This window comes from Haemaphysalis longicornis, unplaced genomic scaffold (assembly GCF_048455015.1).
Source record: "Haemaphysalis longicornis isolate Haplotype H1 unplaced genomic scaffold, Haemaphysalis longicornis Haplotype H1 scaffold_10, whole genome shotgun sequence".
In the NCBI taxonomy this organism is placed as follows: domain Eukaryota; kingdom Metazoa; phylum Arthropoda; class Arachnida; order Ixodida; family Ixodidae; genus Haemaphysalis; species Haemaphysalis longicornis.
This window is the reverse complement of record NW_027526204.1, coordinates 35,612,918-35,685,006: the sequence shown is the minus strand read 5'-3', so window position 1 is coordinate 35,685,006 and position 72,089 is coordinate 35,612,918. Positions and strand designations below refer to the sequence as shown.

Genomic DNA, 72,089 nt, shown 5'->3' with positions numbered 1-72,089 from the left:
TACTGTGGCTGAACTCAATGCCCGTAGCACGGCCGAATTTCCGGCAGCTTTAGTCCATCTGGAATCCGACGACCGCATGTCGGCTGTCCTTCGGTGGCCGTACTTCGGCCGCACACGGGTGGCTTTGGGATGGCCGGAGCCCTACGGCTGGAATCTGGCCGTGTGAACGTAAGCCGGTAGACTAGCCGACGGACACTGGCCGTTGGACAGTGATGGGAGTACGGACGTATACGGCACAAGGCCCACATTTGGACACGGGCCCAACATGGTTGCCGGAGAAAGGCCGGGCAGAAAATCACCGACCAAAGTACGCCGGCTTGACTAAGGCCGAACAGTCCTGTGCGGTCTGGGTTAATTCATTTTGGTACTGCAGTGTTTGCGCTAAATACGGCGAGCTTAAATCATACGCAGTTTAAAAAAGCGTTGTGAAGTGCTTGAAGAAATTCCAAAAAATAGAGCATGAGCGTGAATGTTAGTGTCATGAATGGAGAGTAGGTCAGGAACAAAAGTAGCCGCTTGTTTCTCACAAGAGAAGTGCTTTGTGTAACAATCCAGAGGTTAGTGAAACACGTTGTTTGACTCTAGGAAATGTACGATATGGGCGTATAGGACGTTTAATTATTTTACAGAATTGTCCAGTTAAGAATAGCGGTATGTAGTTTAAGGGTAAATGTCTGCCACCAGATTTGGGAACTTCAATAAATTTTTTAATTATCAATCGACGGGAACTGCGCCAGTGACTATGACTGTGAGAACTCTAAACACGAAATAACGCACATACACTTGTAGCAGTTTCCCAAATTTTGGTGTTATTTCATCAACGAGAGCGAAGAAATTAGTTTTATTGTTATCGATGAGTCACAATATCGTCGTTGCACAGAATGTTCCCAGACCATGGCGTTTACCAAAGCACAAAGCTGTGTCCAATGCGACGTGTCTGTTTATTGAGTAAAAACTGAAATGCTCTATTAACAGCAGAGCGGTTTAGGCGTACACAAACCCGTCCGCGTAAATAGAAATACCCAAAAACTCCAGAAAAGAAAAGTGGTAAGGGAGGTCGCGGAAATCAAGCCCGGGACCATTACGCCGTGAAACAACAGCACCGGGCAACATGAAAGGCCCAATGGGTACGGGTTAACAGTAGTGGGGAATATAAAGAAGACGACCCTTCTCGTTGTCAGAATCAAAGCTGGGTCCGTCGGGTTATCAAATCGTATTTTGTCCGATTAAGCTATGAACGCATTCGGGGCACACAACGTTTTTTTTTCGGTTTCGTAGCGCGGGTGTTGTCTTTGAACTTGGCCGGTGGTTCTAGAGCGTACGTGGTCCACTGTGGGAGAGATGCGAAAGCAAGAGGATCAAACCATGCGGGCCTGCAAGGGTTGAACTTTCAACGGCAAGCTGATAGATACATGCGCGGTGATGACATACAATGCAGAGCTGAAACCTGGCGCCTTAGTACAAAGCTTTTAAGCAAACGTTGGTGAGTGAGCTCAACGAGCCATGGAACGACGAAGGGTAAGGGTAAAACTCAGAGACAGGAAAGGAGCTCCCTGGATCAAATAACCGATAAAAGTAAAAAAATATCATAGTTCACCTGAAGAAGAGTATATGGAAATGGGCTGGTAACGTAATTAGGATATTTGGTGGACTACCACGATAACGACTGGAAACCGAGAGTCATGTCTACGAAAAAAGGAAGCTGAATTAGTCGATGGAGGAATGAAACGAACAAATTCGGAGACGGAGAATGAAATCGAACAGCACTGCACAGTAGCCGTTGGAGGTTGAGTGGAGATGCCTTGGCCCTGCAGTGAATTTAGTGTGCTGCTGCGGCTGAAGAAGGTGATGCAACTCCTTGGTCTCCAATGAAGGGAGACGGGCCTACAGCTCTGATGTTTCCCTAGCCATGAACGACTAGAGCAAGCTGCACCAATTTTAAGAGCAGAGCATGTTAGGGCCGTGCCTTGTTGTAGCTCGTTCGCTGTCACGCTGTCTAGCCACCTCCGCAATCAGGCGGCGTGGCGACGTAACAGACCCAGATAGAGCGCCCCTGGGCAGAATCGTAAATGACACAAAGAGAGGCTTTGAAAAAGAAGCGGATTACATGATATATTCATAATCGTTCGGAACTCCTGAACGTCTGGCACTTGGTATATATTTTGTCGTTGTTTTGCGCAACGAAAACGGCATGTACATTTGTGGCAAAATCAGTGTAAATAACCGGCCTGAAGCCCACGCAACCATTTATTTAGGAACGCTGGTTGGGTTGGTTTATACGATTTTGAGCGCATAATGTGGCTGCTGAAAATGACGCATTTCCAAACTGCGCAGTATTCTCCGGCACGTTCGAGGTGTAAGCAAGAGGAAAAACAAGAGAATTCTCTGTGCAAAAACAACACATTCCGAACTGTCCTGTATACTCCGGCACGTGCGAGATGAAACCAAGCACAAAACTAACAGAACTCGCGCAGCGCTGTTCGAGGCAGGTGGCATGCGAGCACTGCGAAGGCTAAGGTCCTTGTTTTTTTCAACGGTAGCGCAATCTCTCTTCCCCGCGTCGTTTCCTCCTCACCCGTCTCTCTCGGCCGCCATTAGTGGGCGACTCCCGCGGCGCGCGCCGCCGGACTCTTTCGTTTTGTAAGCGCGGCACGTTGAACTGCTTGCTTAAAACACGACAGTTCTGGAAATAATTTCACAACGGTGTTCGCAGATAATGTGTAGGAAAAACAGTTTATGATTGGTCAGTGCCTTAGCTATCATGCCGCGTTTTGAAGGCAACAAACTCCGAGCTCATGCCAGCCTTTTTCAATATCCTTTTCAGGAATCTCGCATGAGATTGATTATCTGTGACCGTTCTAGGAGATCAAAAGCCTAGCATTTATACATTTTTGTTCAATTCAGAGATGTGCCAAAGGGCACGTCAAAAAGTTATGAGCACCAGCAGAGTTCTAACCGCAGAACCGTACTCAAAGTTGGAACATGCACGCCTACTTTCAAAATTTTGTGCAGGGATGTAGCCAAGAGGAGATGGGTTAGCACTTTTTTCGAAATTTTTTCCAGGCAGCGCGTCAACAGGACCTAGCGTTCCTTTCACCAAAATTCCTCCCATCAAATACCCCTTAAACCATCCCTAAATAATTCCTGGCTACGGCCCTGGTCGTGTGTGTACAATAAAAAAATACTGAAACCGTTCCGTGGGAGGAAAGTACTTTTATTGCATACGCAAATTGTCATTTGTAAGCAGAGTCAGCGCCGCATAGATCTGGCACAAACACACTGGTAGACAGTTTTCGCTACTGCCCCGTGTAGATTAAACAGAAAGGTGTTCTGTTTAGTGGACGCGTTTCAAAAAAAAAAATGTGCATTAGTCTATGCACGCTACATGGTAGGCAGTGATATTGCCTACATACGCCCAGCTTTAATTGTTTAAGGACACAAAATGCACTCACGTGGTTCCATTTCCCGTTCAGTTATAAAAAAATGTTTTTGGTCCCATGTGTGCGCGCGCATTCTGCATCGTGGTTTTACTTGCCACTTATCCATCGTCCTTATTTTATGGCAACTAAAGCTGACATTTTTGTTGCAAAAATAGGACATTTTGTACCCGGCAGAGCCTACACAGGGACTTTATCCTTGCTGAATTGCTAGTATTTTCGTATGGCGGTACTATTCCCTGTTATAAATGCCTGAGAATAATTTTTTGGATCACACCTATTTTGTATCCTGCATCGCTCACGTCTACTGGGTACCCTGTTCCGAAGTATCGATTGAAACGTTATCTTGGAAAAATGTGTTATTGTCAAGTCGCGAATGAACCCTCCCCCTCCACTTCTGTGTTCACCACAGACAAGTACGTTCATAACAATGACCCCATAAAAAACAACTGTGAATTTTTATACTCTTTTTTAATAAGTACACACGTATGTACCACATTCGTCTTGAAAGTACACTACAATGTGGTAAATTAAAATACAATCTCACACACAAAGACCCAATAGATAGAGTGCAAACGAATAGAGTGTATTATAAAGGAGGTCACCGGTGAAAGGTATTTCTTTCGCTGCAAATTTTTGCAACTGGAAAAAAATCGCGAGCACGAAAGATTTTGCAGTAATTACCATGGGTATTTTCGAACACCTCACCGAATTCGAGCGAGCTAAATACGATCGTGCTTTCATTGTTACTAAATCGTGTTAGAGAGCGTCGATGGAAATGTTACGCTTTTTTTGTTTGTTAGTTTCATTTAACCCGAAAGTCAGTATCAGCCTCACTTTCATCTAAAGACCTTCCAGAGGCAATTATATATGAAGGAGTTTAGTAGTTCCTGCTTGACTCGGAAATCCTTCCTCGGTGACAATAAAATCTTTTTGCACCTGGTGCAGTGCAGCCATATCACTCATCGTTTAACGTCATTTTTCTCTGCTGGAAAAACAACAGCTGATCGCCTCTTACAATGCCACGAAGCGAGCCAAGGACACAGCAAGTAGGTATCGCGATGCAGCCAAGACAGCCTTGAGTAAGATGTACCTGTAGCTGTCTTCACGTGCAGCGCACGTGTGTGCGCCTTGCCCTACGCTGCCTAATGGCGTCGCTGCCTGGTGAAAGAGGAACTCGCGGGGTGGTCATCGGTGGTAATTGGTCACGTGTCGAGCCTAGTCCAATAGGGGAGCAGAAAGGGGAGCAGATGCGGAGGAAATAATTCTCCTTTCCTTTTTTTACAATGGTTTGCGCTACCTTTGAAAAAATACAGGGGCCTTAGCGAAGGCGGGTAATTTGAATTGCATTGTACAATTCTCGGTTCAATGAATCAAAAGATGATTGAGGCAGGAGTGCGAAGAGTTTAAGATGGGGTAGCGGAATGCGGATAACGGTGCCATCACCCGTTATGGCGAATTACGGCTCTGCACTTCCAACAGCTTTCACATTTAGTGTAAGGAAACCCCCAGAAAACCGGTCTGGTGCGATTCTGGATGTCGTGGGTTGGGATCCCACCCGGGGGGGCATTTTTTCACCACTTACTTTCTGACTAAAGAAATTCTTCATCTGTTTCTATGACTCACCACAACCTCCCCTTTGCTTTCCGAGGTTTTCTTGACTGTCAACACTTATTCTTTCTTAATTCACCGAACCCCTCATTTCCCATTTCTGATTCGATGTATGTATGTATGTATGTGTGTATGTATGTATGTATGTATGTATGTCTCTTTGCATGTTTAAAGCAAGTCTGCTGAAACGTTGGCAACAATCGTGCTTTTACCTTGTTCAAAGTTTTCTTATATATATATATATGTATATATATATATAAATATAAATATATATATATATATATATATATATATATATATATATATATATATATATATATATATATATATACATATATATATATATATATATATATCTATATATATTAAGTAAGTGAGGCCAGAGACACACAACAAACAGCAAAACATTAAAAATAAAAATCTACTAACGTCTCAGGAAGAGCACTTCCTGTGATCTGAAGAAAGGAAGTCCTCAGTAAACGTCCGTAGACCTTTATTTTTTGTTTTTATCGTGTGTAATCTGTCTTTACCTACCTCATTTTCTCTCACTCTGGGATTTGTTTGTTTCCAGAGAGTATATATGTATATATATATATATATATATATATATATATATATATATATATATATATATATATATATATATAACAGTGAAAGCAACTACTTTTGGAGGAGCAAGAAGAAATATTGGAGAAAATTGTTCCCAAATGATTAAACTGTGGTTTACTGAGGTTTCGCCTGCAGGGCCGGTGTTCATCAAGTTACTCAGATGAAGACTTGTCCATCAGTCGAAACGTCAGTAGACCACTGTTTTTGTTTTTAAAGCAAAGCTTTCTACCTCTACCCCCCAAGGGTTCTTTCGCGACCGTTGGTGTCACCAGAAAACTCCAGCGAACAAATAAAAGAATTTACTGGCACCGCCGGGAATCGAACCTGGAACTAATAGACTAACAAAGCGAGAGCCCGTTGTCTTACCGATTTAGCTACGAGCCCACGCGAAAACGGGAAGACAAATGGTGTACTAACCAAGCACATCTACTGGTTTACCCCCTGCCTTCTCGCTGAATGCCACGTGAAAGCGTCACACGACCCCTCACGCCCGTCTAGCGGCCCTGTGCGCACCTTGCTCATGTGCTAAGAGTTACAAATATTTTAACTTCCTGACACATTCTTCCTATTCGATGGTAGCATAAACGTTTTTTCTCGTCCTCCTCCCTGACAGAGTTGCTTTTTTTTACTTACACCTCTCCACGGGGATTTTGTTTATTTCTACTATTTTCCCGCTCTTAGCATCCGCCATGCGTCGTATAGACTTTAAATAATGTCCCTAGTTACCCATGGGCTGCGTCTTCCCATGCATTTGACCTTTTTAGTCCTGAAAGCCACAATACAAGCGTGTAAATCCTACGTTGTTACCTTTGTGATTGTCCTTGCAGCGCTACTGTGGAGAGCTTAAAACAAATTAGAAGAGCCGGAAAATTGCCTTTCTAAACAACATCAAGACCAGGCAAAAAAGACATCCCCCTCGCGAGGGGCACGATCAAATGCACAGCATTTCCGAGGGGGTGCGCCGGCAAGTCGTATCTCTTGATCGCGGGACCCGTGTCGCCATCTTTTGGAAGCGCGGGACAACTTGTGGCGCTTTCGAAACAAACGAGAAATGAGTGAAGGATATAAGGCGCGTTCGGTGCATTGAAATCTGTGTCGGTTTCGTGGCTCGGTCGGTTGTGCGCCGGGCACCTTGCGTTCCGCCCGCGGCGTCATGGGTTCGAAACCGGGCGCCGGAAACTGTTATTTCTTCCTGGCTGCGGACTACGACAAGGCGCGCCTGCGGACTACGACAGGGCGCGCATGCGGACTACGACAAGGCGCGCATGCGGACTACGACAGCGCACGCCAACGCCGCGTGACATTGTGAGTTACTAAAATGCTATGCATTTAAAATTAAAGGAATCTCGCACCAATCCATGGAATCTCACTTTTAATACGCCAATTTGCTAAAGCCTCCAGTCAGTATTCACGTAAAAAATCCCAGCTTCTTGTCGTGCGCCCTCACGTCAAATCAAGGAATACATTCAAATACTCCTTGATGACCAGGCCATCACTCCAAGCCCCAGCATCAAGATCCTGGATCTACATCTCGAGGATAACACCAAGAGTGACGTCTCCTTGTAGCGCCTAAAAGCAGCAATAATCAAATCATACACATGATCAGGCGAGTTGCCACCATGAAGCGAGGCGTAAAGGAATCTGGTAGCTTTCGATTAATTGAAGCTTTTGCCCTCTCGAGAGTCACTTACGTCAACCCCCTGTCTTCTCGGCGAGGAAGACATAGAGATGCTTTATATAATGATTTGAAAGGCGGTCGAGCAGGCCATTGGTCTTCTCATGAGTGCGTCCACACTGAGGCTGCTTAGCACGGGCTCCACAACACGGTTGAAGAGCTGATAGAAGGCCATCTTTCTAACCAGAAGGTCCGACTCAGAACTGCGGTGGGTAACCGCATGCTTCACCAGATTGGCTGGGCAGCCCAGAATGTCGCTCCGCTTGACGTACTCCCAGACTCTTGGTGACTAAAACTAAAGATGCTCCCTTTGCTTAGAAAGTCAAACCCCCCACATGACGAGGGTCACCGAAAAGCACGGGCTCAAGCGCTAAACACCACCCTCGGTGGGGCTCATGCAGTTATCTACAGAGACTTCTCCAAACATCGAGGGCAGCAACACGCCATCATCGTGGCTACCTCCAGAACCAGCCTCCTTGCGTGTACCTCGCTTAGGACCCAACAAATGACGGCAGCAGAAGAGGCAGCCATCACCTTGGCTCTCACTCAACCAGGGGTTCGGAGGGTAGTCACGATTCCCAGCAATCCTACTGGAATTATCAGTCGGGTTGGGTGTCCTGACCTGCACTGTGCGTGCTAAAAAACTACTCCCCAAACGGTTCCATTCAGCTCATCTGGACACCCCCTCACGCTTCAATGGACGGCAACAAATACGCCCACCCAACAAGCCTGCGCTTTTACCTCCCGTGCTATGGAGCTGCACGAGGACAGTCACCCGCTTGTCACGTCCAGGGAGATAATCCAGCATTATCGCCTTCTGAGACAGACCGTACCTTCTCCTTACCCTGACCTTTCCAGAGAACAACAAACTACCCTACGGCTCATATAATCCGGGCTCCTTCCCACAACCTACGCGTATTCACTTAATGCACCCGAAACGCTACGACGCTGAATGTAAATTTTGCTCAGAAGTAGGAACACCCCGCCCCGTAATCGGGGTGTGCGACTTTAGCCCTGAGCACCCTCCTCTCTTTCCGTCAACTACCCATTAGGGCAATGGGAGATGCTACTCTCCAGGCCCTCTCTACCTACCCAGCTTCAACGGGTGGGCAGAACACAGGCCGCGCGGACTGCACATGGGCCCCACAGAAGAAGGAATCACTACCCAGGGCTGCACTCTGGGCTGTTCAGAAATCTGAACAGCAGTTGGGCCGTTCAGAAATCTGAACAGCAGTATTTCTTCCTCCTCCTTCTCAGCCGCAAGTCTCGTCGCCTCCGTCCGCGGCGCAGAGACGGAGCAGTCAGGTCGTGTAACACCGGGTTGGAGCTTACTTTGATTTTATAAAAAAAAGTTTCCACTCTTGTGCTACACCAATACAACTCAACCAAACACCGTTCATGCATCATGCATTGAGGTAACCTTACCGAGAATATCTCTTTGAAGTAATAAATGGTGTGGTTAAGTGCACTTCTCTCTGGTTTTACCATTTGTAGAGCGATGTGAGTGATTTTAAGTGACGTCGCATGAGTAATCGTTATGGGTGCCGTTTACAGCTTTGCTTTCCAACCACATTCACGGGGTGGATTGGCGCGATTTTTTTATAAAAAGCGCAGCAATATTTTTTTGAGTACACTTGAATTTTTGCTAGACAAGTGATATTTTCCAGATATGCTTACAAATATTAATTTCACCATCACCATCACTATCATGGGCAACTGACAGACAAAGTATCTGTTCCGAAGCCTCGCGCACACTAGAATGCTTGCGCGGTAACCTGAAATTAGCCTCGCCAGATATTAAACTGTTAGCTTACCAAACGTCTGTGAAACCGAAACTCGAGTATGCTTGTCCAATATCGCACCCCTGGCAAACATATCTTACTAACGAACTAGAGCGAATCGAAAACCACCTCCTCCCCCCGTTTTATTTGCTCCCAGAACTCTAACGTTAAGAGCGTCACCGCATGAAAAGATTCATTGCACGTACCGTCACTTCAATCACGTCGATTAGTTCGTCGACTGCGCCTCGTCCACGCTTTTTTCTATCGCCCTAAATCACAGCACGTCCTCTTACAACCTTCACACAGAATTTCATCCCGCATTTAAGCTCAGCCACCCGTTAGCACCAATCAAAGGCCGCACCACAGCCATGAACAACTCATTTTTTCCCCAATGGAATAACACTGTGCAACAACCTGCTTGATAACATAGTCACGTGCGGCAACCGCCAAACCTTCCGAAATAATCTGAAAAGTCGCACGTCACAATCTGAGTGAATGCAGCAAACCTATGACCTCGTAGATTGCTTTGTTGGAGCCCTATTTTTTCAACTCATTTTTACTGCAACACTTCTTGTACCGTTCTGTTTTTCTTTTAAAGCAAAGCTTTCTACCTCTACCCCCCAAGGGTTCTTTCGCGACCGTTGGTGTCACCAGAAAACTCCAGCGAACAAATAAAAGAATTTACTGGCACCGCCGGGAATCGAACCTGGAACTAATAGACTAACAAAGCGAGAGCCCGTTGTCTTACCGATTTAGCTACGAGCCCACGCGAAAACGGGAAGACAAATGGTGTACTCACCAAGCACATCTACTGGTTTACCCCCTGCCTTCTCGCTGAATGCCACGTGAAAGCGTCACACGACCCCTCACGCCCGTCTAGCGGCCCTGTGCGCACCTTGCTCATGTGCTAAGAGTTACAAAAATTAAAGGAATCTCGCACCAATCCATGGAATCTCACTTTTAATACGCCAATTTGCTAAAGCCTCCAGTCAGTATTCACGTAAAAAATCCCAGCTTCTTGTCGTGCGCCCTCACGTCAAATCAAGGAATACATTCAAATACTCCTTGATGACCAGGCCATCACTCCAAGCCCCAGCATCAAGATCCTGGATCTACATCTCGAGGATAACACCAAGAGTGACGTCTCCTTGTAGCGCCTAAAAGCAGCAATAATCAAATCATACACATGATCAGGCGAGTTGCCACCATGAAGCGAGGCGTAAAGGAATCTGGTAGCTTTCGATTAATTGAAGCTTTTGCCCTCTCGAGAGTCACTTACGTCAACCCCCTGTCTTCTCGGCGAGGAAGACATAGAGATGCTTTATATAATGATTTGAAAGGCGGTCGAGCAGGCCATTGGTCTTCTCATGAGTGCGTCCACACTGAGGCTGCTTAGCACGGGCTCCACAACACGGTTGAAGAGCTGATAGAAGGCCATCTTTCTAACCAGAAGGTCCGACTCAGAACTGCGGTGGGTAACCGCATGCTTCACCAGATTGGCTGGGCAGCCCAGAATGTCGCTCCGCTTGACGTACTCCCAGACTCTTGGTGACTAAAACTAAAGATGCTCCCTTTGCTTAGAAAGTCAAACCCCCCACATGACGAGGGTCACCGAAAAGAACGGGCTCAAGCGCTAAACACCACCCTCGGTGGGGCTCATGCAGTTATCTACAGAGACTTCTCCAAACATCGAGGGCAGCAACACGCCATCATCGTGGCTACCTCCAGAACCAGCCTCCTTGCGTGTACCTCGCTTAGGACCCAACAAATGACGGCAGCAGAAGAGGCAGCCATCACCTTGGCTCTCACTCAACCAGGGGTTCGGAGGGTAGTCACGATTCCCAGCAATCCTACTGGAATTATCAGTCGGGTTGGGTGTCCTGACCTGCACTGTGCGTGCTAAAAAACTACTCCCCAAACGGTTCCATTCAGCTCATCTGGACACCCCCTCACGCTTCAATGGACGGCAACAAATACGCCCACCCAACAAGCCTGCGCTTTTACCTCCCGTGCTATGGAGCTGCACGAGGACAGTCACCCGCTTGTCACGTCCAGGGAGATAATCCAGCATTATCGCCTTCTGAGACAGACCGTACCTTCTCCTTACCCTGACCTTTCCAGAGAACAACAAACTACCCTACGGCTCATATAATCCGGGCTCCTTCCCACAACCTACGCGTATTCACTTAATGCACCCGAAACGCTACGACGCTGAATGTAAATTTTGCTCAGAAGTAGGAACACCCCGCCCCGTAATCGGGGTGTGCGACTTTAGCCCTGAGCACCCTCCTCTCTTTCCGTCAACTACCCATTAGGGCAATGGGAGATGCTACTCTCCAGGCCCTCTCTACCTACCCAGCTTCAACGGGTGGGCAGAACACAGGCCGCGCGGACTGCACATGGGCCCAACAGAAGAAGGAATCACTACCCAGGGCTGCACTCTGGGCTGTTCAGAAATCTGAACAGCAGTTGGGCCGTTCAGAAATCTGAACAGCAGTATTTCTTCCTCCTCCTTCTCAGCCGCAAGTCTCGTCGCCTCCGTCCGCGGCGCAGAGACGGAGCAGTCAGGTCGTGTAACACCGGGTTGGAGCTTACTTTGATTTTATAAAAAAAAGTTTCCACTCTTGTGCTACACCAATACAACTCAACCAAACACCGTTCATGCATCATGCATTGAGGTAACCTTACCGAGAATATCTCTTTGAAGTAATAAATGGTGTGGTTAAGTGCACTTCTCTCTGGTTTTACCATTTGTAGAGCGATGTGAGTGATTTTAAGTGACGTCGCATGAGTAATCGTTATGGGTGCCGTTTACAGCTTTGCTTTCCAACCACATTCACGGGGTGGATTGGCGCGATTTTTTTAATCGTGAGTCCAGCATTTTGTCATATATATATACATATACATAGGTCTAGAAAAACAGAAAACCCACATGGCACACATAAACAGTATAAGATTCGGATACCCAGCAACAACAACACCAAAGAAGGTTTACTCACGTAGCGGCAATGGGACTTGCCTTCAACAGACTACAGTTACACTATTTTGCTGCCACAATAATTTGATACATATTACTGATATAGCTTTGCCAAAAACTGTGAGAAAGAGAGGAAGATGTTTCGAAAACGGAGAGTACGTGTACAGGAGGGCTATGCCCGGTGTAATGCAACAACAACAAAAAAAGAGGCCGGAAGAGAAAGATGTTGATTTAAGAAGGCGCTCTCAAGATTGCACGACAACGTGGCAACGCAGGTGGTGTGGGCTGGATGTTCCGGCAGTGCGGAAGCGTGGACAATGATGGTTTTAAAAAGAAGGAAAAGGTACACAATAACGTTTTAAGTGGGTGGGGAGACGTGTTTGGAGGAATTCATACAGGCATAAAGAAAGACTTTATTTTGGGTGTGCCATCCGCGGATGGAAAGAATTGATACGGTTCACAAAAGAGCACTGCGCAGTGAGCTATGAACCGGACAAGAAATAGGTAGGGTTCATAGATCCCAAACGGTTAAATGCTGCAATGTGAGGAGGGGGCACAGTGTTGTTCGCCAGTAGAAATCGCGTTGTCGAGCTTCATTAGGCTAATAAAGGCGCTTTACTTGGAGAGTTTGTGGGAATTCTTATGGGAAATTCAAGGGTAGGAAATAATGAATAAAGTGATAAAAATTATGAGGACGCCATTTGTAATTGACGGATAATCACATTAGTTTTCCGAATCTTTATTTGATACAAAACGCCGCTAACATAAACCTATAGGATAAGATTCTTGACTTGGCTCTGAGATATTGCTGTCTCGCAATTTGTTACATGGGTGCTTTGAAAGTGCAAATACTGCTGTGTGTCTGGCAGTTTCCTATACAGTTGATTTTGAAGTCTACCTTGGGAAGTAGTAACAGTGTCCTCCAGAAAGTTTGCACTGTTTCGAGCAGGAATGAGCAAGGGAAATTGTGCTAGGCTAAGTGCGTCAATGAATGTGGGGAGTTTTGCGTCACCATGCTGCCAGATCATACATTTGTCTCCAAAAAAACTTTTATAGTATAGTGGCTTAAAATTTGAGAGCCAGGAAAGTTTGATTCCCGGTTAGCTGTAAAGATATTGGCGTAGTTGGGTCCGATTCTAGTTCCCGTTGATGTCCCTTTGACTTGCACGTAATGAACCCGGCCAAACACAAAAGGGTCAAGTTCAATAGACAGATTACCCAATAGACAGAAAAGAAAAGTCAATAGACAGAAAACAAGAAGCAGGTTGTTGAAAATTTTAAGGAAACGCCACAAATGACACCCTGATAACAGGAGTGTGCGAAAGAGATTCGTAGTGGTTTAAACTACAAAAGGGTATGGCGAGTACTCATTCAAATTCTGGAGGAGACGACTTGACGCACGCTCTCTAGGGCAAAAAAAGAGCTATTTGGTACTGAACAAGGGTCGCTTGACTCTTGCAAACAATCAACTTTCATCCCTATATTTCAAGTAGCGGATGCGAAGCTACCGCGGACCACTTTTTTTGGCTTGCTAACTTGACAAGGGCATACGGTCCCCTAGAAAGGTGCAGCCTCGGATTAAAGAAATCGGGTTTTGAAGTAAAGGAAGATTATGTGCGGGCCACAGTCTAAACAGGGCCCCTTAACGACGCCAACGGACTCTGTCCACGCTTTTTCAATCACTATAACAAGACATGTCTAGTTGGAGCTGGCATTGCAAACACAGAGCTCCGTCACCGGCGCGACCATGAACACACAAGTTGTGGCATGCTGACGTCGTATCTGAGTCAGTGTGAGTTAACATTTGTCGACCTTGCTGTTGTACAAAATGTGGGTTTTATTACGGTCATTTCTTGATGGTTGTTGAAAAGTACGAAGTTTTTTCATTCCAACTGTATGGGAATCACACTTTTGAACGAATAATTTTTTTATCAGATCGGGTTGTATTGTATCCCGATGTTGGTGTACGCTTCTATTAAAGCAAAAATAAATTATTGTGGAGTGCACGGGCAGTGGTGCGATCTCAAAAAATATTGGCTATATCAAGGCGTGATTTCCATTATAACGAATTCCTTGCGCTTCCTATTTCGAAGTCCCTACCCTGTAAGGTTTATTTCGTGTGTGAATTAGGTAAGGCTTCGCTTTTTTTCTTGTTTTGTTGAGTTTAAAAACGTCCCGCCTCCATGTTCAAACCTGTGCCTTTGTCAATAATGCTCTGTTGGCACTGACAGCTTGTACTCGCATCATCTTTCTGTGCGTGAACCTTTATCGCACTACAAAAAGTAGGTGATTACGCTTATCAAATACCGCAAACTCAAACTCAGTAAAGTAAATTCTCAGGTTAACGTGAAAACTTAAAAAGCGGCGTTTTTGGAAGACGCGCTTTGAAAAACTGCGTTTGAAAGACCCGCCAGTTTATTCTCTGTGTACTGCGTCGCCAAAAGGTGACGCCAGCAACAATCCACGTGACTCGTGTTCGTGCCTCTGATTGGTGGAATCAGCTTTAAAAGAACCCTGAAATTTTGCCTCGCGGTATTTGCGGCCGCTCAGCTGTTCAACTTTCAGATCGCCGAGTCAGCGAAACAGCGCTGTGGTAAGCACACTGAAATTTCTTTTCGTTGGCTGTAAGGTTGTTCATAGGGCGAAGTGTTTCGCGAATGTTAAAGATAACACTACTGCTGATCCTGCAACTGCTCTTAAATGGCCCCCAGACGCGCATAAAACTTATGCACCAACGATGTATTTTTTTTAAGTTCGACTTTTAACATATACTAACTTATTTAAACGGCCGGAATGCGTTCGTATTTTCGTAGGATTGTTTTGAAGAAATTGGTTCATGTTTGCTGCATTTAATAAAAATGCGTCCTATAAAACTCCCAGCGGGGAATCGAAGTTCAATGACTGTCGAGTTTTTTGCAAAATGCTCACTCGAAATGAATTTGGATGAAATAGTAATTATTCTTTATTTCCCGCCGTGGTTTCTCAGTGGCTAATGCTTTGTTCTTATGCGCCCAAGGACGCGGGTTCGCACCCCGCCGCGGCGGTCGCTTTTCTGAAAAAGGCGAAAAGCGAAAACTCCCTTGTGTCTGAGATTTCCTCACACCTTAAAGGTATCCAGGTGATGAAATGTAATCCGGAGCCCTCTTCTACGGTGCGCCTCATCGCCTGTGTAGCGTCGGGGCTTTCAGCGCCACAATCAATCAATCAATCAATCAATCAATCAATCAATCAATCAATCAATCAATCAATCAATCAATCAATCAATCAATCAATCAATCAGTCAATCAATCAATCAATTACCGAGTCGTTCAATCAATCAATCGAACGATCAAATTTTTCTATTTCCTATCGTTTGCGAACAATAAATAAATGCACGGTTATATTTTCCTACACACTCTAAGTGCTGCAAACCTTTGTGTACTCCCACTATTGCATTCTAGCTTAGTCATTCATGCTTTGTTTACTTGCAGACTTTTAAATACACCATGGCTTTTTCCGCAATGGTAAGGGATAATTAAAATACTTTCATTGTATATGTGCGTTTCACGTATGTTGCTCTTACTTCGAGAATAATTGCAGAAAACGGACCTAATTTATACTATGCGCATCATGTCGGAAGAATTTAATGAAAAAACTTATCGATAGATATAACACCGTCATCGGCTGAACAGCAAAACATCTTTCAGGCCGTTTAAAATTGTGCGTCCTAGCTATGGACAGTTATCGCCATCTGGCGCTGTTTAGTGATACTGTATTCGTCCGCAAGGCGAGCGGAAAGCTCCTGAATCACAATGCACTTTCTGGGGCTTTGCCAATAGAAGACAGCTTTACATCTGCAGGATTCGTAAACGCCTCAGACGCGGAGATGCGTCTCGTGAGCGCTTTTCGTCAGGCCCCTAGGTTTTCGAATATATTAAGAACTGAGACCCACTGTTAAGACACATTACTATACACAGTACGGTAATCTCAATGGTTTTGAGTAACTTCTGTGTAATAATAAAAGACAAAGCCTATTTAGCCTCATGTTATAGATGGCCCAAAGAAAAACGACTGGGGCCAAAATGGTGTTTGTAAGTGACTTTGCATATTCATGGCGTTTTCAACACAGCTGCCTTTAGGTTGCACTCGCGTGGTGTTTCTGATATTTCTGGAAATGTATAATCAAAACAAGCAAACTGAGCTCTACCTTGCTATTAAAAAGCGATGTTTTCAAATGTCACAGTAATGGGCAGTCGAAAAGAATCATGTAAGGGTTGGGATTTACAAGGCGGATAGCAACATGGAGTTCGCTTTGAACATGTAGGAATAAGCTTTTTACGGGTAGTAACTGCCTGATAATTGCAATTTTCAATATAAAAAGCTGACTTCCGACAAAAAAGTATAACCTGCGTCTTCCTGGGTTTGAAAACTGGGAGGTTTTATGCTTGAACCGTGCGTTTTCAAAACGGTCGTTTGGACGCGAGATTTCCTTGTCTCAAGTAGGTGTTAAAAGTTCAAGCAGATAGCATCAGCGGTAGTTTATTCACAGGTAATTTTTTGCAGAGGCATCATTAGTTTTTGTTCACGGTGCTTTCCATGTTGTGCGGTTGTAGTCAGAACAAATGCAATCTTCATGCGGTATGACTGCATGTGTAGTAGGCTCACACACTGTTTCCAATAAATGACCCTACTCTTTTGAATCAGCCGAAGTCTGTTTTAAAATTTCTATTGTGCAGCTTATATCAAGCGATAAGCAACGTGTGCTGCATTCATTGGGTGCGGATAAAAAATAGTCTACAGGCAAGTTCTGATAGGCATAATGATCATCTTTTTTGTTATGCAAAAATGAATACTTCGGTAGAGCCATAATTTCTGCTTAAGAACGTATTAAGACCTCATTATTGTAAATGGCTGTAACCGGAATGAAAAGGCGAATTTGGGTTTCGCTATAGATTTTCAGATACCTTATGGTGACGATGATTCTTTTCGTGGCACTAATGGCACAAGTGGTTGTGGCAAAGGGATGCCTCGGCCAAGCGGTAAGATCTGAAGAATGTTTCCATGCGTATATACAATTTTACACACCTTCTTGCAGACACACATAAAAATACACAATGATACACAAACACGCACTCGCAAGGCCCCCCCCGCCCGACACACATACCACACGCACATAAACATACGCACGCACACATACAGGCACACGAACACGCAAACACACACCCGCAGAAGCATACACACAGAAACACGCACACACACGCACACACCAAACACACACAGACACACTCATACACACACACGCAAGGACACACTCACGCACACGCACACGTGCAGAAACACACAAATGAACACACACGCACACGCGCGCTCATGACTACCTACAAAATACATTTCTTCTTGTAACGGCGACTCGAGAAGCAGTTTGATAGGTAAATGTAGGTTTTCCCATGTGTCTGTCTCCTTACTTATTTTATCTAATGGGAGTGTCCGCGAATGTTTTACAATAGATTCCGCGTCTAATATGTGCTGTAGGTTGTAATTAGAAAACCATTTTAATAGTACAAGCATGTGTATCAGCCAATTGCTACGTCAAATCGAGCTTTACCCTCTGTTTTAGACCCCACGTGGTCATAAAAAGGCGGAAGAAGGGTATTCAGGTTTGCAAAAATTTGTCCGTGCGACATTCTGAATACTGCAACGGCCTCTAGTGGGCACGTGGAGACTGCAAAAGAAAAACGCTATGTTCACGAATGCTGGAGGAGATACGCTGAAGGGGTCACTTTGGGCTCCAATAAATCTCATTCGTAGTGATATAGGCCAATAAAATAAACAAATAAAATGAAATAAAAAGATAAAATAAAAAATAAATTAGGGAGATTTTGAATCCTACTCATGGAAGATAACCTTGCATCTAAGAGCTTTTAAAAAAATACCTTACCATTCGAAATGAAATCTGGAATGTTGCGTCATGCAAAAATTTTTACAGCTTCAGGACCACTTCATAATGCAACAGCAGTGATGTAGCACGCAGGAAGGGAGACACTACATTATTTGAACGCTTTCCACAATAGAGAACGCTAAAAACGACGTTGCACCTTATTATAAAACGTGCAGCAGCTACAGAAAATTAAAACTTGTGCAATGATGAAAATCCTGGTAAAACGACGAACTGGTAGCCAGACGTGCATCATAACCTTCAGAATGAAATAAATAAACACAATTACAACAACGGGTAAAAATTAGTACTTGGTTTGGAATTACTGCTATAAAAACGTTTCTCTCATCCACTGTGCTTAAAAGTATCAGTAAGGAGTAAAAAAAAGTGGTAACAATGACTGGTGCTAAAAAGGGCACTTGCGAATGAGACTGGCATACACAGTAAGCTGGATCACGAAGAAGCAGCTGAAACATGTGCAGAAAATGACACTGTTATTTGCGCCTGCAGAAGTCCTGAACTTTGAAAACAGCCGGAACATATAAAGTGATGCCACCTAAAGAACAAAGCTAAAATACTTACGACGTATCACCAACGTGTGCCAGTTACTTTTGTAAATCCGAAATAGGGAGCGTAGATTCAGACTTCTGCAGGTAGCAGGGCAGGCCCACCGGAGTGGACGGCGGGAAGATCTTCAAGACCGACCACCTTTCTTCAGCTTACTTTTTAGTTTCGATACATGACTTGGCTTACGTTTAGGGCTTGATGAGAATAAGTTTCGTGGTGGCGTGATTGTATCTGCGTCGTCGCATTCCATGCTATTCTATTTACGGCGTTAAAGTCTAGGTGACGACTAAAAGGAAGGCAGCTGCTACGGATGTTAAGTCGTTGTGATAAAGCTATTTCTTTCAGCGAGATATAAATTTTAGTGCAGAATTTTGAAACAAAATCTTTGCAGCAGAAGTTTTGTGTTTTGTTTTGAAAGCATTGTTTTAGTTTTAACAAAATTCAAAGACATTTTGTCTGCGGGCACATTTTTTCACATTACCACATAAAAGACATTTGCGATGTTGTCAATGGGTTAACCTGAATGCAACGGCCCGTCAGCAACATTTTCACGCTTTTTTCAGTGCTCCCTTCTAGAGCAAGATTGCTGCGACATGTTCTTCTGCACGCAAGTACCTTTCACAGAGGGGGGCATTTGCCGTTATAATCCCTTAGGGTGAAATGGCTGTACGAGGATCCTGCTTCATAATAGCGGTACAAGAATGTCAGAGCAATAAAGAAAGTGGCTTGACGTGACTCCTTATCAGTGCTATCATGAATTGCTTATGGGCGTGAGCCTTTTTCAGTCAGCGAAACACTCGGAAAGGGATGGTGCAAGAGCTGAAATATTTTGCGTCATGAGCGCTTTGGTCATATAAAAAAACCGCTGAATAAATATTACCAACGTAAACAAACCGAGGGTTTTTGGTGTTGCTCTGCCTTGTAGGGGCGTTCTGGTCAGTTGCTCCGGCCAAAGGCATGCGCTTTTGTAGCAACGTCCTCGTTGGCCGAAGCATGAGTAACGGTTACATTTTGGCGCCATTGCGAAGACTCCCTCTGATAATTTCTGCTTCCCTCTTTACACGTTAACACCGGCAGTATAAAGCAGTCTTGTTAAATATTTCCTTGAGGGATTATATCTGGCAGCTAACAAAAAGTGTAGCCTTAACACCGTAAGAGGTATGAGCGTTACGCAGACAAAATGTATTAGTTTTCGTTTCAAATAACACCCAAAACATCATAATAACCGCCATGGCGGAAAATGACACCTCCAAAAACTGGCCAGCGCTGGAAAAAAAGTTTGGTGAAACAATGAAGTTTGTTGGAATTCAACGAAACAAAAGATGCTGGGCAAACCTTTTAATGAATGCCCAAGGTCCGCGGGGTGGTTCCTGAAGCGGGAAGAATGCACATTATGCTGCATGTCTCAGTCGCACAACGAGAAACCATTGTTACTTCTGTGCACAATTCCGTGTCAGCGATTCCGTCTATAATAGCCGTTTTTATGACTAAAGCAAGCAAAACCGGCTGAGTGGTAAATTATGGAGTCATTCAACACTTACTAGGAGCCTGCGTTGCCGTACATGGCATTCCGTACTTTTAACCATTTTTGGACAGCGGGACATGTACGTCCCACTTTCTGTTTGGTGAGCCTTAAGCAATGGCTCGCCCCATTGATACGGGTCACTAATTTCACCTTGCGACTGTAGCATAACATTCCAAAAGGACTTTCGTAACGCTGCCGCTGACTGGAAGTACACTCCAAGGCAAGCAAAATCCTTTTGTCTCTCACGGACAATTCTCAATTTTTTGCATTTTTGTGAGCTATTACCAAAAACGAAAAACATCTCTGGCGCGCAAATATTGTTTCTTCCACTACAGTAACAAATTACAAACAACCAATAGCTATTGTTTGTAATTTCTGAGCGTGTATTGATAAACAAAAAGATTTTGGTGAGAAGTGCGATTCACTTCGCGGTAGAGTGGGAGCTGTTCATACGGCACCGATGTTATTTTGTATAAAGGTAACAAAAATGTTTCCCGGATGAAGATGCCATTTTGCTGGAATAACGTCGTTCCGATACGTCGAGAGATCGAATGCCTGCGCACAAGAATCGGAGCGGCACATTCTTGTGGGGTTTCAAGTGCTCAACAAGTAAAACAAATCTCTCGGTGACTACACATTAAGTGTATAGAATGTCACCATAGGACCGAATATATAAGATCAATTTTAACAGAAGAGAAATCTGCGCCAAGAATACCGCTGGAAAAAGAGGTTCTACAAAGGGGACAAAGCGGTGCAGCGGGACAAAGGGGCTCCACGTTAGCAAAGTGGCCCAACCTGACAGTGGGACATACGAGTCTCCTTTATTTTGCAGCAGTATATTAATTCTTAGCTTTTGTATCTGTTTTACTAAAGAGGTGACCTGCATATAACGAAGTTTACAAAAATTCGATATTTTTATTACATCCAGGTTTTCTTTGCATGAAGACTTAGAGTTAAGGCTGCGTGAATGAAGCAGAAACGAAACAAGTCTGCTAGACATCAGTGACGGTGAACTTTCTATTCAATGATTTTTTGCACAGTAAAAACTGCGTGATTAGCGCCTGCTTCGTTCCCGCAAGCTTAATCACTACATTGCACTCCAACGGAGCAAAGGCACTCAAGTATCCCTTTGGCCTTGTGACACTTTTTGGTGCGTTAACACGTTCCAAGGTCGAAACGTACGCTCAAAGGGCGCGTTTTTTGCGAACTTGAGACTGTTTCACGCACTCAGAATTGTTGATAGGTTGCTAGCTGGGATCCTTTACCAGGCGATGGCATTCTTCTTTCTCGCTGGTGGAGAGGGCATTTAAAATTTCGAAATTGTCTATACATGACAATTTTTTTGTTTTCTGGCTGGAGAACCGATACTACAGCAGCGGCGACGCGCAACTACACGCCGAGAGTCAGCCCGAGGGCTTAACCGATTAAGCACGCACATGCGGAAACGCACATAGGTTTGCCGTGCGCGCGAATTTCGCTAATTTAGCGCATTTCTCTAGCATATTCTTCAGAAAAAATGGGAAAAAAGAATGTCTCACCAACGTAGCAAAATTCGTTACATCAAGGTTAACCCTCGCAACGCCTTCGTTACATGCAGGTTGCAAACACATGAGCGTCGATGAGGTGGCAATAAGGAAGGAAAAAAATATAGGTAAATACAGAAATTCCTTACATAGATGTTCGTTAAACCCAAGTTTACTGTAATAAAAAAAATTATAAATACTACTGTAGAATGTTTCCGACACGATAACATTTATGTCTCTGTTGTGTTCCCCAAAGTGCTAGTGCTGCTTATCGCAAGATCATCAAGAGGGTCCTGGATATCCCCGTTACGGCTACTACTGAAAAGCTGGAACTTGTCAGCGTGCACAATACCCCGTATAAAGTTATCGAAGCACAGAGAGCACCAAATGCACTACGTCTTCCCACGACAAGAACGCGTCACCAGATCCTGTGCACTCCGGCATATAGAGCGGAAGACATGACGACACGTAGCATCCAGCTTCCTGACATATGTAAGGGAAACCATATACGTCGAGCCTATCCCACCAAACGTGCGACGGCAGAACAATGAGGTAACATGTGCAACGAGAGAACGAGCCTTCCTACTACATGCTGCGCGGAACCTAACAAAAAAGGCTTTTGTAGAAGTTGCCCAGCACGCATCCCCAAGACTTTTCGCGATGGTAGCGGTGTACTTCGCAAGGGACGTTTTAACCGCGGTCGCCAGCAAAGCACCGACCGCTGCCATATCCAAGCAGGAGGTGATAGCTCAAGCAATGCAAGACTTCTCACGACCCAACGAAAAAAAGTATTCTCGCCACGTAGCCAGGGTCTTTCTGGTGGGCAGAATTGCGACGGACGCAGCCGAAATTCTCACCATACGCCACGTAAAAGCCTTGCACAACATTGCATGGTTCTCCATGCACATGGATGGGACACGCAGTACACCCAGAAATTCCCAACGTCAGCGAGTTAGCTAACAACCGTGTGCAAGGTTGCGCAAGCCGCGCTGGCCCAATGCTATCCCTAGTGACAAGCTGGGTGATTACGGAGATCCTTAGCCCACTTTCAACTAAATCTTTCTCCAACTATCAGCTATCGCGCCAGACACTGCCACCACTTAGCCCGAAGTTGAAACGATCACAATAATTAGGTTTCGGGATGTTACGGGTGAATACGTTTCCCACTAGAAGCAGGTTTTGCCTTATCCTGCTTTCCATCGAGCCTCATTGTCTTAACTGCTCAGAAGCTTACTGCACTCTTAAACATATGCGTTGGAAATGCCCACCGCTACGTTGGGCCACCAATGCACGAAGGCGCTCTCGAGCGACGAGCCGGACAGGCAACTCCTGGCTGTCCAGATGGCATGTGAGAGGGCGGGAGACCAAGGTCTCTGACCACCAACGCGAGTGTGGCCAGCGACAATGTGATTAGGACCCTTAGCGGCTAGCTAAGATAGTCCCTCAGGATCTTTAATAAAGTTCTTTGTCTGTCTGTCCGTCTGGCGGTCTGTTTCAGCTATGTTGAGTGTTTTGGTATTTGGATTAGACTAATTAATTGGCTCACGGGCGTTGGAGGCCTCTTCAGAAAGAACCCTATTTTAAGACGTTTAGGGTAAGGTATTTGCTTCGCAATGTAGAGAGAGCGCAGGCGGTGGCCTGAAATATTGAACTGGAAGCATAGCCACGCTATGGACAGGCTCAATTGTTTTTTCGGCACGGTTTTTGTGGATATCCTACAGCATGCAACATTACAACAAACACAACGCTTAGCACGTTGCGGCTGTCCCCCACGCTTCATATTACTTCTCCCTTGTTATATTCTCCAAGAAGATAAGTGTACGTGAGCAATATATTTTAGATGCGAAGCATCTCATGCTCGGGTCTGTATCCCTCCCTCCCTGATTGTCCGCCATCCGCACTCTACTGCGCATGCGCGTGTCTTCAGCCCCATCAGTGTTTGGGCTGGCGTCAGCGCAGTCCACCATAAAACAAAACAGGCGGCACCGGGTTTTGATCCCACGACTCTCTTGCCGCAACAGAAAGTACGTGGTGCTCTTCCCACTGCACTGCAAACCGGGAAGGGAGCATCTGCTACGAACGCGCCTTATGTCCTTCCCTCATTCAAACTACGTCAACATGCTACTGATACAACGAAGGCACGCGAAGCTGAACGTCAACGGAACCGACGAACTGAAATCTTTAAAGGAAGTTGTTGAATTTCCTGCAAGAAAGATGTGGCGGGAAGTGCCACACACATTGCAGCTCAACTAGAGAAGAGGACTAAGAGGGGTGGCGGCGGGGTAGGAGCGTGAGCACGCAATAAAGAAAGACGGGAACCAGTAGGTGTTTGATCATGTAACGCGGATGTCGGTCTCTTCGCCGTCTCTAAATTTGTCTGTCTCGACATGGGGGTTCACACTACGTTCCCATTCGTGCCCGGATAAATGAAACAACATAACGGCAACACAATGGAACCTACATGGAACCCTCATGATGCTTCGCATCCCCTGGGAAGATGGTGTAATTTTTTCTACGGCTTTTAGAGCCCGTGGTTTTCATTTGGATCCATCAAATTTTTAGAAGGAAGATTCACCATACATGTTCTTGAACTATTTGCATCGTATGAGAACATTAGGCCTAATGTTTACTTTCTTGCGTATTTCATGACAGAGTCCTGGCTTTATAGTTTACGCAAGGGTTTTTAATTAAATATTTATTAGCAAGCGTCGTTTTATTGGCGTCCTGCAAACACTAACTTCACAAAAACTCAGCCACAAGAAGAAACACCCAAGGCCCGCCTAAATGTCACACCCTACCTGCATGGAGTATCACACCTTTTGAACAAGATGGGAGATAATGATGGAGTAAGGACGGTTTTTTCAGCTCTCAACAAACTGGCGTCTTTGTGCACCAAGGTAAACTGCAACGACCGCCCATGCGCCATATGTGACAAGAAGCATGAAACCCAGTTTATGAATTGTGCGAACAAAGTGGTGTAGTAAATTCCACTTTTATGCAGACGAGTTTACGTAGGTCAGACTGGTAGATGTCTGAATGATCGCCTCAGAAAACAAGACTACATCATGCGCACAGGAGCATGCAGGAATCTTGCGATACATTGCAAGAAATGGGAGAAAAGTGATTCCCACCTAAAGTAAAAAGGCGTTTTTAAATGCTCGCTCACGAAAATAATGTAGCCTCACTGATTGGCACTCGGGGGGAACAATGCGTCAGCACACCATCAATTGCCCTTTTGGAAAGCGAGGTGGCATATCCAGCCAGGTGAGCCTCACTTGTACCAGATAACAAGCTTGACACCAAGTGTGATTGTTTTATCCTTAATATTATTTTTCATTGCATACTTGGAGTGACATGTTATGCTTGAACGGGCGCCAACTTGCAGCCACTGGTTTTTTTCGTGTATTTAATGTCGTGTAATAAATAGTACATGAGTGGTTTGTCAACGCTTTAGATTGTCACTTCTTCCGTGCTCGTTCCTGCGCTGTTTTTACTGGGAATAATGTGTAGCCAACTAACCTAACGTCAAGCCTTTGTAAGAAAGGTTGGCCCGAAGCCGCAGGGGAATAGGTGGGCAGGAAGGACGCTGAGAGGGAACTCGTGCAACTGCGGTTGTCACTTTGCAGGCCGACGAATTTGCATAGAAGGCTCTTGATTCGTTAGCATTTCTAGAGGATTCTGGATAACACTTTCAACGAATGCATGCGACGTAGTTGTTGGAACTGTTAAACAACAGGGTGAATTTTGCAACCTGAGGTAGGTCTAAAGAATTGGATTTCATGCAACTAGAAGTATGGCAATTGCTGTTCAAGAAAGTCAAGTGCAAACACTTCTGATACGTCGTATGAAGAGAAGTTTACAACTACTGTAGCAGAAACTCAAAATAGGGACGAGTCCATGTGTTCCATGGAATTTCGTCCTGAGACATGTGGCGCCAAATTGAAGTGAGCGGCAGGAGGTGCAGGTAGCCTACATGAAGAACACCATTGAAAGAGTCTCTAAATACCTGTGTGCCACCAAATTGTGAACAGTACTTTGCAATTTTGATACGGTGACAATACATTATGGCATAAAACTTCAAATTCAAAACAGCAGTTTTTACTGTATTTTTTTATTTTAACTTCGTTTGCTACCTTCTGCCTTTTGTCCAAAACCGTCAACCATATGCAACTTTTAAAGGGACCCCGAAAAGCTTTGTGAAGGTGGCAATCAAATGCATTCAGGTGTTAGAACACATAACGGGGGATTTTTGAGCCAAGTGTGAGCCCCATACGTTGTGCAGATAATTTGTAAACAATTTTTGAAGATCGCCTATCTCAGCCGATGAGCGCGACGCCGCAAAGAGCCGACCGCGGGTGACGCAACGACGACCGCGGGTGACGCAACGGCGATCGCTGCTGACGCAACGGCGAAGGCGCCCCCTGATTCGCCCAATCGCCGGCAAGGTCGGCCGCCGGCGGCGTCACTGCCATTGGCTTCCGGCTGCTCTTCCTCCTTTCTGCGCTATCCCGAGGCAAAGGCGGCAAAGGCGGTTCCGCAGTGATTGACTCGAGCCTAGGCGCAGGAATGTAGGTAGCTGCTTTGAAGGAGGCAGAGAGGGAGGAGGAGTCGATCGGCAAGTGGGGAGAGGTGCATTTAATTGCTTCTGGCGCAGCTAATACTGGATGTAGATCAATAATTCCAACGGCATTGCATCGCTATATTGGTGCTACGTGACAATACAGGCCTTTTGTAACTTTTACAGAAGGCTTTTCTGGGTCCCTTTAAGGACGTTGCTACTTAACTGTTTCCTCTTTGATTACCCCGCAAGGAGCTTGGCTGAGAGCGCTCCATTCTGACGCTCAACTATAAAGTATTCATATGACGCGAGGTATTTTTACTTGTAAGCAAAATAAATTTAGTGGTCAGCATACTGGAAGAATATTACAAAAATAAAAGAAAACGTTTTTTAAAATATGGTGTTGAACCTATGAGTCTTCGTAATTTTCCTCGGTATAGAAGTTTGGCGGAGATTGATTGTTAGTGTGCGAACATATAAATCAATGTTTGTATCCATAGGGGGATCATTTGCCTTCTGTAAAAAACATAGAATTTGAACAAATCTGAGGGAAGTCGCAATCACAAGAGTACTTCATGGACAGCCAAGGAAACTGGGCTCCTCTTTTGTGTTTTGCCCGCTACAGGAAAACAATGATGCAACATGTTTTTGATGATAATCGAAGTGCGTGTCAAGGCCTACACCTGGCAACACTTTCAGAAAAATCTAAGGTGTTTTTTTTTATCTGAGCGAGTGAACTTTGTGCATGGCAGTAATTTTTCAAACTATCGTGCCTGTTGCATTTTATTCTTATTTCGTGCAGTTACAATATTGAGTGTTTTTTTTTTTTAAAAAGCATGCGTGAATAGAATGTGAACATTGCTGCCTAAGTAATTCTGGTGGCAATATCTACGATAAATGTTAAATAGTTGCCCTCTAAACCGAGTTTGGCCTTTTGTTACAAAAAATTTGTATTTTTCTGAGGAACCAAACCTTTTCTTTGGAAAAGCACTCCAGTCTTGAATTGAGCAAAATTTACAAATTGCCCCTCCAAAATATTTTCGGGCATAGCCTTCGCTAAAATTTGCTGAGGCGCAATGGCAGGCTGCTGCGGTCGTTCAATTTGTCCTGTTACCAAAAAATTTTACGTTAAGATTTTATTGTTCCCGGCTCAAATATTCGTGAATTTGGACATCAACAGAATCATTTAAAATAAAATGTTCTCGCAAATTGAAGAGGCTGACCAGAAACCCTTTGGTCGATCTTATCTAACTCACCTTCACTATTGAATGTTTTCTTTATTGTGGCGTTTATTTAAGGCTGTCTATTCATTTTGTTGTTAATGGGACAGAGTATCATCGCACGTTCGCCGGTAATGTGGTGATCTCTATTCTCGTCTTATATATGCGTACAGGCCGGACGGGCGGTCAGAAAGCCTATGACAGTAAACGGCAGCCCTCCGGTTTTCAATTGTGTGGATTGGGGTCATTTGGCTTCAGTACTTGATGTCCTTTAGATAAATAAGGAGCAAGATATTTCTGTTTGAAACTTTGCTACATTACGTAGATTGCTTATATGAGAATTTTACGACTTTTTCAGGGGCTCTTGTTCCTGAGAAACAAGCATAAAGCTTGGCTAGACTTCAAGTCGGGTCTGCTATCCGGACGTGATTTGAGATCTAGGCACTTTGCTTGCATTTTGGAAATCAGCGTTTATGTCACAAACTTTTTCAATGATTCTTTTGAGAAAGTTTTCTTAACTGGGGTATGCAGCTCTTCTTCTGTGATATGTTCCGGTCTGGTACAATTTCATCAGGAAGGCCGTGTTAAGCGTGGCTTTATGTTCTGATTTTCAAAAAAGCACAAAAGTTACACAAGGAACAAAAAAAGTCAAAAGAGACCAGCGCTGCTTCCAACCGATATATATATATAGTTGAAAGCGATCAAATATATTCACAAAATGTGGCGCACATGAGGACTGATTTATATTATGCAACGCATATAGATATTTCCCGTGCGATCCCCGCAATTCCTCATAAGCTGAGATCAGAATAGACAGCCACCGACGACTGTGTACCCTTGGGCTCTCAAAACGTAAAGAACAGAACAAAACAGGAGCTTTGAAAATAAAGACTGATCCCCCAAAACAACACAATACAGAGAAAGCTGCTGGCGGTCGATTTCAAATTACTCAGGAGCGAGTTATACAGTTTTCTTAGCCGACAATCCTACCGAGGGCAAGCTTTTCTATCGTCCCCTAGGTCCACCATTTCAGACGCCTCAATAATTTCTCTTGCGAACTAGTTATGGTGCTTGGCTATGATTACAGTCTCAATATTGCAAGGCATGCTTTTGCATCTCTCGCAATGTTCACCGAGCTGCCCTATGTGCCCGCTCATCACGTTCCGTACATGCTCGCGCAATCACACGTTCACACACCGTGACATGCTGAAGGGATGGCATAGACCACATTTTCCGCGCACGCAACGAACTGGGTTTTGTGGTGGATGCTTCAGCTCTTTTTCCGTTTTTGGAAGGGGCGTTTTCAAGAATAAATGTCATTTGGAAGTAGTGCTTGCCTCTTGTCCTTCTTCGTGTATTGTGTTCAGTTTTGCGCTTTACTCGTCAGCAATGCAATACCAAGTAGCCCAGAAATCCGCATTTATCAGCTGTGTTATTATTTCAAGGAGCCGTCAGAACGTTACTTCGAAGTTGTGTTATGAACAGCGGCCCTGTCAGTTGTGCTTCATCAAGTAGCATGTAAGTTGTGCAAAATGAGCTCTTGGTTATACTCTCTAACCTTTTTCAGCTTTCGTGTTATACTTGGGATAACTTTCAGTGTAGTTTAAAATTGCCCTGCAAACGTCCGTGGCCCTGAATGACCGAGGAAAAATATTTTTGTATGGGAAACAGAGGGTTCTGATAGCTGGAGGTAGAACAATCTACACAGTAGCCTTGAATAGTCGAGATACCGTGGATATTTCAATTGGGGGGCCAGTGGATTAGTCTATACCTTTTGCTCTATAGTTTATTCTTTTCCCTGGGTATAGGATTGAAAGTGTATGCACCAGTATTATTTGGGCACATAGAAGACGTTGCAAAATGCGTATTCGGTCAAAGAATTTACAACGTGGGTGGGCTTCTTTTTTTAGAGTGAAAGCTTTACTATCCCAGGGACAGATTCAGAAAACTCTTTCATTAGCCAGTAACTTGCAGTGTTAGTCTGGCCCTCAAGCACAACCAAATGGAAACTAGCGTGTTGTACAGTTTGACGGAGTGAGTAGATTCACTTGTTCGTTTTAAGGTGGTGTGCGGAAAAGGATACGGCGAGAGAGTACAGTTGGCCAGATATGTGCCTTAGGACAGTGATAGGAGGGAGTGGCTGCTTCGAAGGTCACTGCGAAATTCAAAATAAACGGGTGCATTGCACTTGTTCAGACATTCCTGGGCGCGCTCGACGAGAAAAGCTATGGCTACAAAACTTCGTTTAACGTCGCTCATCCGAGGGAACTTTTTATATTTTGTATTTTAATAGTGATGTTCAATGTCCAACTTTTTATACCCAAGTAGGAAAGCGATGAGGAACAAGCAGAAGTGGCCCCTTAACTAGAGACACTGCACCTGACAGATTTGGAACCGGGAATCGGTTTCACATTGTTGCTGTCTGTGTATTGCACGTTCAATGTGCAGTACACGCCGAAGTTTAAGCACAACAGCTTGTTTCTTGAAATGTTACTTAGGCTCAAGCCCAGCGGCCAGGTGCCTGCGGTTAAGAAGGCCGCCACCAATGTTTCGAGGTATTACGGCGAAAGTTGCTTGTTGGTAATAGTCGTTTATGCCTTTTTTATCTCACAAGGCAACTTGTGTTTTAGAACTACCGCTACAGAAAAAACAGTGGGAATGTTTCAGACTGTTGGCTAAGGTCCTGGGGTTTTTGTGTTCAAAATTGAAACATTTTCGTTTCAGATATTTGCTGCACCGTATTCTTATTTGTAGATTGTTCTTTATTGTGTCCTAAATAAGAGATGCCTTTGTGTGAGACTCATGTACGCTAGGGCACGTTCTGGTACTTTTTTGTCACAGTGAACAAAAGCGGTCACAAACACAGGGCAAAAAAAGAAATATACACGGCGAGTTATTAACAAGAACTAGCGTAGTTGGTATTTTGTTCTTTGTTTTTTGGCGGTTTTAGTCACTCTGACTCCATACAAACTTCCTCACTTATCGGTGCTACCAATAGAGTTGTAGTGTTTACTATTATCCCACTTATGTAACTGCAATGCGAAATACTTGTGCGAACGTCTGTCTTTTATTCGTGTGTTAGTGCCATCCTGATATCTCCTATTGTTCTAGTTTTAATGTTTCTCGTGGCAAAATTTTATTTTTCTGCATTTTTACGTGTGAAGGTTTCTCGAATGTGTCCTAAACAAGAGCTAGGTCTTCGTTCTGTGGGGAAGTGCAGCAAGGAGAGGTTTTTATGCTAATTTTTATAGCCAAAAAAGCTTTATTTTGTGTGAAAGTGCAGAAGAAACTGATTTTCTCTTGATATTGTCGTAGGAAATAAAGTCTCCGTTCATTTATCCTGCTTAGCATATTTTAATACATTTTCGCACTGCTGTTTGTACCGGTCCCAAAAGGTGCAACAGCTTAGTAGCGCCCAAATGTTTAAACGCGTGATGCTCAAGGTTAGATCACTATCGATAACGGAGGGAAGGTAGCCGCATGCGGTGGGCATGCACGCTGCTTCGCGGGGAATAACAGAGCGCTCTTGAGGCGGAACGCTAGAAAGGTTATGAGTACTTTTCTATTGTATGAGGCAGAGCCGCAGCAAGTAAAGATCATTTACTCTGAGAATTAGCGATGGAATGCTGATCGCTTTGCATATATTTTGCATCCGTGAGGGTCTCCGTGTAGAAGGGAGTATACAAACCCCGCGATGCGGATTTTGGCTCCCGATATGCCGCAAACCGCGCCACTGCCCGGAAAGTAAGTGCGCTGCGTCGCGGAAATGCCGCGGCTCTCTCGACGGGAGTACGGTTATTATGCGTACTAAAAAAAGCCTAATGCTTGAAAACGACGGAAACAGGGGACAAACGTTTTTACTCCTATAAAGAAACCCCTGTGCGCTCCTCGGCTTCCCAGAGTTTGTAGAAAAGGGCAAGAGGGCAAAAACTGCGGTCTTGGAATAGGTTTCATCACTACTACGGCTATGTTTAGCCTGAAGATATGTAAATATTGCAACTGAAGGCTGTGAGACCTCGAGCGGTGACAGGTTAAGTGAGATTGTTATTTTGCACTCACTGCTGGAGACTAGCAAGGTAAGGTTATTCTCATGTCACACTTTTTCAAAATTTTGTTTACCCAGTTTGGTGGATCCGTTGGGTTGATCAGTCATGTTTCATCGGTTTCTTGACAATCAGCGTTGAGTTATGCGCCGCCTCTTATTGAAGGCGACTTTTCTAGATTTAAAACTACAAGCATTGGCTTTATTAAATTTTTTCTGAGGTATCGATCGTATTTAGCGAGAAAAGATCGTTACACGGGAGATGCTGTGGGTGCTTTAGTTGGAACGCAATCGCCATTTCTACGAATTAGGCCACTGAGGGTGAACCACTTGGCTATTTAGGTACGAGTTGATGAGGCCACTGGTTGATTTGTGACTGTAAACTTCAGGCCTTAGGAGCGGACCATGTGTCTACAGACCAAAGCAACGCCTGAAGAGGTTTTTCTCAGAGAAAAACAGTGAGTAAGCGTATTTTCCAAACATCACTCTTCAGTTAAAATCGCAATTTCCGCTGAGCAAGGGTAATGCCGTCAACATCTATACCTTCACCATGATTGCTAATCGGTAGTGTCGACTGAGAGGGCGAATCACTCCTCGGGAGATCAGTTGTGCTCTGTAAAATATGCTAGGCCCGGGTGCAATTCATTGCACCCGGGCCTAGCGGGTGCAACGGTTCTCCCGCACTCTTCTCCCATGCTCTGATGGGAGAAGAGTGCGGGAGAACCGTAAACCCGTTAGATTTTTAACTTCCGCTTTCTGTCGGTGAACATAAACAAGCATGACATGACATGTTTCGTGCCAGGATAGTGCATAAAAGGGAATCATATCACTGGGTTTTTTTTTCACGCACTCCGTGAGACCACCTATTATTCGAGAGTGGGCCGTTGCTGGTGATACCTAACTGCCTAAAATTCTGCTTATGATGAAATATGCATACACATTCACATCTTGTGTAAGAAATACCGGAGCGCTGGTCCGCAGTAGAATATGTTGAATTATGAAACCTAGGATTTCAAAAGTATTTCAAGGGTGAAGAGCGGTTATTTCCAGACGCGAATTCAAATAGTCAGTTGTTTCTTTAATCCACAGTTTGTGAACGGCTTCCCATAAAACAGGCAGTAAAATACCGAATAACTGGTTGAAAAGTGGCCGTTGGTGTTCAGGCTGGCTGGAAAATGAGGAAATTTTTACTGCAACACTTTTCGGCGCTACCCTTCCCGCGTTGTTTGGGGCAGTAAGGGCTGGATGTTAGAAGACGACGCGAATAGTAGTTCATGCGCCCCCACTCTATTGTGTGACTCTGAAAAAGCTTTTTATTGATATGACGAGGTAGATGTCGACCTTCTGAGGAAGTGTGTTTCGAAAGTACATTAGTTAGGAAGCACAATGTTATTAAATAAATAGCTGGGAGTTTAGAAGACACATTTCGGGAGACACAGCAGAAAATAAGGTCGCCGTCGAACGGTTTTATCCGAGATGTGGAGTACCACGAGCAAAATATGGTGAATAGTAGAGAAGAACGCTTTGGCTGTTCACAGGCCTCTCAAACAAAGAAAAACCGCTTACTGGATTAACAGCGTGAAACAATGTGAGGGTGGAAATTATATGGAAGTGTAAGCCCCTCCACCTGACCCACCCGGCTATGTATGGAATAGCCGCAAGCCAACATAGCTCTTTGGTATCGGTAATTACATTGTGGCGTTCGAAAACCACAAAATAAAAATCTGATAAATACTGTATACATATTACCAGAAATACACGAAACTGCAATATGACATACAATTCCCTAGCTGTGAAGGACATAAAAAAGTTCCAGGCGAGCCTAAAGATAACAATTTACCTTGACGAAAAAACATTTGCGAGATAAGTTTAAAGGACCTGCCAGATATATACGGCTGCATCGAATACCGACGTTGCCAGCTGAATCGCAATGCGGTTTGAAAGAAAAACAAGGTAATATCTCAATCGTACCCCGACAGAAACGTCCGTAAAGCATGCAACGTAGTGGAATGCTTGAAATTGGAAACGTCCTTTCATCCATCAAGATAACTTCAAACTGAGGTCGTATGTCTTGCAATAAAAAGTCTAACATTGGTCAATGTTGAATGCATGCAGCACCAAACGCTTTCTTGTTAAATTACAAAATAGTTTTACTACGTATGTATGGGCGTATATTAAGGCCACTGCCGTAAAAATCGCCTAAAGTAAAGAAGTCCTGTCTTGTGTACAATGGAGGCTAGGCACAAATGCATGTAGTAATTTAGTAATAGACATATATGTACATCAAACCGCGAATGTTGCATTCCAGATGGCGACCACTGAAAACCATCAATGCTTAAAGCATATTTCTGTAGGGTAGCTTTTTGATGGCATGCTAGTTGGCTAACGAAGTGTAATGTCAAACGCACGTATGATATTGGGGGTGTTGTGCGAAACTTCACCATTGCGGAAATAAAAAGATTTTATGAACGTTTTTCGCATTTTTAATGCAATGCTGCGCCAAGGTTGTGGTCATGCCAACATGAATCTCTGTTGTCGCTATGAGGTCGGAACGAACGAACATATAGTAGTGACGCTGTACTTATTTCATACTGAGATTCCTAGTTACACGCTGAAGTTGGTGAGTGGTAAGGTGTTAGCAGATGAGCCGAAGAATACTGGGTCGATGCCCGCCACCATGCTGGGTGTGGATGCGAAAAAGGAAAACGCCCTTTTGTAGGGATTTCAACACGCGGTAATAACAACCAGGTTGTCCAAATAGGTTAGTTGGCCTGTACTTCGGCTCGCATCGTCACCCAGCTGGAGCCTTGGCACGTTATAGCCTTCTTCAACCAACTTTTTCATGCAAGCGCGTAAAAGTGCTTATATGTTCCCAGAAATCTCTAAATAAATGTTTTTGTCCTGCCGATCTGCAAGCAAACACTACATACCTTTTTGGGCGGCTTCAAAGCAGCAGGTGATAGCGAATACAAAATATTATGAGGACAACTTCCGTAAAGTAACTCTCAAGTGATTTGCAAATATCTTGGAGTTATTTGCCTAAAATAAAGCTTGCATTCCTAAGTCAAAATTCACGCCCCTCAGAATTCGTATACGGGAACTTGATTGATTGATTTATTGTGGGGTTTAACGCGGCGACGCAACGCAGGCGATGAGGCGCGCCGTAGTGGAGGGCTCCGGATTAATTTTGACCACCAGGAGATCTTTAACGTGTGCCGAACTCTCGTGCACACCGGCGTTTTTGCTTTTCGCCTACATCAGAAAGGGGCCACCGCGGCCGGGAATCGAACCCGCGACCTCGTGCTCAGCAGCGCAATGCCCTAGCGACTGAGCCACCGCGGCGGGTGTATATGGGAACTTGTTGATTAGAATAAAGTACCTTGAAAGTGGTATCCTACTCACGGCATTATCCTTGCCGATTTCCTATAACATTTCACTTGCGCTTACTGAAATGGTTCGGATCTACTGCGCCCACAGCGCGGATCGCTTTCCCACCGACGTACTTTCAGTCGGCCTGTCCGCGAAGGATCGTTGCACTTGGTTTTGTCAGTTGAAAATTAAGCCGCCCCGACAAGATGAGCTACAGAACACTGGTGTTTACGTCGTTATTCATTTACGGACAAATGTTTTCTCGCACATTTTTAATAACAGAATATGTATGGAATCAACACATGTGGTTTATATTTGCTGTTTCGATTGGTTGAAATTTAAAACAGAAGAATTTTCAAAAGTACTATTGGGGAGCTGCAATTTTTAGTAGCCTAGGATGTCGTTAGCCGCAGCATCCTAAGAAAATGTAATCGAGCTTTAAGCAGAATTTTCCAACTGTTAAATTTAGAAGCCAAATAATCCCTACATTTAGGACGTAAATTCTGCTTAATTACAAGTACGGCATAACAAGATTTTTGCTAAATGTAATTAGGCCGAAAGTCTAGCCTTGATGTTCGAGGACGGAGGGGCTAAAAATATATTGTTCTTTGAACGCTTTATTTTGAGATTGGGAGAAAATATGTTGCCCCAAATTTTCTCAACCTGTGTCACCTCGTCAGCGCTGTTAGATAGTCATGTCGAGTATATAGAGATTACCTTGTTTTTCTTTCAAGCCACATTGCTATTCAGCTCGCAGCGTCGGCATGCGATGCAGTCGTATTTATCTAGCAGGTCCTTTCAACTTTTCTCGCAAATTTTTCTTCGTCAAGCGAAATTGTTATCTTTAGGCTCGACTGGAATTCATTTATGTCGTCCACAGCTAGTGAATTGTTTCAGCAAATTGAAGTTTCGTGTATTTCTGTGATTATGTATACAGTATTTATCAGATTTTTTTTTGTGGTCTCTAAAACGCCGACCCACAGCAAAAAGCTATGTTGGCTTGCGGCTATTTTATGGTTTAAGTCACATGAACACGCATTATTCTATAGACAATTTTAAGATATCTTACTACGAGCAATGCAGTTCGACACGCATTATGCCTGCAAGACGATGTGACTAGTAATCCTTGCGCACTCACAAGAGCAGCTGACTGTATCTAGAAATTTTTTTGACATACTGGTGCTGCTTTCCTTGTTTACGGGAAGTTTTCAAAATATACATCACTTGAGCAATGTCTTTCGAAGGAAAATCTAACTGATCTCTCAGTCATTCGACGAGACAAAAGTAATGTAAAAATGCGACCCACTAGAGCACTTAGCCGAGCGAAGTGTCGTTAGAAAAACGGAGTGGTTATTGACTCTTGCCACTCATACCAGGATAGTAGCGTAATGCTAGCAGGTCACATACTGAAATTCTTACCTGAAGGCAAATGTCGTTAGAAAGAAAAACAAAGTAATCTCTCATTCATACCTTGACAAACGGTATTCAAACATCATTCTTAGAGAAATGCTTAGCTCCAGCGAAATGTCGCAAGAAAGACAAAAACGAAGAAATTTCTCACTCCTACCACGAAAGAAACGTAAGACAAGCGTGCCACCTAGTGGAATGCTTAGCTGAGGGTAAATATTATTACAAAGAAAAACAAAAGAATCTCTCACTCACACCATGATGGAAACGTAATGCAAGCATGCTACCTAAAGAAATGCTGCGCTGAAGCGTAATGTCGTTAGAAAGAAAAACAAGTAATCTCTTACTCTTACTTCGACAAGAACATCATGCAAGAACATCATGCATACCTCGAGGCATGCTTGTATTTTGGTACGTTTTTAAAGTCAGCATACCTTCTGAAGTCGTAAGCGTTGATAAAAAATACGCCAATATATGACAATATTGAATATCTGTAGCTAGAAACCGCATCCTCGCTAGCTTGAGACAATTGCAAACTAAAAAGGAGCCACCTTAAGGCTAATGCAGTAAAAGTAATTTACAGTAAAGACGTACCGCCCTGTGTACCGTACAGGGTATGCATCAATAGATGCTGCATATTTTTGGAAAAAGGGTAAAGCTACGTAGAACTCCGAATGTCGCAGCCGAAAAAGACAGAACTGAAAGTTTGATGCTTAAATCCGATCAAAGTTGTTTTGCTGCTTTGAGGACATGCTGCTACGCGAAGAAAGAATGTCCCGCAGAACTGCTACGCGTTGTTGATTTTAGCTGCTCTGAAACGACCTCCACTATTACCCAAATAAAAGATGTTCTGAATGTTACGACATTTTTTTTATTTCATCAATAGTATGATCACGGTTGTCTCTATGAGTACGGCACGCAGCAACTTGCAGTGAGTCTGTGCTTAAACCACATGGGATTCTTCAGCGAACCTCCAAGGCGGCTCCACAAAAAGCTGTTTTGAAGCTGAGCCGAAACACACGGGTTAAACTTGAGCCGCGGTGGCTGCTTTTCTGTAGAAGTGAAAGCGCGAAACCCCCTGTGTGGAGATTTCATCGCATGGTAACTATGCCCGGGTGGTTAAATTTATTTGGAGGACCTCCGCTACAGCGCACCTCTTACCCAAGTGTAGCTTCGGCGCGGTAAACATATTACAAATTTTTCTGAGCTTGCATCTAGAATTACAGATTTGCTAAGAAATCCGTAATTATACTTTTCTCTCTCGACGGACGGAAAGCAAACAGCACGCACTATTCCACTATGCTTGGGAGCAGCATTTTTATAAAAAACTTGCAATTTATTGAGGCGAAAGCCTTCAGTGTAAAATAAAATGATTTGTAGATACCACAGCATAACTTGCTGAAATCTAGTCTGCAGTCTGTAGGCTTAGTGTCTACCGCACTAAGCTTGTTTACGGGAATTGTAACAAAAAGGATTTAGAAAGTGCTCCTTCACCTCGTGCATCCTCCGTGCCGAATTCTTCTAAAGTTTTGTGCGACGTTTACACTGTCGGCTTGGCCTGACGTGGCATACTGCGGTGGTCGATGACCCTCCTACTGAGTCAGTCGACAGCAGGCGGTGTTCGTTGAGTTACAGGTAAGTCCTGACATAATTTCCGCAGAAAAATGTGGCTTCATTTTGTTAGTTCGTAGAGTACACAACTGGTGATTTCGGTGATGTCGAAGCAGCATCCTACCAGCGCACGTGCGATAGGTACACTTGCTTATGACGCATCACCCATTTCGCTTCACTGGATATGTAAACCCAGTTCGTTTGTGCGCGTGGTCCGCAGGTAGAAAATCTAAGAAAATATGCGCAGGAAAAGAGTTAGCGAAATGCCTACAAATAATATCGAATCTATTCAATAAAAACTTCATTGAAGTTTATAAAAGTACCGCAAGAGAAGCACTTTTTCGCTGTGTAAACAGCGTACATCGAACCTCACATAATTGCGAAAGCTTTTGTTCGAATGAACGCATTCGCTGCTGACAAGACATTTGTTGGGAGAAAAGGACAGCTTACTGCGAAAGCTTTTTGCAAGTGTTTGACTTACGAGCTCAGAATGCTACAATCATTGAGCCAATTACACGTCATTCCAGGCTTCTAATTCTATATATGTATGTATGTATGTATGTATGTATATATGTATGTATGCATCTATGTAGGTAGGTATGTATGTACGTACGTACGTATGTATGTATGTATGTATGTATGTATGTATGTATGTATGTATGTATGTGTATGCAAGAAAAGAAAACTGAACAAGGTAGCGACCAGAATTGTTGGTAATGTTTCAGTAAATATGCTTGCCCTGAAGAAGGTCATCAGAGTACAGTTACGAGATTTTGCTTCCCAAATTCATGTAACTGTACTCGGATGAAGGCACGTCCCATTGCGACTACGTGAGTAAACCTTCATGAATATAGTTCTTGCTGCGTAACCAACTCTTTACTTATACTAATTCTGCGCCTTTTGAGAGTTTTTTTATTATATATATACATATTTAATCAGAATAGGACATGAGGGGCTCATTGAATCAAGACAAACATTACGTTTGGCAGTCAAGAAAAGCTCGGAAAGCAAATGGGAGAATGTGGTAGGTCATTGAAACACATAAAGAATTTAGAAAGATAGAATAAAGGGACAGAAAAAAATGCCCGCAAGGTGGGATCCGAACCCAAGACTTCCCGAATTTTGTATCAGGTTTCGTGATGTTCAACATTCTTTCCAAGGTTTCCTTGACTGCCATCCCTTATTTCTGCATATACATCTATAATAAGGCAAGTAGAGTCAGACAAAGGCGAGAAAAACGTAAAAAAATTAAATAAAAGTTTACGGGCGTTTTAGGAAGATGACTTCTATTCTTCTGTCCTCCTCTTCCTGAAACGTGAGTAAACTTTTATTTTTATTTTTTCATGGCTTTTCTCGTTTGTCTCTGTCTCTACTTACCTTATATGAATATATATATACGGTATAACGTTTCAGCGTTTCTGTGGTTTTACAGCCTCCCCTTTGCATAGGGGCAAATTGCTGAACTTCCCAAACGTACAGTCGCATCGGAGTCGCATGTACTCATTTACCCGTAGGTGACCGTGCAAACAAGCCACACGAATGCCCATGGTGCGTTCCACAACCACAGTGGACGCTGAACTTGCAACAGGCTGTGGCAGGACCTGCCGCGAGACCTTTTCACCCCCGGCAATGGCAGAATGCGCAAGGACGGCCGCGGGCCCCGCCAGATGGACAAGGGGCAGAGGCCCCTTGCAAGGGTAAACGCAGATTCCCAGACGTGAATTCCCCTTCCAAGGGTCCGGACTGGACCAGGGACGCCTGTACCCAATAAATAACCGGTTGGTGCCCGGCGGTATGAGAGGAAACCAAGAAGAACATAAAAACATTAAAAATAAAAGTCTTTGAACGTTTCAGGAAGAGCACTTCCTGTGCTCTGAAGAAAGGAAGTCCTGAGTAAACGCCAGCAAACTTTTATTTTTAATTGTTTTTCTCGTGTAATTCTGTCTTTACTTTACTTATTTTCTCGCGCTCTGTGTTTTTTTTTATTTCCAGAGACTATATATATGTAACCGTACAAGAAAAAACGTCTCGAGGAGCAAGAAGAATTATTACAGGAAATTGTTCAAACACGATTAAACCCTAGTTCACTGAGGTTTCGCCTGCAGGACCCGTCTTCTCCTAGTTACAATCGTCAGTAGACCACTGTTATTGCTTTTAATTGTAAGGCAACCAGACCGAGTGGGTCACGGTCAGTTTAAAGCAGCGAAACAGTCAGAGAGAAATGGAGGTGTGGTTTTTTTGACAGGGCCCCGCACTTGAGAAAGAAGAAAGACTACGAGAGGGTCGGAGGAAACAGGATCGAATGGTTTAAGCTTGGCTGCGGCGGTGCGCGTGATCTCAAAGGAGGTTTCCTGGAAGTTTGGAGCCTAGAGGGGCGTCTTGGGGGTGCAATTGCAAGGTTTTTGAACAATGTGTGACAGAGAAATCTCCTAAACCACAACAGCACGTATAGTCCGAAGAATTCCGGTTGGGGAGACCAGTGTTCGCAGAAGAATAGAAGAGGTATGCGCAGGTACAATCCACGAGGAGCTTTGTGGTAAATTCAAGACTTCTTTTCTATTTTCTTTCTTTTTACTTTTTTTGCGTGTGTGTAAAGCAGGTAGTAAACGAAATGCCGAAGGTCGAGGGAGGCGAGTGCGCGTGGTATGTCGAAATCGGCTAGGAGCAAGACAGGAAAAAACGCGCAGAAATTATATTCAAGTAACAGCTTTGGCGATGGACAGGCAAGGTTGATGCGAATGGAGATGCTACTTTTTTAAGAGCAATATTTTTCTGTTCGATTACGATACCGCAACGTTTGTAAGCTGCCTTTCCAAGCGTTGATTTCAGCCCGCTCCAGGCAGTTGAATTTATGGAATAAGTACGATTTTCTGTATTTCCGGTCCCTTGGGGACTTCAGGCTTGACTGCAGACTATAGAGCTTGAGATCACCGCAATTGTGGTTGGGCTGATTGAAGTGTTGCGCCGCTGCTATGGAGACACTGTTAGAAGTGTCGGCCCCATGTCCATTCAGGCGTAAGTTCATATGTTGAATCCTTTCTCCAATGTACTGCTTTTGAGAGAATGAGCATTCTAGCATATACACAATGTTAGAAGAAATGGACGTGAAGCTTGAAATATTCTCGTTAACGTATTGGCTGGCAGTGCTATTGACAATGTGGAATCCGTCTGCAGATGTTTGCAGGTCTTGCATCTAGGGCAGAGGCATGGGCTGATGACTGGTTCCTGGGAAGCGCGAATTTCGGCATGCACTCAAATGTCTTTTAGGTTCTTATTTCTTCTGTAGTTAACTCTTGGGGCTTCCGGGAACATCTTTTAAAGTAGGTCATAATAGCTAGAATAGGGCAGTATTTCCGCAGGATGTAGTTTATGTTAGAAAGCGCGTGTAAGAATTGGGTTATTAGGGCTGGTTGTCGTGCGTTTTGGTTTAGACGTGGCTGCTTGAGCACTTCGTCTGTTTCTCACTTGGATGCTCTTTCGTAAGCCATACATAGCGAGCTGACCGGGTGATTACTTCTTGCCAGGGTGGACTTTACTTCATTACGTGCTTTATATAGTCTGTGTTATCGGTGCATACTCTTCTTAGTGTGGTAGCCTGTCCTACAAAGTTACTTTGTTAGCAGTGTCGTGGGTGAGGACTAGTGTAGTCTAGGTACTGTTGCCTGTCCGTTGGGTTTCCTATAAAGCGTGGTTTTCAGTTTACCATTGTCAACAACAACAGTCGTGTCTAGGAAGTTCACTTGTTCATCCCAGTGCTGGCATGAGAACTTATTGGACGAGTGCGAAGAATTAAGATGCGAAATGAAACTTCCTAGGGCTGTGCGGCCATGCTTCCAAAAATGAAATGTCATCTATGTGTCGAAGGTAAACCTTTGGGTTGAGGGGAAAAGACTCTAAAAGGGAAGCTTCAAGTTGTCCCATTGAAAATGTTGGCGTATCTGGGTGCGAAAGGAGTGCCCAAGCTGGTTCCACATACTCGGAAGTAGTTAGAAGATTCGAAGTCGAAATAGTTTAGAGTTAGAACTTATTTTAGTAAAGTAATGTAGTCTTCCAATGCATGTTAGTGCCGGTTTTCTTTTAGGGCGTTTGATATAGCTGCTATATCTTCGGTGATGGGAATGTTCGTATAGAGGGCGGATACATAGAGCGTGGCCAGAAGGGCGGGATTGGGTATTTGCCCACCATTGTTTATTGCTTCTATTATGCGGAGGAAGTGTGGGGTGTCCTGAACAAATGAAGCAAGAGAAGTCGGAATGTTGGCCGAATGGTGATTCAGAAACACAAACAACGCTTCCGTAGGGGTGTTGCTGTTAGAAATACTAGTATGTGCGAGGTTAAATTATAGGAAATACTAGGATGTGCTCGGTTAAATGCCTCAATGAATGTGAAGAGCTCGCGTCACCGTGCCGCTAGATCATGAATATGTCTTCAATATAACTTTTATACTACAGTGGCTTAAAATTTGAGAGCCAGGAAAGTTTGATTCGAGGTGAGATATACAAATCTTTTAGCAAACAAAAGTAGCAAACAGTAAAGTAGCAACGTCCTTAAAAGTTGCATTTGTTCGACGTTTTTGGACAAAAGACAGAAGATTACAAAAGAAGTGAAATTTAAAAAATACAGTAAAAATTGGGCGCATGCATATACGGCTACTTCGTCGTGTACCTTAGCCCGGACGGCTTTGCTGTGCATCACGGCCATAATAAATATTAGAAGTAACAGTTGGCCGAGCTAGCAATGGCTAGCTAGTATAATACAACGCAGCCTGCGGCTCACGTAATTCAGTGCCACGACAGCGCACAACCTCTGCTTCGCCTACGGACCGCCGGCGGGCCGGCCACTTCCGCAACTCACCGCCGTCGTTTGCGGCGCGTAAACACTACGTGCGACGACGACCGCGTACCGCTGGCATCCCTCAGCGCTAGATGAAACGGCGCAACCAGCCTAGAATATCATTACGTCCAGCTAAAAAATGGTGTATTTAGAAGGGCGATTCACCGTACATGTTTTTGATCTATTTGCCTCTTATGAGAACATTAAGCCTACTTTTCATTTTCTTTGAGCATTTATGACCCATCCCTGGCTTTATAGTTTACGTAAGGGTTTTAATTAAAAATATAGTAGCAAACGTCGTTTTATTTCGTCCTGCAAACACTAACTTCACAAAAAACCGGCTACAAAAAGAAACACCCAAGGGATGCTTAAACGTCATAACCTAGGTCCATGGGGTATCACACTTTTTAAAGAAGATCGGGGATAAGGCAGGAGTAAGGACGGTTTTTTCAGAGCCCAACAAACTGGCGCCTTTGTTCTCCAAGGTAAACTGCAACGACCGCCCATGCGCCGTATGTGAGAAGAAGCATGAAACGCAGTGTGTGAACTGTGCGGACAGAGTGGTGTACGAAATGCTACTTTCATGCAGACGAGTTTACGTAGGTAAGACTGGTAGATGCCTGAATGATCGCCTTAGAAAAAATGCCCACGCCATGCGCACAGGAGCAGGCAGGAATCTTGCGATACATTGCAAGAAATGGGAGAAAAGTGATTCCCACCCAAAGTGAAAAGGCGTTTTGAAATGCTATCGAGACGCTCGCTCACGGAAATATTGGAGCCTCACTGATTGGCCTTCTGGAGGAACAATCTGTGAGCACGTCTTCAATTGCCCTTTTGGAAAGAGAGGTGGCATATCTAGCCAGGTGAGCCTCACTTGTACCAGATAAGAAGCTTGACACCAAGTCTGATTGTTTTATCCTTGATATTATCTTCCATTGCATACTTGGAGTGACATGTTCTCCTTGAACGGGCGCATGCTTACAGCCACTCGTTTTTTCGTGTATTTAATGTCGTGTAATAAACCGTACTTCAGTGTTTCGTCAGCGCCCTAGATTGTGACTTCTTCCGTCCTCGTCCCTGCGCAGTTTTTAGTGTGAATAATGTGTACCCAACTAACACGACGTCAAGCCTTAGTAAGAAAGGATGCCCGAAGCCGCAGGGGAATGGGGGGCAGCAAGGACGCTAAAAGAGGACTCGCGGAAGTGCGGTTGTCACTTGGGAGGCCGACAAATTTGCATAGAAGGCTCTTGATTCGTTGGCATTTTTTAAAAGTATCTGGATTACATTTTCAAAGGATGCATGCGACGTAGTTGTTAGAACTTTTAAACAACAGGCTGAATTTTGCAACCTAAAGAAGGTCTCAAGAATTGGACTTCATGCCACTAGAAACATAGCAATTTTTGTCCAAGAAAGTCAAGTACAAACACTTCTGCTACGTGGTATAAAAATAGGCTTACAAATATAGAAGCAGAAACACAAAAAAGAGACAACGAAACCATGTGTTCAATGAGGTTTCGTCCTGAAACAAGTGCCACAAAATTAAAGTGAACGGCAGCAGGTGCAGATAACCTACAAGTAGAACCCCATTTAAAGAGTCTAAATACCTATATGCCACCAACTTTAGGCGTACAGGTAATTATTGGATGAACAGCACTGTGCAATTTTGATAGGGTGAGAATACATTAGGGCCTAAAACTTCAAATTCGAAACTGGAATTTTTACTGTATTTTTTTAATTTCACTTCTTTTGTAATCTTCTGTCTTTTGTCCAAAAACCTCGAACAAATGCAACTTTTAAGGACGTTGCTACTTAACCACGCAGGGAGCTTGGCTGACAGCGCTCCATTCTGAAGCTCAGCTATTATGTATTCATATGACGCGAGGTATTTTTACTTGTAAACAAAATAAATGTTGTGGTCAGCATACTGGAAGAGTATCACAAAAATTAAAAGAGACCTTCTTTTAAAATATGGCATTGAACCTATGAGTCTTGCCACTTTAACCTCGGCGTATAAATTTGGCGGAGATTGGTGGTTAGGTTGCTAATATATAAATCAATTGTTGTATCCAGGAAGGGATCCTTTGCCTTCTGTACAAAACATTGAATTTGTGCAAATCTGACGGAAGCCGCAATCACAATAGTACTTAATGGACAGCCAATGAAACTGGGGTCCTCTTGCGTGTTGTGTCCGCTACAGGAGAACAATGATGCAGCATGTTTTTGATGATAAAGGAAGTGCGTGTCAAGTGCCTACACCTGGCAAGTCTTTCATAAAAATCTAAGATGTTTAACGCTTTAATATAACGCTTTACCCAGCCACACCGATTGCTTGACCATTCTCCACAAGGGCACCACCTCCAAATTTTAATTGGTATGGTATGATATCTAGCAAAGCTACGTTTCGAGCACTTTCGGCAAGTAAGCACCTTAGTGTAAACTTCTTAATAATTTAGGCTTAGACGGATGTAAAATATTTCTTCACATCCTCTTCATCTTCTGCGGGTGTTAACTGTTTCGTGGTCTTTCAAAGTTATTTTACTTGGAGAGATGTGATTTACTTTGAACGCCGTATGTTTGTCATTTGCACACTGCAGTGTCAGTATTGAAGTTGCATACTCTCTTCTGATTAAATTCTCGTGGATTGGCCTGAGCTTGTGACAGGTGAAAGGTTCAGAGGGGGAGGCCACGTATTTTGCCAACCACTACATTTAAACCCAGGACAGTGGCTGCCGAGCTCGCTGAACACACAACCTTCCGTGTTCTTACGATCGCTCAATTCTGTTACCGGCTGACTACGATTTGGGATTCCTCATTGCGTCCCTTACGGAACAAGCAACGAGCGATTACAACTAAAGTTGTGACATTATTACCTCTCTTTGGAGGGATTACTTCAAAGTCCCGGCAATGATAAAGAGGAATGTGATATTGTTAGTGTGGCAGCTGGCATGTTATCGTTTGTAGTATGGCTTAGGGCTCAAACCGTACACATTGATTAAGGGGTTGAAGTTAACCGCACTATCGGGTAGCGCTAATTGCTTCATTGGCGGTAAAGGCGACCTATAAATCATTACAACTGACAGTTGTGACCATATTACCATTCTCTTTGGGCCACCATCAGGATAATTTCCTACCGCAGCACAGAGTTCTCTCCCAGGTTTTTCCAATCTTTGCTGTTACACTAAGCCCCAACCTATTTATTACGGCTAAACTATTCCAGTTTTTCCTCTTTCGACGAATAGACGCTTCCTACATGTAGCTAGTCTCACCTCTCAGCGGCGATTCCCTTCCCCTGATGCAGAACCGGTTGTATTTTCTCCGCAATAGATGTCCTACCGAAGTCCACCTCCTTTTCTAACAAGTGTTGTGAGGTCTTCGAATCAGGTTTTTTTTGCAGTACGCCATGCCCGGTTTCATTAGGCATTTCGCGACCCATCAGCGTAGCAGCCGTACTTGAAAACAGACGCCCTATATACAAAAATTAACGGCGGACAGCATGAGCTCACATATAATTAAAAACAATTACCACAACTTACCATGTGATCGGTACACAGTTTCATCGTCATACCACGTCACATTCTATCTGCAGGCAGTGTCATCAACAGGCAAAGCACACAATGAGCAGCCGAAACCATTCTCACCACTTTCATTGGCCTAGAAGAGGAAGTTGCAAATGTTGTGGCCACCCCCAACGACTGGGAAATCCCGGTTATTACGCACTCAGAGACTACTGGCAAAGTTTTCGCTTAAATCGTGCGCCTCTAAAACAGTCCTGAGTATTCCGCGACAACCAAAACCATCACGTGTACTTCAGATCATCTTGCCACCAGAACACGACATCCTCAGAGGGGACGAGGGCGGAACTCGCTGCTGTTCGTCCTCATCACGCCGGCTGGAGGTGATCACTTAAACCGGTCAAGCTCAAATCTGCACTTCTCCGCCATTCATACACAGAAATTCTCCAATCCCATCCCTTCTGAAGTCTCCTCGCCCACAGCTGGCGGCCGCATCACGCGATACCTCAACCCTGGTATTCTGAGCCTCTAATAGAGGAGAACCTTGAAATCGATTTCCCATTGCATAAGCAGTGCCGGAATCCTCCCCGCAACCGAGTGGTGGGAGCAAATGGAGGGGCGGAGGTACTCAGAATATGGCCCGAAGCGAAACAAGGGCGCTGCTTCACTCTTTATAATTATACAGGCGGATAGCGCGTTCCAGTCGCACCATTTTTTGCCAGTTCGAGATCAGCTGCAGCGCAGGCGCGCTCGCTGGGTCCGACACTCCGAAACGCAGGTAGCAGCGCTGAAACAGCGAAAATGGAATCGGGGCCGTGAACCTGTTGGTGCTCGGCGAACTAATTGCGAGTTTCAGCAATTGCAAATCCAGGCGAATTAACAACGATGCACGCTTAGGGTGTTCGGCAAACAGGGGTTGAGCATTCGGTTCGATAGGAATTCTGGAAGGAATTGGATAAAAGTGTCCCAAGGTCGGAAAAGCTTCGTGCGCACACCTGTTCCGGGTAGCGTAAGGGTCTAAATTTGTTTATATAATTGATTCTTAGGTTCCGGTACTGCCTAATGTGGCAGTGGGAGAGTAATTTATTTCGTCTATCGGAGGCACTTCAGCTAGAGCAGAAAAGCGAGATCTTCGAAATTGCGATAATTTTAGAAATCATAGATCTGTGTAGAAATTAAAATATAGTTCTGTAAAACTCTCTCGTCTGAAATCATGAACCGCGAGTGATCTGTAGCAAAGCAGCTGTCGAATTTTTTGGACGGCTATATTAAAACGCAAAACATGCCCAAACCTTTGTTTCAACTACTTAAATTCTTTAACAATTAGTGGCACGTTTCTGTATCGACAGAGGCACAGGGCGCACTTTTTATGTCATGCGGGTTAACTCAGCTAACCTTGGATATTCCATTCAAAGCTAGCTGCTCGATCTTCGTAAGTCTCCAAAGCTAGCTCCGCGCGCTCGGCAATTTTAGAACATTTTCAGGTAAGCAGCTTGCCGGGTGGTATGCGCGAGTTAGTCAGACGCCGCTGGCCGGCGACGGCTCAAAGCCTCCCACTTTAGCGTAATCCTCAGAGAAGACGGCAAAGCTCGCACTCACTAGGCGAGCGCGGTTCTCCTCTAAACCAGGCGCGAGGCAAATAAAGTGGTCATGTGGAAACCCAGCTGTTGAGAGGGCATGCGCCACACCGCCTTTTTTGGTGGCGCTGCTCCGGCCTACGAGTCACGTGATGAGGTGCCAAGGCTACGGCTCAGCTGCGGTCAAATGAAGGTCAAATGTCCCGGGACGAGATCTCGGGGCACGTTAAAGATTCCCATGTGGAACAAATTAATCCGGAGCCCTCCACTACGGCGCGCTTCAACGCCTGCGTTGCGTCGGCGCGTTAGACCCTAAAATCAATCAAATTGCCTGGGACGGCGGCACTCGGCTCGACTAGGTTCATAAAGCGTTGCTTTAAAGTAATGGTCAGGTGGTGTACTCTGCCCATCTTTTTACACGAATAACAACGTTTAAGGATTGACAAAAATGCGGTTAATAAAAATATTGAGTACGAACGAGAAATAACGTACAGAAAAGTCTTTACGACTCTTATTCATAACAGAGTCAAGTTCCCGAACAAATAGCATTCAGCAAGAAATGCCGTTGCTTGTGAATAAAGAAACCATTTAAAACTCTGGGTGTGCGTCCACGCAGTTCTTTTTTATTCAAGCCCTAAATTCTACACAGGAGGACTTCCGGACGCCACAAAGCCCTAAATTCCACACAAAACGAATTTGTGAAGAACGTGTTCGGAACAGTCAACTTCGGACACTAACTGAACCCCTCGTAAATGGGAAAAAAGTATCACCACCAAATGCCAGCTTCTGCACTTGTGGTTTAGAAATCCAATATCGTGCCATTGTCTTCCAAAAGAAAAATTTGCTTGCATACTTGTAAAACACTAGTCATGCGTCAAGCCTTCTTCTGCATGAAGCACAAATGACCCAAGACTCAAAGACCACGGAGGACAATGTCACCCTCCTTTTGAACCTAAATGATTCACTTAATGGCACACAGTACACAAACAGATTGCCGATTTCCATCCGTATTGCAGATAAATGCCTAGTTCACGCAAACTGGATACGCAGGGGCTTTTCATGCATTCCGAAAAGGATTGAGCCTTCATGCGGGGTATTCTCGCAAACTCTGCACATAGACTCAGATGTGTGAGTAGATACCCCTCTCACCAGCTAGCTCCGGAAATATCCTCTTACAAGTTGGTTGGCAGGAGAGAATAGGGGAAGCGATAATGGGGTGACCGTCTGTGCCTTGTCAGGAGATAGGGACAAGCCTGGCGTGAGTCTTTCATCTTGGCACTTTGTTGTGCTTCTCGCTTTTTAGATAGGGTTGAAATATTTCGGCTCAAGACTACTAAACCATTCCACCTGTGGTTGACCTGCGGTTGACCTTTGCGGAGAGAAGACAGCTTGCTCGTCAAAATGTTCGCAACAGCGCGTGATTCTCATAAAATTCATTGCGGGGCTCTAGTGAGAAGCCGTTAGTGGGGAGGTAACTTCCCGGTAACCGTGCCAAGAGTAGGGTACCAACAAGCAGTAAAACCACCATTCCAGGAAAATCTGTCTTAATTTACATGCTACGTTTACGAACGGGTGAGTTATGAATGCTACGTTTTTGAATCTTTTGAAGCAACCACGTTCCTTAAAAAAGGAAGGCAGGCAGGCACCTGACAGCAGTACTATGTATGATGTCATGTGGTTGCCGCCCTATTTCAAAACAAGAGCGGACATTAAAGTGGTGCCTCCGTAGAAAAGATCGACCGCGAAAAATATTTGAATGTCGAGACGCAACTTCACAAGCTCGCGCTCTCCTCGCAATCTCTAGAATTTTGCACAATTTTTCCCCCGAATGATACAGTTGGGTGAAATATTAACATTCATTTTCATTATTAATGAACGGGTAATAATAATTAAATAATTATAATTGGAATAACATTATAATTGGGTGTAACTAGTTTTTCATATCGAAATACATGTTCAGTTATATGTGCAGCAGCAGACTTTCATTAACGGGCCAGCGTTGCACACCGGAAGGCTGTATTGCAGCTTCATACCACCACACCTTTTGAGACCGGTTCGTACCAAGCCGGGTTGGAGCTTCTCTCTTACCGCTTGTTATAGTTTGTTGTGATAAAAATGGGGCCGGGATATAGAAGATAACGCAGGCGTCCCTTCAATTGTATGCCTCCGCCAATATTCCTTGAAATGCACTAATCACTAGCGAAGTTGATCTTTAAGACAGCGTAGCACCTAATTTGCCGAGGGTGTATTTAAAACGCTTCTAAAAATGTTCACTACATTGGACACAGTACTTTTACACACTGTCTACCCGCAGTCCTATGACGTGAGTTGCGTTTTGGAGAATCGCTTTCCTTTTCGAATTGTTAATGTTTTTCTCAACCTTTCGTACTTGAATAGATGGGACTGGTTCGTAAGGTACTTGTACGAAGCCGTTTCTATCTTTTTTCAGAAGCGGCACGGCGAGCTGGTGGCCGAGTCCACGCAGTACAGTAACAGGGATGCTGTGGTGGGGCTCTCACTGGAGATGGGTGCCCAATATTACGAAATGAAGAGCGATGTTTCCAACCTCAATGACATTCCTTACGCTCCATGTACATCCGGCGTTCTTACTGGTGCCGACATCGTAAGTTTTTAAAGTTGCTGCATTTATGATCAGGGAAAATAGCTCTTGAAGAATAATGCATGCTTGACGCCCTGAAGAAGCCGTGCCGCCATGTAGTGTAACTGCCTTCAACGAGCTAGTTAGTCGAATGCAACCGGCTGGCCATCCTTTTCTTATGGTTGTATTGGGCACGCAGAGCGTTCTCGGGAACATGAAACATTGCCATCATCGTGATGAGTTGTCATTTTTCCGTACATCGTCGCTTTGCCTTACGGTTTGAAAGATTCCTAACCATGTAAACGTGAGAGTAGCGCTTTCCGGTCCCCTCAAGCTCGTAATATCTGCCAAGGAGCCATTCACGACAGGTACAAAAACAATAGGGTGCCACCTAAAGCAACTTGAGTGGTTGGTATGACCAATGGACTGGAAGTGTCGTTTATTGCTATCCGTTAAAACGGCAGGAAAGTGTACGTCAGTAAAACTGGCAGACTCCTGAAAGACCGGTTGATATAGCGTAGAAATATCGTTCGAAAAAACAATGATGGTCTTCGACCTTTGCATTGCATATCTTGATAGTGCAGAGCACAGCTTGACATGTGCCAAATGGTAGAAAAGTGTGGAAGCCAAACGACGCGAGAACTAATAGAAAAGCATGAAATTGACAAACTAGGTAAATGAAATGCGTAGCAGGACGTCAATCACGATTATGTCAAGTGCGTGAATAGTTTTTGATGTGGTGTGCGCTTTTCCTAGTTTGTGTGGTTTTGGTTTTCATGTTTTATTTGTCTGTCGTTAAACTGGTGGGTGCGTTTAAAAAGTACAAGTTGGTTCTGAATAAATTTAGTTAGACGTCAGCGCTCCTCTCCTGCTTTCCTCATGTCCTTTTCGGGCTGTAAAAAGTTTTAAAAACAACTACCAAGTCTTCATCAGTAAAGCCTGTTAGGCTTAATATTTTTGATAAGAGCCATTTACTCCCGTATATAGGTTCTTTTAGCAGAAATATCAAACAAATGCTGAGAATCACTTTAGGCGCCAACTGAATTTAGTTTAGACGCTCTCTAGTATTGGCTACCTTTACGTCATAAACACGGGCAGTGAAATACCAATGCCGCAGCCATGGGATCCTCGGTCGCACACCAGCCACCCCGGGAATCAAGACGTTAACGTGGTTGCTGGGGAGGCTCGGGAGAAACATTGTTGAATAGATTAGGTCATACACTCACATCGTAATTACTATGGATGATACCCCGGCTGTACTTTCCCGTCTCCTGCACATTTGCGAAACTAGAAGAGCCCTCACAAGGCGATGGAAAAGAGATAAACATAATGAGAACTTGAAGAGGAGAATAAAAGTGTTTTACCGATAAGCGGAGAGGTGTATGTAGTGTGTTTGTCTACTTCGTTGTCGTCTGCTTATAGCCCCTTTTATTCTTTGCATTACGCCGTCAGCCTAACGGAAAAAACTGGAATGCACTGTGCGATGAAATTAGAGAAAAATAATGGTGTCAATAACTTGGAAACTGTAATGGGAATTGAGAGACCCGAACGGGACGAGAACGGCCATGCGAGACCGCATCGACAAACTTAAACATCTAACAGAATGGTCAGATAAAAAGTTTTTAAAGCACTTAGCAGACAAATATCTCTTTACCGATCCCGCACAAGTTCAGCTCCAATGAGAAGGTGATCCGAACCAGGAACTGAAAGCCACTAAAGAATTCGGAGCGGAACTAACACTCATGATATAAGCGGCAGCTCATGGACGGAAGCAGTGGGAGGACACCCTGCGGAGCGATGACCCTGCCTGGCAGCGATTGCTGGTAGAGAGCTATAGCGCCGTTGGAGCCCAGTGGAATCCTGGAATTCAGATAGCCACCTACTTCCCTACTCTTTCTTTCTTTTCTTTTAAATAAAGATATCTTCAATCAATCAATCGATCCCGCAATTTTATGTCCGAGGGGTATGTAAGCTTCCAAAGTACTCTGTCAGGAACCGTTGCTTCAGGAATACCGCATTACTCGGGTATCGATGCGCACTGATTTTGGCATTGGCCAGCTTGCAAGATTCTTTGAAACCTATTATAAAGCTAGCTTGGAAACGCTCTTGACATTTACACAGCACGGCAGATAACAACGCCTTTCGGGATCTTAATAATTCAAAGTGCAGACACGTTTTTTCAATAACTCCCGTATCAAGCTCCGCCGCCGTGTTACACGAGCTTCGTCTAACCTGCCGGTCAGATGTTCCATAGTTTTTTTCCGTGAGTCGTCTTTGACCTTAGCGGCACGTGCGCTGCTGTATGGCGCCCACGTTTGTCCTTGCATGTGTTTATGTAGTTAGCAGTAGATAGGCAAAACGTTTCTGCAATTACGCAGAACATCGCACGCTGAACACAGTACAGAACGCAACCTAAGAAAATTCACCGGAAGGGCTTGTGCGCACAGGGCTGGCGCGAAACACAATCGCGGTGATGGAGGCTGGGGTGTAGCTGCCTACGAGAATTTGAAGGCCTACTTGCTTGGCATAACGTAAGGCCGAGTTGGCGGCTTGAGCACAATTATGGCGGCTCATAGCACTTGGAGATGTGGGTCCATGCGGAAACCGCGTGCGAAGTTTCGGGCCTCTGAAATTTGAACATTCCGAGCAAGAGAAGGACTGAAAAACTCCCAAAAGGCACGTATGACACAAAAACGGCATTTTAGGCGCTAATGAGCCCATATAGGCACGGACAAAAAACTACGCACCTAAAGGGGCTGTAAATTACTGCATTCAATGTACCCATTCCCCTAGTTTATGCTCATATGTATAAAGCCTTGGAACGTGTTAAACCAAAAAAATAATCTTTTTTTGCACAAAATTACGGTCTTCATAAGGGTTCACAGCAGTGATCAAGGCTTCCCTTGTTGTGTACTCTTGTATATTTGTATGCTAGGCTATTAGTTGTGTTTCGCAAGTAGCGAAATCTGATGTTTTAAGCGCACGTTGCAGGTAGAGAGAGCGACAAAACTCATTTTCCCAGCGAATAGAAAGTGCATATATTTACCATCGGCTATCCTTGTGTAACAAAGAGGCGTACGCTCGGTTGGGCGGACGTGACTTCCTGGATTTACTGCTGCTGTGGAGGTCCGGCCAGAACTGCGAGCGGCAAAGATGAGGGACCGCCCAGGGAGGCAGCGGTGTTCGATCTGTCACGGGAAACTGCTGAAGCGGGAGGCCGCCCAGGTCTAATGATGATCATTACAGGATGGTAATGATGATGGTAGGGGTGCTAAGGGCGGATGATGTTGATACTACTAGTCTCCCATTCAACTGCGGAATAAAAGAACGAAGGCGCCATGCGTATAAGGCCGATAGAACGTATTTTATACGTTCAAACTGATAACAAAGTTTCTCCCGGCATCAAGATTTCAATTCTCTCCTCCAACGCGACGCAGATGCAAGGTATCTGAGATCGTTTAATGAAGATTCATGCTTTGGAATTCACCAGGTATAACTGCTTAGACGGGCTAAATGTTCACGTTTTGAATCATGCTAGGTGTGAGATACTTCGGGCTATTCTGCATGAATAGAAAAATAATTACGTAAGAACACACGCCTTAATTCAAGAAACGGTGTGACACGGAATCTATACATAAATTCCTTAAAATACAGTTACAGAGATCCGAATACCGAGAAACACTCAAGCCTTACTCAATTGCACAGACTGTGCTGAAATAAATATCGTAAGAATACTAAGCTATTGTTCAGTACAATCCTTGTGCGACAACAAAAAAAACGAATGCAATGTTCATACACAACACATTGAGTAATAGGCAGCTTCAACAAGCAGCACATAGTACGAGTGGAAGATTTTGTTTTTAAAAAATAACTCCAGAGATGGGAGAAATATTTTTATAGTCGGGGTGCAGGGCCTGCTGCCATACTTACCGCTATATATGAGCATTTATGACCTTGCAACAACAGTTACCTGAAAACCGGTTCACCGGATGTAAATTATAGTTCTCGCCAATATATATGGTGAAATAGTGTGCAATAACTTTTTCAGGGCTGTGAAAATGAAACTCATATCACAGTACCTCAGTCATCAAATGCTGTTTCCAGACAGTGGCACAAAAAGGCTGCCATTCTCTTTGACCTGCCCGCCACTGTTGAAGGAAAGGTAAGCCCCAATAGGCGTCAATTATCGCTTTACTGAACATCGGTTTTGACTCAGCCGGTTCACAGTTCAATCATGTTTTTCTTATATGAAGTGATGTCGGCACCGGATCAGAGGAATGCGCGAGGTGGAGCCGTTGCGTGGTTAACACGATACAATTTATTTTAAACATCAAAAAAACTTTTCACAAGCTACATTCAACAAACGGGATATACAATTACCTTGATTTCCCTAACGAAACATCAAAAGAACCGCCATAATCATTCCGGAAGTCACTGCGCTCAGTTAACGTGAAAAACTGGGCGCAATACTACACGGTCACAGAAAAACCAGGGCCAAAATAAAACAAGGATCGAGAGAGGATGACACGGACTACGCTGAACGTCTGAGGCGCTATTCGAAAAGACCCGAGTTCCTCCTTCTGGCAAGATTCCAGCTGCTTGGGTTGTGAAAGTAGTGGTAGTGGAGCATCCGGTAATTTCGACCGAATCCGGCGCAACAGCTCGCACCACAATGAACACATTGAGTGTGCTTATTAGGGCCGCTTACGTTGAAAAAGAATGCCTTGTGCTATTATCTGCATGCAGCGACTTCTGACATTCAGCTGCAATACTTATTCCTTACCATAAATTCGATAACGCCACTAATACTTTCAAATCCCATGCCAGGCTATTGGCCACCCCCGGTGCGGGGCGGTCCATTCTCTGACTGTTACGTTTTTCCACTAAATTATGCTTGCTGCGTGGCTTGAGTAAGAGACGCAGTATAGCTCTTGACAAGCACAAACCAAGTGAGGAAGGGGGTTCACTGTAGCGAACCGGACGCGCCCTGCTCTTGACCGTCACACTTTGGCTTTTCTTTATGGCTCCGTTCGCTGTGCATGGCGGGCTCATGTCAGACATCGCCCCAATTCAGCTTGTCAAGGGCGTGTTTGAACCTTAGCGAGGGCGTTTTAAACGTTGAAGTTGTGTAGTTTTCATTGACCATGTTTTCACGGTGTATGAAGAAGATTTCGTGGGGAAATGTTGTTTTTGCGGCTCCTATCGCCTCGGACAAGAATGATGTCAAGTGCGGACCGAACACCCCCGCGAATGTGGCATCATTGGCTCACGGCGGCCTGGACACTTCGTTTTGTTTGGTGCTAAGTCCTTGTAGATGCTAACCTGCATCGAATGAAGCTACGATGATGCCCCATTGCTAAAGTCGACGCCATGGTTGGGTCGGGTGTCGGTCGCTACAACGCGCCAACGATACGCTGGGTGTATTTGCTTAACACTAGCACTCGGAAAAAACTCATGAATGCTTTTGCTCTGTGGTGTTGAAGTCGTGACACTCGCGGTGGCCCATGCTTCGGCGCGGTTGATTGTTAATAGTCACCGTAGTTGCATGTAGCTGCCCTTACACATATTTTAACTGGAGGAGGAATGGCGAAGTGTTTTTTTTTTCGAAACGTACAGTGCAGTGTCTGTGTACACATCTGGTGACCGAACCCTGTTTCCGACGACCTCGAAGTAACTTTCCCTCCGTAATTGCCAATGGACGCGTAGGATATGCGCTGTCGTTTTACGCGACTGGCAGCATCTTGGAAGTATTGGTAGCTACCGCACCATACCACCACAACTAAAAAGTCAGACGATCTGGGCACAATATGATCACTAGACAAGTGTTTCCCTTACATCGCGATTTTGTTAGGCGGTTCGGCGGACATGGCTTCCGGAAGTTCCACCGCACGTCTGGCCTGCAGCCGGAGTGTGTTCTTCTGTTATCATCTGCTGCAAAACCGTTTGGAAGAAAGCGTTGCATGGTCGTGCGTTTCAGTTATCTTCAGTGCGGCAGACAATTTTTCCAGAGGCGTTGCATGTCGCACATTTCTTGTGAAAACTTTAGTGGCAGGATAGTTTACGTATACACATATACCATCAACGGCGTGTACCTATTATCAGAGACGATCTCTATACATTTCAACAAGTTTTGTTCAGCGTTACATCGTATTACATTAAGTAGAGAATTGAAAGAGGAAAGGGCAGAGTTGAGAAGCACCGTCACCGCAGTGGATCCAGAAGGAAGAAAGATAGAAGGTGAAGGAAGACCGGAGAATGAGGTGATTAGGCTATATAAAAAAAACCGCCTGTAGAGAGCTTAGTCAAACAAAAGCATTACCTGCAAAAACAAAATAACGCAAAGAAACCTAAAACGTTGTTCCAATTGTTATTATTCCTTCCTCCGTAGCACATGCCATTTGGGTTGGCCCGAAAATGGGAGATTCGTGGAAATTATATGCCCGGTGCGGAAAGGTTATAACTGTGTGAATTCGAAAACATCTCCACAATAGTCCTTGCCGCGTGACGCCTGATTGTCATGGCACAGGAGGAAGACAGGGGCCCACCAGTCTCGCAGTACAACGATTATAATGAAGCTACGGCGAGTGCTAGTATTCCTCAGGCATAATTCGCGCAGCAATTCGTAGAAATGAAAGAGACCCGCCGCGGTGGCTCAGTGGCTAAGGCGTTGCGCTGCTCATCACGAGGGGGTGGGTTCAATTCCAGGCACCGGCAGCTGCTTTTCTGATGGAGGCGAAAAGCAAAAACGCTCATGTGTACGAAATTTTGGCGCCCGATAAAGATCCCCAGGCGGTCAAAATTAATCCGGAGCCCTCCACTACTGCACGCCTCATTGCCTGCGTTGCGTCGGCGCGATAAACCCCACAATCCATTAAATCAATCAGAAATTAAAGAGAATAAACTGACGCGACCATGACGTAGCAGAAATCAAACTGGTCGAAACTATTCATGCCAAAATAGAAATAAACAAAAGCGATAAAAAAGACGCCAGTACGATGTATTAATAAAACAGTTCTTAAAACGTATCGCAGGGCGTTCGTCTTCAAAGCAATTAAGCAGACTTAAGTGCACCGAGGAAATTTGTTGCGGTTTCGAATGACGTATGCAGGGTTGTCATAACGTAATATTGAGGAGCAATTTTCTCTAATGCAGCGCGTTTCCATCAACCGCTTTCTTGCCAGTCCACCATAGTCACGTTATTGCATTGTCCTGCACCGACGGTAAAAACTGCTTCTTTGAACAAACAATTTCAACCAAAAACCACATGGGAACGCCTAAAGTATAAAATAAATCACTTTTCCAGGGACATACCTAATAATAAATAAAATCTCAATCAAATGACGTTGTTGGACTTGCTTGCCCCTTGTAGCCACCAATGGTACACTGGAGCGAGATAAAGCACTCAATAATGCCACCCGGCTTAATCCGCGCCTCCTTAAACCGTGCTATCTTAAACCGCTTCCGTCTCCTGAAAAGTCATCGAATAGCATGAATCGAGTTTAAGTAGTCTTTAACACCGCCTAAAATATTATGAGCTCATTATAATTACCACAGCTAGGCTTTCCCGTAGTTGCGATCAAACTCGGGTCTTGTGTAACCGCAGTCGTTTTATTGCGAAAGAATGGCTATATATATATATATATATATATATATATATATATATATATATATATATATATATATATATATATTTATATATATATTTATATATATATATATATATATATATATATATATATATATATATATATATATATATATATATATATATATATATATATATATATATATATATATATATATATATATATATATATATATATATATATATATATATATATATATATATATATATATATATATATATATATATATAATGTAGAGTTTCTAGATATCGTTAAAAAGGCTTCTGTCTTTTACAGATGAAGGGAACTTAGTTGGTATATTGTTTATGAGAGAGTGTACATAAAGTGGTTGTTTTTCTTTCCCTGTGCCTTTTTCGGATACGTTGGGACGACCTGGATAACCTTTTTTATGTATTTGTAGCAGAAGTAAGACTCTATGTGCTACCGGACTAAGGGGAACAAGGGGTTTTATTGCGTCTTCTGCTACCTTATTAGCCTGTGGCAATGTTGGAGGGTTTCCTTAATATTGGAAATGAATTCTTCAGTGGGATCGGCATCGACACGTTTATAAAAAGAACTGTTGGATAATTGTCTCAGGGTTTCGTTTATATAGTCACTTTTATTCAAGGAAACTATTGCGCCTTCTTTGTCTGCTGGCCTAATGATGACTTGAGGCGACTGTATCTGTCGCTCTATGAAACATGGGAAGCTCCGCACTTCAAAGCGCGCCTAGTTGAAATTGATAAAAAGAAACAATCACTATTTGGCTAACCGGCTCCGCGCAGTATTTCCTCCTGCAGGGTTAACCTAGACTACATTTCTTAGTAACATAAACTGCAAACCGGAAATATCTGGAAAATTTGGCGAGCACGTTTCTGGACCAAATCTTCTGGAAATTTATCATTTTTAAAACGAATTCGTTTGGCAATATTGTTCATGGGTGAGGGTTGCCTCATTTGCACTTATGTAATGGGTGTAATCATTTAGCTCAGGATTGCGATGACGAAATGCAAACAATTAATGCACGTGGCCGACAAATTTTACATGCCCGGCTAGCAATATGCGGCCAGTGTGCAAGGACATCGTTCGTTGCACTTGATAGAGTGCAACAAGGAACGTTTCAAACTCGCAACGTCCAGGAACTTCACTTTAAGAAGTATGTGGCGAGTACGGCCACCGCCTACGCGTGCAAGGAGCAAAGAAAGCAGAGACATCACGCCCATCCAGACCTGCCAGCAGGGCGACGAATAAACATATCAGATAGAGCGGCTGAGACAGGGCGCACGCGAACCCAAGTACGCCTCTCGTTTCTTTCCGTCGGCATTTCACGGTGGCTCGTCGATTCACTTCGGCTCGCGCACCCGTTCTCTGTTTTCTTCTGCGCGGACCAGTACTTTCCGCATCAGCGCTGTAAGGCCTAATTGTGCCGTGACTTAGTGACAGTTTAATAAAACTGCTCCAGACTTTTGGCACATGCGTTTTGCTTGCAGTTGCTGACGACGCGGTCAGGGAAACCTACGGCAACTTGTCGTTATAAAAATGTCGGATCGGACAACATTTGGTACTTCTCGCTGTAGCCTCCCGGGTATACTCACAGCAGCCACTGCGGGTGCCATCAGCTGGGCCCTTGTAATTAACCGAACCTATTTAGCTACAACTTCTGATTTGCGACAATGGTGCGCTATTATTTTTGCCATTATGTTTTAGTGTTCGTTAAACAGTGTGCTTGGAGGACTCAGCTTGGTGTTATTTACGTGTGCCACCTTCTTTATGTGTGCTATTCTTTTTTCGTACAGTCATCATTTCTTGGAGCGACGCTTACCGCGCTCGGTCGAACCTATTGTAGCGGCAGCCGCTCGGCACCCGCGCGCATTCCTTTCTCCACGGTGTGCCGCCGGCTCGACGACAGTCCACCTTTGTTGAAGACGCGCATTGGTGACGCCACCACCGGCTTAGGGTACTTCCCCCGCACTCTTCAATCGCCGCCTTTAGGGTGGAGCGCTTAACTTGTGCGGCCGACTCGGGCATTAGTCCTGGGGCCGTTGTTGTCTACTCGCTCGGAGGGCTTTTTTCCTCTCTCTTTTGAAGAACGCGGGGGGTGCCCTTCTTTCCCTCGTCGGGGAAAGCTCTCGGCGCACGCATCTTTGGAAAATTGTTTAAACAGTCCTGTCTTGAAACTGCAAACCAGCTCCACGTCAGCTTTTTCGCCTCCTTCAGCAGCCGACATTCCGGACTGCTACAAAATTCGTGACCCAAACAACGCTTCAACAAACAGGCCGCGATGAGCTCACGCGACAACGCTGCTGCCTCCACGCCTGCAGTCGTCGCCACAGAACTGAAACTACCAAACGTTTGGCCTCAGAATCCAGGAGTTTGATTCAGCCAAGTGGAGGCGCATTCAGCCCCACCACATCACCTCCCAGTCGACGAAGCACCTTCACGTCGTCGCAGCCCTGCCCCCAGAAATCGCCGACGATATGCACGACATTTTGCTTTCACCCGGCCCCCCCCCCCTTCACAAAGGGAATACGACACTCCCAAAAAGACGGTGCTAGACAGCCTCGAGGCGCCTGAAGAAAGCAGACTTCAGCAGCTCTTATGAGGGGAAGACCTGGGCGACCAACGACCTTCCCAACTGCTGCACCGGATGCTGCGACTACTCAGTGTGCACGCCCGTCAGGACGGTCAGCTCCCACTTCTCCGTCAACTTTTTCTGCAACGGCTGGCCCAGTTGGTGCGCGTGGTTCTCGCAGGTTCAGATGAGGCGTCTTTTGATCGATTGGTGCAAATTTGCCGATCGCATAAGGGAATACTCTACTCCAACCTTCTCGCCCATTGCTGCTGCAAGAACACACGAACAACCAGATCGACTGTTCGCCTTCTGGAGAAAGTGCAACAACTTACCGGGACAATGCAGCAACTTTTGCCCTCTGGCGCTGCTCAACAGGACGAGCAACAACGCAACTGATCCCCTTCAATACAGCCAAGCTCTTCCTAGAGAAGCCAGTTCCGAGATAGACAGGACGGAGTTTGCTGGTTCCACCGTCGTTTCGGCACGGGTGCTAGCCGCTGCACTCAAACTTGTTCGTTTCTGGTAAACGCTCCGGCCAGTCGTAAACGGCCGCATACGACTTCGGCCCTTCAGCAACCCGCCTCTTCTTCGTAGTCGACCGCCTAAGCAAGAACATAACGTTGATGCAGGCGGTGAACAACACTGCCATCGCTGCGTACGGTTTCCGCTCGCTGACAATAGACGTCGGACTCAGGCGCCTGTTTTGCTGGGTCTTCGTGCTGGTGGACGTTAATTTCGCCATATTTGCAGCAGACTTTCTCGGCCTAATCAACCTGGATGTGAGCGTACGTGACCGTTGCCTCAAGGACAACAACACATCCCTAAAAGTACGTGGTTTGGAGTCAAACATCTGCTCATCTGGCATCTGCGCCTTCCAGCCAGTATCTGCCTACCACTACGACCTGGCCAAAAATCCCTTCTCTCACGCAGCCCCGCAACACGGAACAGCCGGTGAAACACAACGTGACTCACCACATCGTCATCACTGGGCCGCCAGTCACTAACTGGCCACGACGGCCGTCCAGCAACAGGCTTCAAGCTGCAGGCAGTGAGTTCGAGAATATGCTGCAGCTGGGAATTATTCGCACTTCGTCTAGCAACCATTCATGACCGTAGCACACGGTGCCAAACACGACGGGGACGACTTGCGCCCGTGCGGTGACTACAGAGCCTTGAAAGCATCAACAACGCCGGACCAGTATCCTCTGCCACGCATTCCCGATTTTAGTGCGCGGCTGGCAGATACAAAAATATACAGCAAGATTGACATCGTAGCGGCAAACCACCAAATCCCCATCGAGGCGGAGTACATACCAAAAAACAGCAATAACAACTCCATTCGGCCTGTTTGAGTTTGTTCTTATGCCCTACGGCTTGAAAAATGGAGCACAGACCTTTCAAAGGTTCAGGAATGAAGTTGTCCGTGGTCTTCACTTAATCGTTGTCTACCTGGATGACATTTTGGTGGCATGCAGATCTCCTAGCGAGCGTGAACAGCACCTACGCCAGCTCTTTCAGCGTCTGGATGAGCTCGGTCTTGTGTTGAAATCTCAAAAGTGCGTGTTTGGTGTCGAGGCTCTCAAGTTCCTTGGCCACCACATTACTGCTGAAGGCATTATGCCATTGGTATCGAGGGTGGAATCCGTCAAGAAGTTTCTTTCTCGAACATTTTTCCGCAAGCTGAGAGAGTTCCTCGGGCTCTTAAACTTCCACCGGTTGTTCATTCCGTCTTGAGCTCAAGTACTCCAGTCGTTGACCAACCTGCTGCGCCGAGGCGGCCAAAAGGCCCAAGAATTTTGTTGATCTGACGAACACCAGAACGCTTTCCAGAAAGCGAACATAGAAGTGGCCGCGGTTACCGTCTCATTCATCCACTGCCTGATGGTCCTAGAAGACCCATTGCGGACGACTCCTCCACAGCGGTCGGAGCAGTGCTGCAGCAACTGGAGGGTGCACAGTGGAAGCCACTGGGCTTTTTTTCGAAACGCCTGAATTCTGCAGTAGTACGGTACACCACTTTTGGAAACAAAATGCTCGCAATCTGTGGTTTCATTAGGCATTTCCGCTACGTCCTCGAAGCTCGTGAGTTCTAGATCTTGACAGACCACAAGCCCCTCACTACGTATTCAACAGCAACAGTTCCTCCTACTCAGAACGGAAAATCGGTGAGCTCTCCTTCATCTCTGATTTTTCTACAGACATCCGCCCCATTGCCGGGGCAAAAAACGAAGCAGCCGACGCCTTGTCTCGCGTAAATGCTTCCGCCGCAAAAGTCCTGGGTTTCGAGGCAATGGCCGTGGCTCAGCGGGAGGACACTGAGGTGGCACTTCCTTCCCTCCAGGGCACCATAATCTGCGATACCTCCCAGGCAACCCCACGACCTTTCGTCCCACTGAATTTTCGTCGAGTGGTATTCAACACTTTCCACTCCATCAGCCACCCAGGTGTCCGCGCCTCCCCGCAGCCGATAAAAAACGCTTCGTTTGGCCCGGCTTCAACGCGGACGTGCGACGTTATGCTCGGACATGTAAAACGTGTCAACAAGCGAAGGTGAGTCGCCACACTTGGGCTGCACTACAGGAATTTCGGACTCCTGAGTCGCGGTTTTACCACGTTCACCTCGACCTGGCGGGAACGCTACCGCCCTGCCAAGATTTCAGGTACCTGCTCACATGCATCGATAGATACAGCCGATTGCGGACATATCAGCTGAGACCGTCGCGCAGGCCTTTATTCAGACATGGGTCTCCCGCTTTGGCTGCCCCACCCGCATAACAACTGACCGGAGATGGCAGCTCCAGAGAAACCTCTTTTCCGCGCCTTCGAGACTACACAGCACGCGGCTGCAGCATACAACCGCCTACCACCCCGTCAGCTACGGAATGGTGGGACGCTTGCACAGGCAACTAGAAGCTGCACTTACAGCGAAACTCGATGGCCAGCGCCCGGAGAAAAAGCTCCCGCTCGTTCTTCTTTGCCTTCGCTCAACGGTGAAGGAAAGACCTCTGCTTCAGCGCAGCGGAAATGGAGCACGGCTCAACAGTACACCTACCGGGAGAATTCTTCTCCGACAAGACACTTTTCGCCCCAGCAGCCTCCCACCACGTCCAGAAGCTACGCGCATTGCTAGCGCTACTCAGGCCAACAGCACTTCGCATCGCCCGCAACAAAAATATTTTCAATTTTCCCCAGATGGACTCAGCTACACATGTGTTCGTGCGACATGACGCAACGAAGCCGCCCCTCAGTCCACCGTACGACTGCCCTTTCAATGTTTTGGGACGTAATAACAAGACCACCCTAATAAACGAGAGGAGAAAACGAGAAGTTGTCGCCGTCGACCGCGCCAAGCCTGCTCATATTGAGGTTTCTGTTCCAGCAGCCTCTCACATACGTTTTACATCACCAAAAATTACCGCCTCCTTCGAAGACAACTTCCCCCTCCTGACCCCTCCCTCACAGCCAATGCTGCCCACATGTGGCACCTTGTTCAGACGCACTCCTTTCCTCACCGCACTCTATTGGTGCACACGTACCCTCACCTGTTTTCCTCTCCCAACTGTCCCTTGTCTGACGCGCGGGACACGCTTTATCACTCGCTCTGCGAATATCCGCACGACCCCTTCCCCTCTCTACCCTGCCCCAACCTCTGGAAACAGGCTCTGGGAGGCTCGGACTGCGACCGCCATGAACTGGTCACCCGTAGGGCGTCGCGGCGGCCTCGACGTCGCGGCGGCCTTCTGGGCCACCGCCACTCCTCCACCCTAAAACCAGAGTTCCAAATAAAGTGGATTCTCCCTTTCTCTCCGTGATAACCAGTGGACTCTGACCTTTCGCCATTCAGCCGGTAACTGCTGCCTTTCTTTAAAAGCTCCGCAATCTAGGGGGGAGCCTCTGTTACAGAAACACCTCGGCACCCGCCCGCATTCTATTCTCCCCCGTCTGCCACCGGCTCGAAGAGAGTGCGCCTTTGTTGAAGACGCGTATTGGCAAAGCTACCGCCGGCTTTGGGTCCTTACCCCGCGGTCTTCAATGGTCGCCTTTCGGGGGGAGCGCTAACTTGTTGTCCAGCCGACTCCTGGCATTAGTCCTGGCCCCGTTGTCGTCTGCTTGCTCGGGGGCCTTTTTCCTCTCTCGTTTGAAGGACGCGGGGGTCCCCTTCTTTCCCTCGTCGGGAGAAGGTCTCGGCGCACGCATCTTTGGAAATGAAACAGTCCTCTCTTGAAACCGCAAACCAACTCCTTGTCTGCTTTCTCGCCACCTTCAGCAGCCTACATTCCGGCCCCGTACACTATTTTGGTTTGCGGAACCGACAGTGCGCATGGACATTCTATTAGTGACTTACATCAGCAGTTTTGAAATCGTCTCCCACTACGCTACTTTTACATGTAAATTGCTTACATTTTTCCATGCGTGTTGTCATATAGAAACTATTCTTATTTCACTGTCTTTCTCAATATTTCGTCGGTTTCTTCCGTTATGACTGTGGTAAATTATTACGATCGGGTCATGCCATGCGACATTCGTTCCAGTTCAAAGGCCAACAGATTTTTTGTTGTTCATTTTAATATCGTCTCGATGAAAAATAGGCATAATCATACCGAAATCTTTTAGGCAAGCTTTCTACAGAAATTTATTGCATTTTACTGACCAAAACATGGTGCCAGAATCAAGTCGACCTATTGAAACTGCCGCCATACGCTTGTTCTTTCCTAAATAGACCTTCCAGCGGAGGTAGAGTGCCTACTTAAATAAGTATTCTCTGAAAAGCAGTATCATTACAAAATTTTTAGTGATAAACGATGATTATGAAGCCCTTCTGCTACACAGAACACTAATTTAATCTGCAACTTACATGCCCCCTGATGCAAGCCATAACATTCTCTTCAAATTATCTAGCGCGAGCAACACTGGCAGAGGTTGAGCTGTTTCACGTGGCTCGTTGAGAGCCCTGCTACGCATGCACGAGGAGCAGTCACGACACAGGGGCACGGGTGGGCACCGAACAATGCTCGCTTCCCGGTGTCTCTTACACAGCCCCCGCGCCCTGCGTCTTGCAGACCTCCGTTCTGCACGTGGCGGCGCGGTCCACTTGATGATGACGCAAGCGGTGGCCGGGTGTGGAACCAATCGCTCGTGCGTCGCAGCAATACCGGTGTGCGCCTCTAGAGCCAGCTTAGCTCTTGGGCGATTGGTGACGTTGCGCCGGAGCTGCTTGAAAAATATACATGTGTCGCATAGTGCGTTTACTGTGCATGTGTCAATGAAGCAGCAGTAAGCATGATAATTAGGCTAATTCTAGGCAACCAGGAAAGCTAAGAATATGCAGCTGAACCTTAGCTCACGCTGTGTATATCCAGCTAAGCCACTGCCAATATTTTGGATACTTTTTGAAACTACTGCTGACAGAACAAGTATACCCTATCGCTCGGTGGAGGCTTTATTTTATTATAAATCAAACGATCACCCATTCGGTAGAATTTCTTAACCACATCTCCAACAAGAGCCACAACTTCTTAATTGAATAATCAATTAACTGTCGGGCAGAGTTTTTGCTACTCGGGTGATCTCTGTGCTGCTTTCATTACTATCGAAACGTTTCATTTCACGCCCACTCAAAATCGATTGATAACCTTTCGGGTAATCACAGATGCCAAACTAGAACCTTTCAGGCAACTTATCAGTAAAACAACGTGGGCAGAATGCCTCAACTATTGTGCAGTTGATGAGGCTTACAATGCTTTTCTTGACAAATTATAAATGCTTTACCATATCAGTTTTTTTGTCAGTAACGAGAAGGTCTATATAAAAAGTGAAAAAGGCGTGCGTTTCCTGTAGCATTTCACAATGATTAAATTTCAGAATGATTAAGAAAAGATCCTATTTAGGATAACTTTCTTATAGGCAGAATTCCCAATAATTTTGTCGTGTTTAAACAGTTTAGGAATAGAATGAATAATAAACTCCGCAAAGCGAAGTGTGAGTATTACTCAGGAATTTTGACAGCGAATAGGCAGAAACGAGATGTTGGCGTTCGATAAACGAGGTGATCAACACAAAAAATGCATTGAACTTCATCGAAAAATAAAGAAATAAAATCACGAAACTCTTGCCCCATTAGATAAACTCTTTACCGAGATTATAACAAGGTATAACAAGGATGCATGTTTCGCAAGTTCAAATAGAACAACTTGTTCAGTGTTCCTTGGACCAAGAGATCCACTCGATGTTTTTTCTCTCTTTATGTCCCTGACAAATAAATCCACCGAAGGCATAGATGGCGTCACAATTAAACCAGTAATATTTTCTTCTGATTTACTTGCACTGCCGCTGTGTCACACCACAGATCTTAAAAAATTCCATCTTCTTTCCGGCACGGATGAAACTGACGAATGTTACGGTTTTTCTCAAATCGGGCTCCAAAAACCTAATGTTTGTTCACTGCCCCATCTCGTTTTACCCGTTTTTTCAAAGTGTTCGAAAAACCTCACTCGCGCGCTTGCAGAATTCTCTGATGCGAATAAATGAAGTCACAATCTCAAATCAATTTTCCTGGAGCTGCCTCTACTGAATCTGCTTTATTGTACCAAAAATAAGCTTTCTTACAGAAAACTGAAAACAAACTTTTAACATTAGGAGTTTTCGTCTATTTTAAAAAAGACTTTTGATTGTTTAAACAACGCCATTGTTTTACACAAACTAAGCATGTGCAGAGTTTGGGGTCAGGCTCTAGAAATTAGAACTGCACAACTTAAACAACGTGAACAATATGGGCACATCGATGCGTTTTCGTCATCCAAGCATTACAAAAACTGTGGTTTCTCTCAGGGCACCATATTAGGACTTTTTCTTTTCAACGTTTTGATTTTACGGTTTACCGTTCCAACGCAACCCAGGCCACGAGGAGCGCCGTAGTGGAGGGCTCCAAAATAATGTTGACCACCTGGGGATCTTTACCGTGCGCCGAAATCTCGTACACACGGGCGTTCTTGTTTTCGCCTCCGTCAGAAAAGCGGTCGCCGCCGCCGGGAATTCAACGTGCGACTTCGTGCTCAGCAGCGCAACGCCTTAACCACTGGGCCAACGCGGCGGGTCTTTTCAATGTTTAAATTTTTTCAGTCGTTTCAATGATTCAATATTTCAAGGTATGAATTTCCAAAGAAGCTCAAGTTGTTAATTGTGCTGATGACTGCTTCCTTATTATCTCTCGTCCTTCGACTGCAGAAATAAACATGAAAGCAAACGGTATTCTAAAATCCGTTAAAATTTGTAGAACGCAAACAGTCAAATAATAAATACGGTTAAGTAAAAAGCTGTCCTTTTCGGCGTAATACATCGGCGCGTAGAAAAGGATTTGTTCCGTAACCAAAGTAGCAATCTTATTGACGTTGATAGCCATCGTAATATACCAGGTGTTATATTTGATGGAAACCTTCAATGAACTAACATATTATTACGTAGCCGCAAGCTTATCAAAACATGTAGGAGCCCTTCCTCGTTGCCATGGGATCCTTCAGTTAAAATTAAAAAAACAGATATCTGTTTTATATTTGAATCCGAAATTGCATATGGTGATCTTGTTTGGGGTACAGCATCACCGGCACGCATAATGGAAATTTCAGGCCTTCAAAAGAAAGCGGTTCACCTCATAGAGGACGAGCGATACTGCGCACACGCTACACGTCCTTTTTTTCGTTTCAAATCTTTGCGAGTTCCCGTGACGCTGCAATATATTATAGTTTCATTATTTGCAGCTAAATCCCGTCTCGGAACTACTTTTCTCGCAAAAATGTCAGCTTTGAACGAACGCATACAAGCGGCGAATACTCGACCATCAGAAAAGTGGGTCCTCCCAAAGACACGGCCAAACTATGGTCAACAAGTCTCAAAGAATGTTATACCTTACACCCTTAAATCTAATGAGACTTAATTTATACGAACACTTTCCGGCAAATCTTTAATGGCGTAGAATTAAATCGGCATGTGTAGTGCATTGTTTTACGGTTATTAGTCTGAACGAGTATATAGACGTTGTATAGTTCATTTCTAGGTGTGTGCACCTATTTTTCTTATCCACAGCGCTCTGTGAATGTTTCGGTCTCCGAGATTTTCGTTGTACCACGTTTATTTACAGCTTTCTTATTTTCTGCGTTTTTTTTAAACTACCAGTTACCCTGCAGGGAAATATGCATACTTTGTAAACATTGCCCTAGGCATGTCTGTCAATGGCAGTGTTGAGTGTATACCCGACTACACTTTTCTACAGAAAGTGTAGAGTACAGATTTGAGAGCGCGTAGATGTGCTTACATTATTTGGATATTCCGTATCATGTGCGTCCACGTATGTAAGATTTTGTTTCTTCCTTTCCTTGGCGTGTCACGCTGTTTGTACGCAACCATTTTTTCTTCTCCACTTGTTGGTTCTGCGTTAGTCAACAATACTTGTTGCGGTTTCGCCGCTGTCAACCGGCCTGCACAGCATCATGCCTCATGAATCTGTTCAATGGACAGCTTTTTGTCTGGAGTACATTTTTCGTTTTTCTATGAGGAAAATAAACACCATTTCTGATTCAAATTCGGTTATAACGCGTGGTAATATTGGACGCGACAAGTGAAAGCTAATTCAAACCATGAACGCAGGTGTCCTACATCAAGAACCTGCCTGCACGGCGCCGTTTCTCCTGGCTCTACTTTGACCTTCACTGGGCAGACTTCAGGTTAACCTGCAAACAGAACAACCCGTTCTCAAATGTGGAGAAGCTCAAGGAGGTCTTCGGCATCTAGTCTCAACTTTGAAGGGACTCGGCTGATTTTTTTAGAGAACACAACAAAATACGGAAAAAATTCTTTGAATTCACACTGTAGTGAACAGTCTCAATTATATGAATCGCTAAAATTCATTTTTCGTTTCACTATCTGTGACCTGCTCTCTACAAAAAATTGTTACTTGAGGTAAATAAAAACAAGAGTGATAAATTAGAATACAAAGCGAGGCACAGACGGGCGCACGTTCAAACTAAACAAGGTTGAATGTACTCTTATCTTTACCTTTTGTCCCGCTTTGCTTTTATCGGAGGTAAATCTGCTTGACTTCAAGCAAAAAGGTCATAAATAAGTTAACGATCCTTATTGTTTGGCGCTTCGCGATTAGCTCGGTAAATTTGAATTGTAGTTATACACTTTTGTTATATCAGTGCGACTAGTGCAATGAATGCACAAATCTACATATTTCAGTGCGACGAACAATACTTCATTTTTATCTTAAATCAGTGAGAGACTGTACCAAGGTTTGATATTTTTCTAGGCATATTTTTCCGCTTGATGTTATGATTGTAAAACGTTTACTTCAGCTGATGAAATAAAACGTGGGTAATACAGAAATACGTGTGGAAACTTCTTAAAGAAAGTTGCGAGAGACCGCTGCAGCTCTAGCCTGCGACGACACCCATTGCTCAATACCGAGCTTAGATCTGGTGAACCCGCCGTCGCAACGCTCTGTGAGGGGAAAAGGGGGATTTCGGTATTTTTGCGCGGCCCCGCACGACCTGGCACGTCGTATTGGGATTATGGGAGGTTGGACACTTTAATGTTTGTGGTAATCAAGCGAAGGGGCAGTGGTCCATCCAACGGGACGGGTATCTGATAGGTGAAGATGAAAATGTGGCGCAGGACAAAAGCTAGGGCATACATAGCGGATGTTGCCGGACTGTGTGTGCGTAGCCAGACTGCCTGAAGAGTGGACCTTCGGGAAACAGGAGTGCCAGAGCAGGTGGGGCTTCAGACGACGCAGTGCCTTTCTGGGGAAACTCGGCCGTGTACAAGGACCCCTTTACCGCAGGGTATGTACTAGTGGCATACTATAAACGTCACCAGCGTTAAGGAGAGCTTTGGTATAGAGTATGTCCTACATTCGGCCTCCTTCGCCGGTGTTTAGAAAGAGGTTAGGTTTGGGTAATCAAGAAAGGCGCTCTGACGCCAACGTTGGAGGGTACCTGGGTACAAAACTGGGAATTGAAAGGTTGGGGGGTGCGGCGATTCGTCTGTTCTGGATGTGGATGCCTGAGGTAGAATATTTTCACGAAGCCAAGGACGACGCAGTTGTCTTGAAGGAGAAACAAGTTTATTGGAGCGAACTTGTGCTCCTCTAACAACTCAAAAGAATACAGAGGCGGCGAAACAGCGGTCATCAAAGGAACTAGCACAGGCGAGTGTCGTCGAATGAATGCCCCGGCGTGTGCTCTGCAGGCTTTAATCTTTCGGCGCAAGTGTTTCTGAAAACGTCGATTCACACCCAGAACATTGTAGATCACAGAAGATGATTCTAGGCTAGTGGCGTTAGGGCGAAACAGTCTGCTTATCTGACTGTGATAGCCCGTGCGGCATAAAAGAAAAGAATGTATGCCGCGCTTCGTTTGGAACGCAGATAACGCAGCCAGGTGTGGCCCGGCAGTAAAAGCAAACAATAAATAATCAAACCCATACATGGTTCGCGGCAATATCGTGGGTACCGTGAGCCGGCTCATTTCATGGGGTCCAGACGACTTGGATGTGGGGAAGTGTTTTGGTTGCCTTGAACAGCTTGATAAGGGTGGAAAATGCACCTTTTCAGGAAATTCCGGCGAGACTTCTGCGAGTCAGTAAAGGAGGGACATAGTCGTTTGCGGGATGCAGGGGGGGTGAGTGCTGTGACCGTCTCTTCGGCGATAGTCGCATCGGTAAGGGTGGAGGATGGTGGAGGATGTCAGAATGAACCCTTAGGAATTGTGGGAATGCATTGCGCTCTTCGGTGCGATGGGGTTGCCACAAAGTTGGCCCACTTTAGGAGTTCCAACTTTGAAATGTGGGGCAATTTCGGGTGAGTGCGTGAAAGGGGTGAATGCAGGGAGTCCAAGCACAATTCAGTTTGAGTTTCAGTTTTGATTCTATTGCTTGCGTGTTTAACGCGTCGACCAAATGCTGGCGATGACGCGCGCCGGATTAATTTCTACCTCCTGGGGATCTTTAACGTGAGCCGAAAGCTCGTACACACAGGCATCTTTGCTCTTTGCCTCCATTAGAAAAGCGGCCGCCGCGGCCAGGAATCAAACCCGCGACTTTGTGCTCAGCAGCGCAACGCATGAGCCACTGAGTCACCGTGGTGGGTCACAGTTTCAGTTTCAGTTTAATATTCATTGCAAAAAAGTAGTACAGTAATACTATTATACACACGGGGGTACCAAAGTTAAAACTTTAACGGGACCCTGGATGAATTACAACAAACACTAAATTAGATCGAGTAAACAAGCAACACGTAATACGAGTGAATGGCAATCAATTATACAATATATTGGGGTGAGTAATCATTGTAAGGTAAGCGACAGATCAGGCAACAAAAGAAAGCAACAACAAGAAGAAAAGCAACAAAATTAAAAAAGAAAACGAAGAAAAAACTAAAAAAATATCACATCTGTTTAATGGCGGGCATTGTCAATCAAAATGCACACGCGTGCCATTAAAGTACTCCACTTATAATAAAATTTTCTTTTGTTTTTATTTGCGTATGATA

General features: G+C 44.8%; 1 protein-coding gene across 7 annotated transcripts; it reads left to right on the top strand.

Moving 5' to 3' along the window:
• The first annotated feature begins 14,621 nt into the window (after positions 1–14,621).
• Positions 14,622–69,938, top strand: LOC144158375 (uncharacterized). Of its 7 annotated transcripts, none has more exons than XM_077689233.1 (9): positions 14,622–14,683; positions 15,561–15,593; positions 17,022–17,108; positions 19,135–19,178; positions 21,876–22,171; positions 39,341–39,523; positions 50,198–50,371; positions 54,396–54,509; positions 69,185–69,936. In XM_077689233.1, exons 6-9 carry the CDS (start codon positions 39,464–39,466, stop codon positions 69,326–69,328), a joined length of 492 nt encoding a protein of 163 aa, XP_077545359.1. In that variant the 5' UTR covers positions 14,622–14,683; positions 15,561–15,593; positions 17,022–17,108; positions 19,135–19,178; positions 21,876–22,171; positions 39,341–39,463; the 3' UTR covers positions 69,329–69,936. The 7 variants fall into 7 exon arrangements, 5 of the variants coding, with proteins under 5 accessions (XP_077545359.1, XP_077545358.1, XP_077545362.1 ...); XM_077689232.1 differs by having other exon boundaries at positions 19,135–21,747; XM_077689236.1 differs by lacking the exon at positions 54,396–54,509 and having other exon boundaries at positions 19,135–21,747; positions 69,185–69,938.
• Positions 69,939–72,089: the final 2,151 nt, after the last annotated feature.

Bases quoted from the DNA above. Each gene is read 5' to 3' on its own strand.
- LOC144158375 (XM_077689233.1), top strand. From the start codon at position 39,464: ATGCGCAAGGACGGCCGCGGGCCCCGCCAGATGGACAAGGGGCAGAGG. The intron at 50,372-54,395 runs GTAAGTTTTTAA...TAACTTTTTCAG, and splicing joins TTCTTACTGGTGCCGACATC to GGCTGTGAAAATGAAACTCA. The intron at 54,510-69,184 runs GTAAGCCCCAAT...CCATGAACGCAG, and splicing joins CCGCCACTGTTGAAGGAAAG to GTGTCCTACATCAAGAACCT.